Here is a 60,948-nt window from a genome sequence, read left to right as displayed (position 1 = left end):
TCCTTTTCTCACTTTTGACATGAATTACTCTTGTGTCATAGACTAAAGGACAGCAAGAAAAAAGAACCAAACAAATATACAAACAAAAACATTGAGGAGAAGGACTATACTTATAACCTTCAATTACTATAAGACATGTCTGATATCATCTACAATAAAGGTCCTCTTTTGCTAGTACTTGACTTGCCACAGTTTTCCCTCCCCAGGAATGCTGACCAAGCGTTTACTACAGCCAGGTTTTCAGGGATATTTATTAATTATGCATCCAAAAAACCACATGTAAACACAAATCTCCTTTTTCCATCTTTTAATAGAAAAATGAGTAAAGCAAACCACCTCTGCATACACTGAAAAAATAATATCCATAAGAACTGCAACAGCCTAAGAATCTTTCAGCCACAGGTGTTGCTTTTTCCCATAATCTGATAACCTCCCACCTCAGGTGGAGGTAGTTCTGTTTTAATGTGTTTATAGCAGTGGATTTCAAGAGCTTTTTACATTTTCTGTGCTGTGGCTTTCTCTTGAAAGATAAGGTTAGTATTATTTTGTTGTTAAATATCGTTAATCTTGTGTTTTTTTTACAGTGTATTGTCTTTTCTTCTGTGTGAAAGAATGAAAATGTATTTTTAGATGTATAACTGTTGTTTGTTCGTGAGTCTTTAACACAAGTTTGTTCATAAGGAAGAGGGAAAAAATAGGTAAGGCTTCTGAGGTATAGCTTAGTACATACTATCAAGTTTTTCTTCTAGACGGGGTTTGTATTTGTGTTTGCCATGTTACAAATAATGCTTTAGTGCAGTAATACTGCTTGTGTTTTTATTTTTGTTTGTTTTTAGACTTTGTTTTATTACAAGCGTTAAACAACTGTTTGTTTTTTACTAATTTGTTCTCAAATGCTTTAGAAGGTTGTAGAGGTTATTTTAAGTTTAAACAACTTGCTGTAGAGGGGTCTGGGTAACTGTTGTCCTTTGTAATATGCCTCTATTTCTTCTGAGATTCAGGCTTGGATGATAACAAAATTCCTTAGATATCCTTTCTGGTGAAGACCGAAAACTTTTTTTTTTTTGAATTATTATTTTGTTGTTGTTGTTCCTTTTAAACTGTAAAAGAACATAGGAGTGAACCTTAAAAAGCAAATGGAGTAGATAACAGTCCTATGCTGGCTTTTGTAGTCAGTATTTCTGCAAATGCCTTCAGTTTGCATTTCAAAAAGTGCAGATATTTTGCTTGTGAACTGTTGCGGTCTTGTTGATCTATAGAGGTTTGATTGTACTCCATATGAACTTCTGTGTGCAGCAGAAAGCTCGAAGCTGGGCTTCTAATTTTCCTCTCCTGTTTGGGTTTCTTGCTGCCTGAGAAGGGGGTATGTGCTGTAGTTTTTCCTTCTCATCAAACCGCTTCTCTTTTTGGAGTTAGGGGTTTGGTAGTTTTAGCAGTCTGAGAAAGCTGTGTTGAATTTGTCCTAGGTTAAATAAAAGTGGTATATATATGTGCTCTTACGTGTTAACAATATGCCACAATGTTCAAAGTGTTTATTTTCAAAACCTATAATAAAATAAAAAGCTTCTGTTTTGAACGACTGCTAGATTATATAAATAATTAATTACATACTTATATTACTTAGGCTGTATGCTGAGCATTTCTTAATTAAGTGCTAGATCTTCTCCCTTCAGCAGCAGGACATGGGGTGGAAAACTGTTCTGCTTCTTAGGGACTGATGTTGATAATGAATAAAGCCGCTTTCTCCACTACCCAGCAGTGTGGCTGCTGAGCATCTATCTGCTATTCTTCTGGTTTTACTAGTGTGACAGTGTGGAGCACAAAGATGACTTAAAAAGCAAGCGATGGGGGCAGGATCAGTGTTCTGAATGCTAATGTGCCTGTGCCTTTCCAGATTTCTTTGCCTTCCAACCAGCTGTGGCTCAGCTGCTCAAGGAGAGCCTCCCTGTGTTGTGGAGCCCTTGTGATGCTCACACGTGGCCTCAGGAGTTGGTGGATTGGTGCCTGGAAGAGCACGTCTCTTGCCACCTCTTTGGAAACGTTCACTGGTAAAGAGGGAAATACCTTCAGTATGAGAATGAGACTTACTCCTGGTTGATATGCAAAAAGAATTTGAAAGGGAGCCAACACACAGCTATCTATATCTGTCAGGCTTTTTTGTTGTTGTATGGGATGGTGAAGTGTGAATCTGACATGTGAAGATAATTTGAATGTGGTTACTTCGTGACCCTTTGGCACTATACATCATTTTAGGATCTGCTTTATGCTTTAAAATGGTGGGTTGGTAACCTGAAGGCCAAGTAAACAAAAAACACCCTTGAAAATCTCTGACTGAAGGCAAGGTTTTTTTGTTGTTGTTCATTGTGGGACTTCACTTCTTGAAATAGAATTTCTGACTTGGCAACAAAATAAGTATTTTTCCTGGATTAGAACATAGAACTTCCTGCTTTGTGTTTAGAAATGGAACTGTGGCTTTCTCCACTGTGTTTCTGGCTCTGGTAGATCTCTAAGTTTTTTTTGTTTTTTTTTTTCCATTCTGTGTGGGAGAGTAACAGTGTATGAAGGCTGAGGGCAAAAAAAAAACCACTTTTCATACTTCGGCTGGCTTCAATTTTAAGTGAAGTAAGGTATAGTAAAACTCTTCCCCTTCCCTACGTGTTCTGCGTCTAAGATGGCAAAACAATTTCCCTCTCATTTTCTATCCTGTTACAAGATGACTAAGAATGTGGGAGGAAAAGAATCAAAGGTAAATGCTGATGAAACTGATAGATTTTGCTAACAGTTGAAAGAGATGGAATTTATTATTATTATTTTTATTTGCCTTCTGTATGTTTTTCACCAAAATCTTTAATACGTCGGAGTTAAAGGAGAAGGGGAGAAAGAACTGGAGATCAAATAGTTTGATGATGATGATAAAAAAAATCCTAAACTTGATGCTCCAGTCTTTCCCAAACCCAGATATTAAAAGAACATAAAGAACTTAAGAGTATTACTGTTAGCCTCTTTATCAAGCATACAAGAATGACCTATTACAGACTATTAGAGAATTCACTACACAAATCGGAGTATAATCAGCTTTTTCATACACCACTTTCTACATAACAAGGAGAAGTTTGAAAATCCTGTAAGCACACAGATGTATAAAAAGCGAGGTAAGAAAACATCACTTTTGTCCTTCAGTGCTTCTGCTGCATGTTTACGGAGGTGTCCTGCCCTCAAATGCTTAAATTGCTACATCTCTCTAGATGCATTTTACATGATGGTAAAAGTATAATAACACACATTCATGAAATTTTTGAATAATATGAACTGTTGTTGTTATCAGATACTTACCACTCTTATGCAGTTTTCTGATTAATAAAAGAAAATACTTCATCTTTCTGTTTTATCAGTGGTAAAATAAGGTAATGCCTTTCTTCAAACTTAGTATTTAAGGAATGATTTTTTTTTCCCAGCTACGTTTACTGTTTCCCCTTTCTCCTCTTTCTTAGTTATTTTGAACTAAACTTCCTAGCCTAAAAAGGGTTAAGAGAGTTTGTGGCAATGAAACGCAATGAAATTCAGATACCTAAGCATAAACGTCTAGTAGTATTTTTAGATGTCCTACAATATACCACCAAATGGTCTTTAGTCACCCCTCCAGAGGAACAGAAACTTCCTCATCACCTCACATCTACTTACGGTATATAGATATTTGGTTGCCTCATGGGTCTCAAGTGTCGTCATAGTCTCCCTATTTAAGCATTTGAGTAATTCCCAGCATGATTATCTCTTAAGTACGTGTTGGTAGCAGATTTTCACATTAGTATGATTTTAACGAGCAGTATAACTGAAGGATAAAAATGTCTACAGAATAGTGGTCTTTAAGAATAAAGGTGCATTAGAAAAGCTGATTAGTTTGGTCAAAACTCTGTATGAAACTTGACAGTACAGCTGATAACAGCAATATGCCACAAATGGCTATATATAGTATCTTGGGAAGTGTTGTCATTGGATCTTCCTAGCTAACTTGTATAGAGTTCTTTTTTCTTTAGCATTGTCATAGCTTCCACTGTTTTTCTATTTAAAAAGTTCCTCAAATGAGCAGATGAGCAAAGCTTTTTTGGGAGCACTGTCACACTTCATTTTTTTTCAGCAGCATTATCTTACATAGCTGGTACACGTTTTCACCTTTCTCAGTTTTTTTCCCCCCTTTATTAGGATTAAAAGCTTAAGGTGGCTGGTTTGTTTGATGTTTTCCCTCTGTTTCCAACTTGTTCAATGTATACCTTCAATCCAGCCTTCCAGCTGAGTCTTCCAACAGGTAGCTGATAATGTTCTTTGATCTTCTGTATTTGGTATTCTGAGGTCACTGAGATGTTTAAAACAGCATTTAGTACCATGGCTAACAGATTATTGTGTGGCCCACTGTGTCTTGTGGCATCCCCATATTGGCAAACAGCAGTTCTTTCGGCTGCTATTTTTCTTCTTTTTTTTTTTAAAAGAACTACACATGAAAACCAGCACATGTGGTTCTAACAGTTTTTTTTTAAATGTGGATCAAAAAAAAGCTTATGTTGCACCTGATTTGCATACTCCTGCAGGCTGGTTTTTATACACACAAACCTGCTTTGTAAATGTATGGCTGTTGAAAGTTGGTGGCAGTGATGAACAGGACAATTCTCAGGAGCTAGAAGGGACTGCAAGTAACTCTACTGGTATATAGAAATGTCCTCCCAGTTTTCATGTTGATACGTCCCTCTGAATTTTGCTGTCCCTGACCTCTCCCCTTCTCACCCTTCTACCCACAGTTGTAGCTTGTGTTTTTTTTATGGCTTACCAGAATAATAGAAGTGGGACTGGCCACTTGCCCTGAGGCCTGAGAAAAAAACACCACAAAATAATTCTTAGGGTTGTTTAATGATCCGAAGCCCCTGCGAGCCTCAGCTTTAAGTACAGTGGGTGATTTTGTCCAAGCTTTTTGGGGCAGACTTCTCTGAACAAGCATTACCATGAGAAACAACGGCAAAGTGTCAGGACGCTCTTGAGAATCTGAAACCCCTCTATCCAAATCAACGTCAGGGATGGAAGGGTTCAGGACGGGGGTCAGCTGCTTCAGTGCATAAGATCTGTGAGAAATGCGATGAAGGCATAATGATGGGTGGATTTAAGCTTCGCTGCTCTGTCTTCAGGTGGGATAACTCATTTGGGACCTTCCAGAGGCGAACATGATAAAGATATGAAACGCTATTGCCTGCCTATTTGGAGAAACATTTTTCCTGACAAAATTCACTTAGAAATGTTATTGGTCTAATGAAGAAAAGTCCGTGTTAATTAAATGTAATGGTGCTTTCTTTTTCAATTAGTCTGAGTGTTAATGCCAGTGGCCCTAAGCCACATCCTGCACCATGATGAAATAAAGCCACACGTACGGCTCCTCCCTTCAGAAATGGAGCACTGCAGTAGTCAGTAGTTGCAGAGGAGGTTCTAAAACCACAGACATTTTGGAAATACAGAAATAAAGTATTTATCTCGGGGGACCTCAGGTTCAGCTTTGATGCTGGGTATTTTGATGTTAAGCTGCGTGCAGCAGCTGGAGACATGTTGTGCAGCAGAGAACCTGTCTTTTCATCCTAGAAACCAGGCTGGTTTGAGTTGGGGTGCTGGGGGAGGATGTAGTATTTGCTCTGCACGCAGACTTCACATACTCTCTCAGAAAGCCTCTTCTGCGGGAAAGATTGGAGGGCAGGGCGATGAAAAGGCGGTAAGGCCGTGTGGCTAAGAGGATGCCTGGGTGACGGGTGCCTGCGGCATCCTTCTGCAGCTGAAATCTCAGAGTAGCGGGGTGGTGTGAGTGGTGTGAGTATTTCAGGGAAGGTAGGTGGTGTATGCTAAAATACAACTTTCCACTTCCTCAGAAGCTATGGGTAAAAGAGTTTGGTAGTGAAGCAGAAAAAAGGCTTCACCAGCCACCTAAGTGTGAGGATAGCTGGTGCATGTCCAGCTGGCTTGTGCAGGAGTAGACTTAGCAGCTGAGAATGCCCTCTGGGGAGGGATACCTAAGCGTTAGCACTAGTTTAAGCATTTTTGCTTGGAGCTAGGAGGGTGAAGAGGCAGGCAGGAATGACAGCTGGCGGTGTAGGAAGTGCTGCTGCTTGGAGCTATGGATGCTGCTGGGGTGTGTTTAAAGGAAAGGGTGTGTTCAGCCTCTAGTTGGGCTGAAAGCTGAGTAGGTGGTATGAGGGCAAGTAGGGGAAGACCAAAACTGATTGAAGAAGACCAAAACAGATTAAACAAAATCTCAGGAGGGAATTAAAACCTCCCTTAAGAGGGGAGAGGAAGCAAGCTTATTTTCATGAGAACTGATGCTTACTGAAAGAAAAGCATGTAGGAGATGTTCATGAGAAGTTTATGCTATTGCTGCTCCATGTTGAAAGATCTAGGCCTTGTCTAAGTGCATAGCTGAGTGCTTAACTCCTAACATGTTTAGAGAAGTACGGTCACCTGATTTGGACAGAGATGGAGGCACGATGGATATTGGTAATTCCTGAGTTTGTAAGAGAATGGGGAAAAAGCTACAGCTAAGCGCATGCTCTGTGTTGGGGTTTGTACCAGAATAATTCTTCTATTTTAAAAATGTATATTTGTCTCAGGATACAAAAACTGATAGCTGATGTGTAGGGAAGGGACAGGAAGGAGGTGGTGATAAATAGCTGGGAGCTGAGGGGGCTGGGTGAGGAGAAAGGTGAGAGACTATTGTGCACTTCTGTATTACGATTAATAACTTGAGGTGATAAGAATGTACTGCTAGCATTATTCATAATTTATATGCACCTTTTTCATTTCTGGCTTTCTTGAAGTTAGGGACATGGTGAGCAGGGAGTAAGGCAGCAGTGTAAAAGTGTAAAAACTTTTTTTTTTAAACTGGGGTAACTAGCTATAGTCTTAGAGCAGAATAGCTAAAAATAAAGGAAGCAGTGTTCACAGTTCATTGAACTTTGCACTACACCCACTGTACTTAGCTCCAAATTACACTTTAGCCATGGTGGTAGTGTGAACTTTGAGTGTTGCACCCATTATGGTTAATGCTGCAGCCATCCCATGAGAACAGCGTCACCTCTTTAGGCAGAAAAGAGAGAGGCTATGCATCTTATAAAACTTGCAGCAACAGTGTCCACGGTTACATTACATTATCCAGTCATCACATACCATGCAATGTTGTTGACGAGAACAGTGTCTCGGTTAGATTTTTTTTTTTTACTGATGATTTAGAAAAGTCACTGCTTATGAACTGAAAAAGCTATTTTAATGGGGAAAATACAGGAAGCTGAGGGAAGTGGAACAGTTTTAGTGAATTCTGAATGTTCCAAACTAGAAAGGGTATCAAATAATATATTGTTCTTGGAAGCATTTTAAAACTACCCGCTTCACTTGGCTGTTCTGCTCTTCTTTGGCCTTGGTAAGGGCACCTACAAGAAATAGACTGTGAGCCTAGACTCTTACAAGAATGGGGGATAAAAATAAGTTTTCACTAGATAGCCTGCAGTGGTGAAATAACCGTGAGAAAATAAATACATGGAAATTGTAAACGGTTTTGAACTGTTGGGTTGTCTAAGTACCACCATTAAAAAACAGTATTGGATTTTAACCCAGAGGACGATGGCGTTTATTTTTCCCTGAGCTAAACTGCTCTACTGCTCCATCTAGTGTTACTGGGCCCTACTAATGGAAGAGTTGGACCTTGCTTCAGCAATCCTTGCATCTAGTGTAAGTGCTGGATCTAGAGCTAGTGAACCTCGAGTTCTCAGCAGGATGCTTGTTTGTGTGTTACCAGAAAGTCTTTTGCAGAAGTCTGCAGTAGTAAATTTGAATTTTTTCATATTAACTAAGTTTCATGAGCATGATAAAATTTTCTATGTAAAATTGGTCCTAGATCGGTCACTGAATTTTATAGGAATACCTGAAACCAATATGGACTCTTCCACTGTTTCCTAGTTACTCTTCAGTGCAAAATGTAGGTAGGGAAAGGTGACATGACATTTAAACCAAATTGTAATAAACTGCTTTTGTAGTTTTTTTTATGTTAAGTAATGTGATAGGCATATCTTTTCCTAGCAGCAATTTTTAAAGCCAGTGGCAAAAATCAGTGCTGGTAAAGCAGAATCGGTGTGGTGGGAGATCCTAATGCAGAACAAGATAAGTTTCTGAATGTTTTAACTATGTGAGATACCCTGACTACAAACAAAGTTGACTTACTATGTTTGAAGTCATAATTTTTTTTTTATTCCCTATCACATTGTTATATAAGCGAAAAAAATGCATAGCTAATGACAGCAAGGCTGTTCATTAAGTGGCTGCTTCAGTCCTACCTGTTGCTTCAATCTTTGAGTCCTAATTCAGAAGTTCTACAGCTGGGTAATAGAAATGCAGTGCTGCGAAGCACCAATGCGTCAATGTGTGCAGGCTCAGAAAAGCTCTGTGAAGGCTCTGTCCCTCGATACAGACCCTGGGGATGTATCAGCTGAGGTGGCTGCCTACTCCTTTCCAATGTCTGGATTTGTCCTCCTCCCAGCCTTCCTTTATGGAATGCCATGTTGTGCTGCTGACATGATATACTGAGTGAAACACTTTTTTTAAAAAAAGTTTTTTTTTCCAAAAGAAGTGCAAACTGAAAGTACATTCAACATATTTTCAATAATACAGCAGAATATAAAACTAACAAACATAAAATTACGACCGAATAGTCTTATTTAGAATTTTACTTTTTGTATCAGTCCGTCTAATAAAGTGCAAATAAAAAGTATATCTCTCTTCTTCAGAGAAGTTTTCATCACATGCTTGCAAACAGAACTAATTTAAACACCAACATATTTACAGTTTGGCTGTCCATGAGTTGATGTAAGGTTCTTGAGTCGCAAGAAACTGCACTGGCTTCTCATCTCTCTAGTTCTGCTTCCAGGATTTCTCCCCACGTGTCAACATCCATCGGATACATGCTTTTCTCTGGCAAGTTGTTTTGTGAATGAATGTTACTGTATTTCCCACTCAGCCATTCTTGTTTTACTTTGCTTTTCCAGTAGTTTCTTAGTAATGTGATCTGATGGAAAAACAGACAGCAAAAATCTTGGAAGTAAACCAATTCAAGCTGCACTCAATATGAGTAAGTTTTACATTGGAAGAATAGTGCCAGCAAAAGGATTTGGAACATGTCTCTGGTACCTGGATGCTAAGCCCAGAAAGCTGTACTGCTGCCAACAAGTAGACTTTGGTCTACTTCTATCTTTCTATCCTAAGTTAGGTAGAGAGTCACTTTTTGCCTCAATTCTTAGAGGGTGAAGATGATGGGGAAATGAAAACCCTAAAGAGGAATTAATCTTCCTCCTTACTCTTTAAAAGAAATGGCTTTCACTTTCTCTTCCTGTTTAGGTTGTTTATGACCTTTACCTCTTGCTTGGGCTATTAATGAAGGCTGGATTGGTTCTTCTACTCAGCCAGCCTTTTAGTGCAAGAAAATGCTAGCTCAGTGTATTTGTTGGAGGGGGATTTGTAATAGATGCAAAATAGAAAACCAGAGGGGAGCCCTTTGGAAACTGTTGTGCAAGAGAGGAAAGATAGATACATTTGGAGGGCAACTGCTCCCTGCTCAAGACAGGGAGTGTTGAGAGTCCAGAATTTTTTTTTGCTCTTTTTCACAAATCCCCTGTTCCCCCACTTGAAAATGCCCCAGCTAAATTGAGGTGGGGATCACCCTTTAGCTAGCTCAGAGAAGTAGCCATTGCTTCCCTGATCTACTTCAGTTTGTAGGCTGGACTGAACAGTGACAGATCCTTCTAGTATGTTGAGCTCTTCTTGCTTCAGAGAAGCTGTAACTAGGAGCGCGTGTGTGTGGAGGAAGAATTCTAAACAAACTTCACCCAGCTCCTGCTAGCTCCTAGTTTCCTGTTTTCCTACCCTGGATTCTTTCTCCCGGTTGCACATTGCTCAAAATGTATTGAGGCAAAGCTATATGTAATGTATCTGCAGGAAATCATTCTTCACAAGCAGACTTACTCTAATGAAATATAACTAGAGAATGTATACTGGCACACAGGCTATGTGCTTTTCTCTCCCTCTGCCCCTGTGTATTAGGATTTGGGCATTCTCCCATGTTAGGGCTACTCAGACTTTCTGATGGGATGAACAGACCCCAGTGTTGAGGTTATGCATACCTGCTGGGATGGGCAGCTTTGGGGCCTTGAGCAATAAACAGAATATGTTGAGTGGGCCAAGGGTGGTTCTGGGTAGCAAATAGGATAAAGGAAATGGGAAACTTATTTGTGTTTAACCAGGCTTCTAGTTGTTTGATTTCACTACTGAGCCACATTGGCGTTACAGGGGTTCCCCAAGCATCTTGGACAAATAAGAAATACTTATTTGTATGTCTCTATTATTAACCCCAGAGGCTTCTGAGTTGCCAGCACTGTCACTCATTAAATTTACCTTCCATGAGTATCCATTGCCTCGATCGCAATCAATCTCTCGCTGGCAGACAGCTCTCACAGTCAAACAGTGATTTTTCCACAAACAGTCATTATTGTCAATAGCTTGATTCCAGCTCCTGCATGTCATCGCGGCGTTACACAGGCTGCAAATATCGAGCTCGCTGAATATCTGCAAGCTGACTTCGGGAGGCAGAAGGGCTACGAAGTCATCGGGACTTTCCCTTTTCCTCTTGTCAGGAGGAAGGCTGGCTGGCTCCCCACAAGGTAACGGCTGCTTGTTCCTCTTGGGCGTTTTCTGCATGCTTTTGACCTCTCGCCAAATCCAGCGGGTATGCCTGATAAGGAAAGCATAACAATGAACGAGCGGCCGCTGTGGAATGACCAATACTGCCCTGATGCCACAACAAACGCCACCAGCCCCCCCTGCGGGCCGCCTCGTCACCCTTCCAGCAGCCGCAGCGGGCAGGCAGGGGACCGGCCGGCCGCCCCGGCACGTTCCGGCCCATTTTGGCGATGGCGTCACGCTGGGGAGGCTTTCCGAGGGCAAACCGCCCGGCTGCTGCCGGTTTTTGCGGCCCTTCTTTGCCCCTCCTGCCCGCGGCGGCGCTGAGGGGCCGGTAACGCCCGCTGCCGACCGTTGGCTCCCCTCTCCCCGCCCCACACCTGCCCGCGCGCCGCGGCTCCCCGCTTGTGTTTAAATACCTCCACCATCGGCCCCTTGCCGGTGCTCTCGCCAGGCGCTGCGCGCATGCGCGCGGCGCTTTACGCCCCCCCCCCGCGATGCATGCTGGGGATCGTAGTTCTCCCGCCGGCGGTGGGCGGAGCTCTGTGTGTGTCGAGGGGGGTGAAGCGCCAATATGGCGGCGCTCGGCCGTGGGGCGGGGCGGGGCGCGGCGCCCTGAGGGAGCGGCGCCTGCCATGGCGGGGGTGAGGCTGGCGCCGGCGGATGGGGGCTGCCCCGTGCCGCTGCCGCCCGGGGAGACGCTGCTGGGACGCGGTCCCTTGTTGGGAGTAAGTGAGGGGGCGAGGGAGGCTGAGGTGAAGGGAGAAGGGGGCAGCCCCGAGCGGGCGCAGCCTTCCACCGCTTGGGGTTGTTGTTGGGGGGCCGAGGCGAAGTGATCTCCGTGCTGATAGCAGCGCCCTTGGTTCGTACCTGAGGGGAAATGTTACTGCTGGGTGCTGCTGCGCTCCACGGGTGTGCTAAAAAGGACCCCCCGGTCATCGTTTGGGGTATGGGGTAGGGAAACCCGAGGGTAGATCCCTCGGTTGTACATGGGAGTGAGGGGTGAGGTTGTCAGAGAGAAGGGCTCACTTGGGATGTTGAATATTAGGGAATTGAGGTGCTGGGATAACTTCTCAAGCTTTCTGTGGAGAGTCACTGTAGAATCAATAAAGCCACAGAGTCGCTTCTGCATCCCTAGGGGCTTCTCGTGGGCAGGTGCCTTGTAAATCTGTAAAGTGGGGTATTGCCACTCAGGTCCGGGTGCACTGCCCTAAATATCACACCTGTTACATCAAAATACCAAACTATGAGATTCTGGGTCTGTTCTCAGCCGGTCTGCTTCTCAAGTGCTTTCACTTTGTTTTCTGTGTAGTTGATGTTTAGAAAACTTGATTCAGGTTTTCACAAGCACCTTAAAAAGAAGAAAAATGTCTCTGCTTATTTCTAGCGCAGTAGGGTAAGAAAAGGTCTTTGCAGCCTTCAGTAGTTTCTGTCATGGCAGTGGCATTATGTTTGATAGTTATGAGAGGATTTCAACGCTATTTACATAACATAATTTGGTAATGTAAATTAATTAAGTAAAATCCTTTTAAAATCTGTTGCAGTTTATAGCCTTTTCTAAACAGAAGCTCCAAACCGCTGTACTGTTTCAGTGCTTTTCGGAGCATGAGTGTGACTGACTGTGGTGGACGCTCTTGCTGCTGTATAAGCAGCCTTGGCCTTTGCCAGGTCACAAAACCAACAGCTCCCCATGCTGTGTATGATGGAGATGTAATACTTCTGTGTGTTAGCGCTGACAAACAAAAGTACGTGGCTATTGCAGATTTAATATGTAGTACATCTTCTCCATATTCTGCCTGGAGGCAAAAGTGAAAGACTGCAGAGTAAGCAGATAACTCAGATGAGGACTTCAGGTCTTGTGAGATGTGCTTTTTCTTCCCTGGACAGAGATTTTTTTGATGCTGGTAGCCAAGCTGGCATCCCGCAGCATGTACTTGTGACTAGCTAAAGTTTGTATATGTAAGGATTGTTAAAAATGTTGGGTCAAATGCTCTAAGAGAATAAATACATGGGTAGTTGCAATATAGCCATTTTTGTGCTGCCTGATCTGTCAGATCCATAGCAAAATGATTATCTCTTGCGATGGCAGTTTGCTCTTTGGAACCTTATTTCCTTATTCAAAATGTGGCCAAGTATTACATTTTTGTGAATGAACCAGTGGTAAAATTACTGTGGTTGTTTTTGGGTCTGTAGTTTTAGCTGACTATTTTAAGTTGGTAGACTTTCTGGAAGTGGAGAATAACAAGAATTTCAGTTAAAAGCTACTGGTTCACTCCTCACATTTGAAGAACCAAGAGGTAACTGTTACTGAATGCTAATGCTTCTGAAGCATACTTTAAAGTTATTTAAACATCAGGCAAAACTTTTATGTGGCATAAATATATGTAGGTACAGGGTGTTCAACATGGGTCTGCATGGTCTAATAGGTAAAACTATTTGTATATGTAATCATCATGCTCCGGGCTATTAAGTTACAGAATACAGAGATGTTGACTGTTTATTTTACATGTTTTTTATTTTGTTTATCCACTTGAATATCTGTTTGCCTGTTGTTTAAATGTGTTTGTCAGAGATTGTAGTCTGAAGAGTGATCGCCTTTTCCTAAGTTGTTAAGATTTTCTTTGGGCCGTAGACTCTTATTTCTCAAAATTAGGTGATAATTTCTTTAGAAATAACTTTTGCTTTTAAACAATTTCCAGAGAGAACGTGTGTTTGGATAGCCAAAAAGTGTAAGTTCAGAGGAGCACGAACTGGTACCACAGGTTTACGCTTGCCGGTGCTTTGTTCAAGTGCACTGAGAGCTCCGTTGCCTGTGGAAAGGGTGGAGGGAGCAAACACAGAACTGAAATTTCCTGAGAGGCACCTGAAAGGATCTGTTTGGGGCAGAGTTTGACCTCTAGTGTTTCTCTTTATGATGAAATGAAAAGTTCAGCTAGGCAGCTTGTGCCTTCTGTGTAATGCAAAACGCTGTGAAAGGGAGAACGATGACTCTGAAGTGGTCCTATGGTGGAATAGAACAGTAATTAGTGCCCCCCCCGCCCCCCAAACCTATGTTAATGAATTGACTAGTGGAAAGCCAAAATATTTAAAGAAAAGAGAGTGCAGTTTCAGTGTTCTCTCAGTTGAAAAGCATTTCAAATCTGGTACATCTGAACTGAAGCTTGTAAAACCAGCTTCAAGCACCTGAGTGAGTAAACGGTCTCACTTCAGAGGTGCACATTTGTTGCCTTTGGTGAGAACTTGCTAAGAAGTGCTGGATTCCTTAGGCTTCTGATTCCCAAAATTGAATCTTAATGTTGTTATCCAGCTTTTAGCAGAGAGTCAAATTTTGGGAAGCTGCGCTGATTTCACTGTTTTAAAACAGTCTGGAGCAATAGAGTATATAAAAAGTGAATCCTGTTAAAACTCTGCTCAATTAGATCTGGGAACTTGCTCATTTTGATGCAAAAGGAATTTATATTGACTTTGAAGTACATGGTTCTCACAGCAGTTGTCTCTGCTTTTCAGATTACAGATAAGCGAGTATCCCGAAAACATGCCATATTGGAAGTGGTGGATGGCCAGGTTCGCATCAAACCGGTAACTTAAATCTCTCTGATTATGCGTATAGAGCCAACCTATAATTATACAATTTTAGATTTTCCTGTGATGTTATGCTTCATCTGAGAATAGCATTCAGTTCACCTTGCTCTCTTTTCGTAGTCCTTGTTTTCCCATTACTGCGTAATTCTGTCTGTAGGTAACGTTACTAACTTTCTCTTGCAGAAGAGTTGTTGGGTGAATTAAAAGAAAACAAAACACTGCAGAGGTTTGATCATTACTATGTAGTCCTGTTTACAATTTTGAGACAGGGATCCATTCTCTATACTGACTGCCTCTCTCTTCTTCAGAAATCTCTCTGAATTTACAGCTTTTGCGTCTTGATCAAAGCATGTCCTTTTTGCAAATAAACTCAGTTGTAATAAACCTAATCAAGCCGCCTTCTTTTTAAAAAATTGAAATGTTGGTACAATAGTTGACTTGTCAAATCTTTATATAGTTGCAGTTGATTCGGATGTTATGCATAGGCTATACTGAGGTATGAGATATGATTGTGGTAGTTTCTGTTTTTTATAGATTAATGACTGTTTTGGTCACCAGTGCTGGGAGGGCTGAATGGAGCTGCTTTGGTATCACAAACCTGTTATTTGTGCTGTGGTTGGTGGTTCTCAGATTTGGGCATCACTTCGGTCCATGGCTTTTTCTCTGTGACTGCCTCATAGGATTTGAATGCAAATGGCAGTTCATATCCTTGTTCTCTAATCCATATAATGGTAGCCCTGCGAACTTGACCTGTGGCCCTCTCCTCTAGGGGAAACCTGCCAGGAGCTTGCTTACCTGTGGTGCAGGTAAACTTGAAAAGTAATAGGCAAAACACCAGTTCATGCAATCTTTTTTTTTTTTTTTGTGGTGTTGTGCTCATCAGCTTGGATTGAAACTTTAGGGATCAATTGTAGATATTTAAAAACAAACCAAAAAAAAAAAAGCAGAACTATTTGAACTAGTTAGTGGTAACTCGTGTATCTGCCTTTTTTTGTCTTTAACGTTTCAACATTGCAGCATTGCTGTAGCTATTACTGTGGCATAAGGGCTTTGTTGTATATGACAGAACTGTGGGAGGGAGTTATAGAAACATAATGTACATGCTTTTTGTATTTTTGTATATTGTATATATGCTAAACATATGTACATGCTTTTTTAATCTTAAAAAAAAAATATGCTGATTGTTCTTTCTATCTCACAGATTCATGTAAATCCATGCTTTTATCAGTCTCCTGAGAATGGTCGTCTTCTGCCGTTGGAAGCACATGAATGGCACTCATTGAAATTTGGTGATAGCTTTTCCCTACTGGTTGACAAATATATTTTCAAGGTCATTTCTGCTCATCCTGTGGAGAGCACAGTAAGGTATCAATACCTGCAAAAAATGACGCTGTTCTCACTAACGGCTTTTTCTTACCGTTAAGTAAAATCTTTCTCACTTAAGGTCTGAATAGGTATGCCCACAAACCATGAAGTCTAGGAGGTGAATTGACAAATGGTCTCAGTGCTAGAAATGTGGGGTTTTGGATTTGTTTTTAGTGTCCCTCCACTCAGTAAATTCTTTGAAGTGTTAAATTTGAGGATGAGTTGAACTTCTCTTGAAATGAAATATAATGGTTTTGAGTAATGCAAATGTTGCTTAACTTTAGCACACAGCAAACCGTTTTTTTCTAATATATGACCAATGGCAAATGTCTTAAATGCAGCACGAAATTGATTAAAGAATTTGAGTCGTTACGTCTGTAAAGTCAAATAACTTTTTTGAATTCAAAGATGAAAGTGAGAAGTAAATGGAGGTAATTCGTACAAAAAAATCTGTTTCTTATTTCGTAAGAAGCACATAGCAATTCGTATTTAGGAGGGAGCTAATATAAGCAATTAAACTGATTTATAGTAAAAACAGATTCTAAGCTGTAACTTCAACTTCATCAAAGTTTTATCATGGCATTGACTATTACAAATTAGATACTCGGTCAACAGAAACACTGCAGTAAGGATCAGCAATGATTGGAAAATTGTTCATTCAAAGTTCTTTCAATGGAAGTTAAACAAGAAGGTATCTTGATTTCCTTTGTTAGTTGATGCAAGAGTATGTTAGATTCTATTTAGAAGTGTATTAATGGTAAAAGTTCAGATCAGCCTCTGTTCAGGTTAAAAGTACGTGTTCATATTTATGATGAGTTTGTTCAACAAAATTACTTTGTTTTCTCAGAAACAATCCAGAGGTTGCAGAAGCAGCAGCAAGTGTTCATCCTGTTGAGATGTCCTGTAGTCTGTCATTAGTAGAGCCGTCGTGTTCCACCTCTGAGATGCAGGGAATTGCAAAAATAAGACAAAATGACTCTAATTCTATGCTTCTGGTGGGTCTTTAATTTTTTAAATATTTGCAAGCATGTGTTGAAAATGAAGCAAAGGTGTTTTCTAAATTCTTTTTCCTGAAAAGTGAATAAATTTCTATTGTGTATTTCTGTTTATGATGATTATGTTACGGCATTTTGTTCTCTGAAATATACAAAAATCATGTAGCTATTTCTACATGAAGATTTTGGCATAACAATATTAGAGCTGAACATAGTACTGCAAAACAGTCTTAAATTCTGGTCTATGTATCAATAACTGCTCGCAAGTATGTTTGAAGGCCCAGGGTAACAAATGGCTCTTCTTCCAGCCAGGGTAAAAGACTCTGAAATTTATATCTGGAGATACTATAGTTAGACTGTAGATGCCTTGTACGGGCTGTGAGTGTACTAGCAGCCTGTTTCATTTGAATCATATATCTGTGATGGAGTGGTGGTGTCAAAATCCTAACAAATGCACAAGTAAACAGCCCTTCTGTTTTTCCCTGGCAGCCAGCATTTCGTCCAGCAAAATAGTGTTTTCAAAGCTAGCATTGTCTGTTGGTTTTATTGTTACTGAGTAAAAATGGCCTGCAGAAAGTCTGATAATCCCTCTGGCTCCGTACAGTATTCTTTTTCTTAAAGCTTCTGTTGTATATCCATCATCACTGTGCTAAAATAGGGATATGTTGGGCAACATCATTGTACAGTAGATAACAAGTAAGTCCAATAAATGTCAGCCCTTACTGTAGTAATCCAGGCTGTGTGTGAAGGACATAATCACGCACAAACTTGTGTTCTAGTTTTTATCTCCTCTTTTGTACCTAGTAAAAGGAACTAAACAGTAAATAATGTTTCAGGTTCCTCCTTGTGATGATGATGAAAATGAACAGTCAAAATCTATTCAAAGGAAGAGGGTGCTTCCGTCTTGGATGCTGGAAAGTGACCTCCTGGTTGAGAGGATTTCTAAGCCTGCAGTGAAAGGAGGTAGGTTTGCATGCCACTACACATTGATGCGCTTTGATCTCATTTTCTTAAATGATAATTGTGGTGGTAGAAAATATTAATTCATTACTTTATTTTTCCATGTTCTGTGCCTGGCAAGAGACAGAGACTTCAGAAACTTAATTCTGTTGTCCATATGATTAATGACAGAGGAGATGTAACAGGGCTCTTTCTGATTGTTGTTGTGTTTTTTTTTTTCCCCTGGTAGTGTTTTTTTAATTATTATTATTATTTTTTGTTGTGTTTTTTTGTCTGTGCCAGGTAGTAGTACTCTTTCTGGACACCTGACAATGCGGTGTCCTGGTGGAGTCCTTTTCTATAAAAAGTTTATGTTTTGCAAAGGGTGTAAATTCTACACAGTTTCTGTACTGTTAATTCCTGGCCTTTTCCACATACAAGTAACCAATTTATTCCATTGTAGTTTAGGTTCTCCTAATATCAGTTTCTTCTTTCTGAACGCGTTTTGCAGCAGATGGAAACGTAACAAAAATGGTATCATGGCCCTAGCTTTTTCCTGGCTGTATACGCAGAAGATACTTCAGCACAGAGACCTCCTGGTTTTCTAGGATATGAAGCGTTCCAAAGAGAGACACAACATTCACTTTCTCTGTCAGTTACTGGTTGATGAAATAATAAAGTATGATGTGATTCTCTAGGCAAGTAGGCATACCTTGATTCTACTATGTCATAATTAATTTGCTTGTATAAGCTGGTAATCTGAAGTGATATTTATATGAAAGGTCAGTAGTAAAAAGTCCTAGGGTATTTTGTTTACCATTTACACAGCAGGAGCTGATCAGGTTAATTGTCAGTCATACTGATACAGTTGGTCCAGAATATCCTTTGCCCCCTTTTTTCTCCAACAAGCTTTCTCTGAATTTTTTTCAATCTAAAAAGTAGTTTTTATTCCTGTAAGCAGAATTAAATTGGGAGTACAGGAAGTGGAAAAAATTGTGGAAGTTGCATGTGCAACTGCTGCTATTCCTCACACTTCTTGCCTGGTGTTCTACGCAGATATAAGTTTAGATTTCTACTGCAGTCAGGATTTCACTGTAGAAGTTGTGTTCCAAAAGTATTATTATTTTTTTTTTTAGGTACTAGAAAGATAAAATGCCAAGAAAGGAGAGAAAGCAATATGGAATCATTAAAATCAGATGTAAACATGCTGCAGAGAAAAAGATTAGCTTCTGAAATTGAAGAGAATTTGATAGATGAAGAGGAAAGGAGCTGTTTGTCCCCCCCTTCATCTGAGGTAACTTTTTGCTCACAGCAAAACCTGTATTTCAAAAATAAGAACCTAGTTGGCAATGTCATAGTGTAAGGTTGGGTTTGCAATGTTAATTATGTGTTCTGCTTGTGATTTGTTGTGTTTAACAGTTGTTTTTGAAATGCCAGTTCATTGGACAGCTCTGCTGCAAGGATTCTGGATGCCTTTGGAGACTTGGTAACAAGTGTTTTTCTGCGCTTCTTTCTTGGGACCTGGAATCTAGGTTGTGCATGTTCCATGGAAATCCCAGACTTTCTGCTTTACAGCAGGCGGCCTGAGAGGCATGGGCCAAATTACTGGTCTGCTAGCCATGCTAACTGGCTTGGAGTTTGGTTTGTTTTTATGGAGAACCCTTTTCAGCGGTAGGTGATAGTATGACACTGACGTAACGCAGTTGTGGACTTTTTCCCCAAAGTGGTGCCATTCTAACTGGTTAAGTTTTATGGCCAGAAAATTATGATACAAGCCTCATCAACTGCTAAATTTTGTAGAAAGGTGGCAGAATGTGTTTATGCTATTTCAACAGGAATCAAAAAAGGAAAGAAAGTTGTCTGAAATCCAGAATGGTCTGTGGTCATGAGCAAACAGACTTCAGTCCTACTGACTGGTTAATGAAGGCTGTATGTCTTCAAAGTAAAACTGCGTTTATGGACAGTTACATACTTACTGATAGTACACTGCTAATAATGAAAAGATGTTTGTCATTGATAATGATCCTCAAAACACCTTCTGGTGAGAACAAACTAAGGCTTTTACTGATTTTTAAGTGAACAACCTGGAGTTCCTAGCCTCTAGCTCTAGGATTGCCTTGATCTGTTACAGGATTTGATAGAATGCTATTCGTTTGTATGCTTTATCAGTTCTGACACGGACAAGTGGTGTGTTGTTGTTGTTGTTATTATTATTATTATTTTAATCTTGAGGTTAATGAAATGATCTACTTGTGGAGAGTTTGAGCTTACCCGTCAAGGTAGTTTTAATATAACAGGATCTCTTAATCTGAAAAAGTGTTCTGAATGGTGAGCTTTGTTGGCGAGGAACATTTATACTAGCTGCAGTGCTGTTTTCTTTGTCAAATTGTAAGGTGAGTGACTATATAATTAATTGTTTTATTTAATAGGAGAAAATAAGTATGGCTTCATACTTAGAAACTGCAAAATTTCATAAATAGTTTTTATCTGAAGCATAGTGTAAGAAATTGCCTTCTGAGCTTTGTAGGAAAAATAATTATTACTTTTACTTGCACGAATAAGTCATAGAAAACTGAAACATTTAAATTTTATTATCAAAACCAAAATCACTCTTCTGCTGTCACATTTCAGCTGACTGAAGGAAATTTGCTGTAGGGCAAGAAGTGAAACGAATCCTAACACACAGTGCCAGCCATCCACCAGATGGCAGTGCAGTCATAGACACGTTATAATGAGTGCAAGTAATGCTGTTTGTTTTTTCCATGATTACGAACAGTTTTTTAATGAGTCATTATAAGAACTCTGATAGTGTTGAATCATCTTCCTCTGTATGTCTAAGGAGAGTAAAGTATGTAGTAGTGAGAAGTCACTAGTGGGAGCAGCAAGTTAGAAAAAGCGTCGTTTTGCACCTGAAGGCTTACTTCCTAAATTGCAATTGTTTAAGCATTTAGTTTGGGAGCCTCATAAAAGTCATCTTTGTCCCTGAGTTGACTCACTAAATACACTGCAGTCAGGACCATTTGATATTAATGCTGAATTTGTACTTTCTTAATCACATTGCTGTTCATATATAATTGTCTTCAGTTGTGGTTTACATGTTGTCAGATTTGCATTGAAAGGGACAAGATCAAATAGAAAACTACCAGCTGACTTTCAGTCCCTGCCAAACACATCAGTGAAAACGAAGTATAAGTTTACTGGAGCTGGAACTTCAGAGAAGGAACTGTAGAGAGGATAAACCTTTGAATAGTTCCGTAGTGTATCAAAGTAGCTCAGCCTTCAATAGAGGTGTGCTTCCAGATAATGTCTTGGTTACTGGGACATTGTTTTTGTCTTGGTTATTTCTCCTCCTATTCTTTATTTGAAGCAAGTGTCTCTTACTTTCAGTGTTATATATACATATTTTTAATTTAAAATGCAGTATTTGTCAAAACTGTTATCTTTGCCCGACAAGCTTTTTTTATTATTTTGAAGTCATGAGCTGAAGTGTTGCAGATATCTTCGGGGAAGGATTAAGCTCAAGGTGTATATGTATTGGTTCCGATATATCTCTCATATACAGATTAATATTATTTTTTTTAATGTGTATATATCTCCAATATATTTTGGCACTTAATAATTAAAATTGATTCTCATACAGGAATGTTCTAGATTACTATATCCTCACATGTATAACCCACATTCATTTTTAAGGAACAGTACTTTTAATCTAGAGTTAAACTAAAATGCTTAGACTGTTTACAGGTTGAGGTGGTAAGAGAGGTGCTTATGCATGTTGTGAGGGAACCACAGCTGAGGATGCAAATTCTAGGATAAGTTTTTCTGTATATTGTGTGTGTGATTTTTAACCTAAACCTTCCATTTGGCAGCTGTGTGTAGCAGCTTTTTTGACTATGAAAAGTGGAGAAGAAGATTTTGAGAACTGGAATGACAACATGGGATAGAGTTTGACCTTAATGCTTTTAATTCTGAATAGTGTAAATTTTCAGGTTGTTCAAAATGTAACCTTGTTCCACAGAATGCATCTGGATTTCCTCTTGAGAGTACCATGGGAAACATGGAAGGAAATGGCAAGACTGAAACAAAAAAAACTGGAAGTGCTATGGAGAAAAATGATAGGCAGCTGCATAGTAAACGGTCTAAAACAACAGGTCAGATCTCCAATAAAACAAATAGAATTGAGGAATCAGAAAACAAAGAACAGATCACTGGTTCTACAAGCCAACAAGCTCTCTGGGGCAGGATTTCCCAATATTTTGGTGCCCAGGAAGGGACTCATGAGCCTGATGCAGATCTGGATTATGAGACTGAAATTTCTGATACAACCAGAACTGTAGATGCTTCAGAAAGCTCCAAACAGATCAAGCGTAAGAGGACACCTTGCATGTATGGAACAGGCTGTTACAGGTAAAACAAAATTAAAACTAGCTTAAGTTAGCATACTATTAAGAAGTAACTTATTAGCTGTGGAAGAGAAAACAAGAATGTCACTGCAAGGTTTGATTTGGGAAAAAAAAAATCTTTCGGTAAGCATGGGACTGATAAGAAATAAATGGTGTAAATACAGCTTTAAAAGTGTAAAAGGAGGAGCCAGGAGGTCTTGTTAACTGCTAATAAAACCCAAAAGAGGGATGAAGTACTTCAGCAAATTACAAAACAAAGTGTTGTAGGAAATAAAAAAAAAAAAAAAAAAGAGGTCCATTTTTAAAAAGAAAAGAAATAACAAACCTGCATGTACTAGCCAAGTACAGGTACCAGCAGGGAAAAGAGGTGTAAATGGCTGCGGTGCCCAACATAGGACCTGTAGGCTTGTTTTATTAGCAGATAAAACTTTTACAGGAGAGAGTTGTATTTATTGAAGTAATTGCATGCTTTATGATTTGAATGTTTAAAATACTGTCTTATCATCCCCAAGTAATCAAAAATTATTTTTACTATAACTTCGCCAGTCAGGTTTTCTTGTTCAGCTTCTACTTCTTCCCTGGGAATACAATAAGCATACTTGCATATTCCTTTTCAACCCCTACCTGGTCAGCTTCTTTGGTGTATTTCAAGTGGAAATCTTTTTTCTTCCCTGTCTAACACTCAATTTGTGGTGAAAGATCTGTCGTACATATCTTCCGTGTGACACAGATGTTCCAGGGGAATTCTAAAACATCGGAACTTAGTGTATGCACTCCTGCTAATTTCTTCTGCCTGGAAAAAGATTTGGAGCGCCACCTGTTGCTAAGTCAAACCTAGTGGTGGTTTTGAGGCCAGACCAATGGCCAGAGAACTGTTGTAGAAGGCAACTTCGAGCTCTGGATAAAACCACATAAATCAGAAGTACAAAAGATGAGGCTAATCCAGGAAGCGGCCAGTGGGCCCAGTGATTTTCAGGGGGCTTGAAGAGTAGGAAGACCAGTGACTAGCATAAGTAAATGTATTGTTGTATATGCTCAATGTGCAAATAACTTTGTAAATCAAAAGCTTAAAGCTGCTGTGTTAAGTCATGTCAAATTTCTAGTTTTCATGCATCTTTTTCATGTACCTCTATTTTTGCCTTTAATGAATATAATGAAAATGTTAGACAATTAAGCTGATCCAATAGTACAAATGCGTCATTTAGTTTGCCCAGCTACTTTTAATTCCTCTCAGGCTAGCTTTCCCACGTATGGGGGTTAAGCTGATTTAATGCTCTGATATACTGAATGATTTCTAACCTTTAAGAAAGGAAATTTTAGTTAAAGTTGTGTGGAATAGGAATCTGCATGTGCGTGTTTGTTCTTAGGTCTTTATTCTAAAACTTTTGGCAGCAATACTTTCAGAAAGTACCACGTTATAAGAAAAAGCATGTCATGGAATAATACACAAGAAAATCTTACTCTGTAAGTATGAAGTACCAAAACATCAGCTTTGACTTCGAGGAAACTTTATGAGATTAGCAAGTCATTTCAGTTACCCGTATTTTTAACAGAACGTGTACTTAGTGTATTGTGAATGGATGCTTTAAAGGAAATAATCTATAGCATATTCAATTTTTCATTGTGTAGCATTTTTCTTGAGCCAAAATAGTTTGAGTTCCTAAGGAAGAGGAGCTGCCTTGAGTGCTCTTTTGAGTACAATGGGTAGTTGGTTTCTGTCTCCATCGCTTAGCCCTGTGAAAAATATCTTTTAACACTATCTAACAAGCTGCTCTGCAGGGGCCAACATCTTATGTGAGTGTTGTTTTGGTAATTGTGGCATTTCCTTGAAGTTTTTTCTGGGTGAAGTAAATCTGTTTTAAAACAAACAAAAAAACCCCAGACCACCAACCCTCTTGAAATCCTTAGGCTTTGCAAATGCTCTCCGGTCAGATATGTTTGTTATTCGTAAAATGTTGTTTATTCATAGACTAAGTGCTCTTCAGAGTTTGTCTTTATTTTATAAGCTCCTGTTAAGAGCACTTTTGGTAAGTGTGTAGTAAAACAGCCTGATCTGAAAGGGTTAAATGCTAGCTCTATTATTTTTATTGATTTCTCTAAGAAATACAAACATCTTGGAAATAGTTCTGAACCTGTGGCTCAGTTTACTAATTTATGGATTTGGAAACAATGCTTTTGAAAGAATTGAGGTTGATATCCACGTCTCATTCCAGAGATTCTTTTTTGTCATCGTATTTCAGTATTGGATTCTGCTTCTGAGATAGCCTGAAGCTTTACCAAACTGTAACAAACTGCTGTTACCGCTAGGAGGCGAAGTGCTCTGTGTACGTTGTGCAAAACCGTATTTGTTGTCATGTGGCTAGCTTTTTGAATACTTTTCTTCTTTTTCCTGTCTGTTGCTTGCTTTTCCAAAGTTGGAAGAAGAAGGAATGTAAAACAAACAAGCAAAAGATCCAAAGCCAACCCCCTTTTTGAAGGGTCGCTTAGAAGGTGTGGTAGACCTTCATCACTGAAACTATAACCCACAATTCTCCATATTTTTATTCATTTGCTTGTTTGCACTACAGTGTTCTGACTAAATGTGTATAATTTTTTCCCATAGCTGTCAGAGCAGGGCACAATAAACCTTTGGATTTGTATGTGCATTGTTTCAAACATTTTGCTCTTTGTTTATGAAAACTTATTATTTTTCCTTTCACCTTAAACTTGTAAATCCAGCAGCTGAAAACTTGTATTTCCTTTTTTTTTTTTGAGTTCTGTTTTCTAATAAAACTTGCAATTTGGAACTCAAAAATAGTACATGTGCACAGTTGTGGCATAACTTCAAGCTTGAATTCTATGGCTTTATAGCTAGTGCTGGCAATCCGTTACATCTTTTCTATCAGTTTCTGTAGTAGCTGAGAAAATAAACGTTAGGTGTGTCCTATGTGAATGGTGCCTCTGTGATTGTGAAAAGTGAGATATGGGAGAAACCCCATCTTCTGATTTTTAGGAATACTTTTAAGTTACTTTTGGTAGTTGCACAGATGAAAAGCTGTCCTAAATATTTCACTGAGCAATATTCGACTTGGGTTTGAGACAATTTCATTGATTCTTGTCATTTCTACTTGCATGGTTTTCTGCATTGCAACTTCAGAGCTCCTGTGAAGCATAGCAAAATTGCAGTAATTGTGGGGTGTGCTAATATGACTGTTTATGAGAATGCAAATCTGTCATAACTTTATTCTTAAAATATGCTTTTAGGCAGCATATAAACCTCAGCAACCTGGCTGCTGTTGGATCCACTCCAAAAGCTTTCTGGTTAGGCTGACATATTTGTACCTTCCAGCTTGGAAGTTTTTCTCTGCCATTTCCATAAGCTAGTGGATTCCAAAGAGGCTGCCAGACAATCAGTAGACAAGGGTGATGGCTGCAGGAGGCAGCGAGCTGCAGGTGATGACAGCTTCTTGGCCTTTAGCCCTTCTTGGCCGTTGTGTCCTCCCTACTTGTTGCTCTTGCTTTGACCTAATGCTGCTACTCCCAGCATACAGCAGGCCTTTCTCTAAACTGTTTTCCAAAATCTAAGCGTAAGTTGAGGGAGCAGTTATAGGAGCGCAACTCAAGTTGTAGCATATTTAGTTGTAATATCTAAATATTACAACAGGTTAAATATCTAGTGCCTAAAAATTCAAAACAAACGGAACGGAAGAGATGTGCACGTAAGCTTTAGATTTTTGCGAGATGGGATGCTGACTTTATACAAGCTATGCACATCTCTGCTTATATTTGTTTTGCTAGATATCATTGGACAACACATAGGAGTGGAATAAGCACAAGTTATCCAGGTAAAGGTAAGATAAAAGATGACGTTTGTACTAATCCTGAGCATCTGAAGTACAACATGTTTAAGATGCTCCATAGATAACACACATTTTGTGGAACATCATCTACCACCCCGAAGAATCGTAAGCCTAAGGATTTAGTAAGTGGGATGTACATATAAACCCCTTCATTTTTCTTCCTCCCTCTTCCCTTATTCTCTTGGGGTTTGTTTGGATTTGTTTTAATAAGGAGCAAAATAAGAACTTTGTTGCTCAAGTAGGTTTTGAAGAAATACTTTGAAAGGAAATGTGCATCTCCTAAAATACAGTAGTTTGTCTAAGTGGTAGCTATTAGGCCTTCTTTCCTCGGTGAATGCAATGAAATGTCTATCTTATCTTATTCTAGGAAAAAAAAACCACAAAAAATATTTCACAGAACATTAGTTGCTTCCATATTCCCTTGAGGAGATTAATTATGTCTCAGATGACTTTAAGTTCTTGCAAATTTTGCTATTAATTTAGCTTTATGCATTTAGAACTGAGAGCAAGTAAAACGATTTGGTTTCATCTCATTTATTTTTAAATGGGAAAAGAAATGAGCAGTCAGCTCCGTAAGGCCTGAATTTGGTATAAGAAGTGACATTTCCTGAGAACTCATGCTGGAATAAGTGGCAAGTAAATGCAACCTTGCAATGATTTCTAGTGAAACAGTATTTACTTATCCTGTAGGTTGCAGAAATTAACAGAAAAGACCATGATGAGAAAACTGTCACCTGTGTAAATATATCCAAGGGATGCTGTATTTTTTCATAATTAGTTCGTTGAAGAGTTCAGTTTGCTTTTTGTGTTCCTTGAGTGAAAGATACCAGGCAAATGGGGTCTAAAAGTATTGATATTAAATTTCTAATCCTATTCAAATGCCTAGAAGGAGGCCTGAATGGCTAGTAAAGCTCACAGTGCTTAACTAATCATTTTACAAAGCTGTAACAGAACAACTTTTTCTTGCGGTGGTAGTTGAAATGCTGAAATGAACATCAGCTGTTCCATATGAAGTTCGTAGCAGGTATTTGTGAATTTAAAGAAAAGAATACTTGTGAACAGTTGGGAAGCTCTATATGCAGCTAGCTTTTTCCCTGGCTTTGTTTATAAGCGCAGCTGTAACAAGTATAAATTAAAACAGTAATTATCCTGCAATATAAAGTTGTCACTCGTCTTGCCTGAGGCAAGCAGTTCACTTTTATAATTTGCACAAACACATTGAAGATTATATACTCAGGGAGTTAGTATGGTAAATCACTGAAGTGTTTGTGGAAGTCTTTTGGAAAATCATTTTTTAAAATATCTCATATTGCCTGCTTTTAAAAGTTATGCTTGGAAAAGGTGTTCCTAAAAGAAATCATAGGGAAAAAGTAGGTTTGCTTGTAGTAACAGTATGTTAACTTCATAATTTTTGTAGTGTGTTCTGGTCTGTTACATGAATTTCTCATGAAGTCAGTTGTTTTTCTGTGTTCTTTTTATCATCACTTAAAGTTTTATAAAGCTAACTGTTCTCTAAGTGGCATTTACAGCTGCCTTGTCTTGTATGGTGTGCATGCAAACCTATTGACTAGAAGCAGTTAAAATGTTCTTTCAGTGATCTGTGTGTATTTACTACTTGCTCTTTGTGGATTCAACTGTGTAAGTGTTGTAGAACAAAAGGATGTGCTCTCATTGCTTACACTGTTGTGACTCAGCTTATGTGCAGAGCCCTTAGGTCCTAACCATACAAGTTCCTGTCCTTATTGCTCAGATTATAATTGGATACCTCAAAAAAAAGTCATCGTAGCCACGGCAGTCTTGACAACATGGTCAATGTACTGTCCAGTGGACATTAGGAGTAATGTGGTGGTGTTCAAGTGAGTAATAACTTGCATATGCAACAGAAGTAGTAGTTGAGACAGATTGTCTGAAGCTATACATAATCTCCCAAGTGTGCAGAGAGTCTACATTTCTGCAGTTACCATACATTGGCCCTTCTGACTCAAGTTGAGGCTTCATTAGTAGCTTTATATAAAGCTTCTGTAGCTCCACAGTCAGCCACTGAGCAAAATTCATGCTGTATGATTACTTCAGTAGGTTGTGCATGTGTTGGAGATCTGAAAGGTAAAAACTGAAGGCAAATAGGAAAATTTCCATTTTACCTTCTTGTGGAGCACGTGCTGAGACAAAAATTAACTTCTGTTATCCTGAAAGTGGGTCTGCATAAAGTTAAACAGTAAAAGTTCCTATTTATGTAACGATCAAAAAACGAGTTGCCACTTACTCGGTAATGCCATTCTTATTTCCACTTGTCATGTTTAAACAGAACAGTCAGTTCTCAATATACGTATTCATCTTTTTGCAGGAAGAATCCCATTCACTTTCAGCAGTTCAGTCACCCTAACGATGATGATTATCATGAAACAGATATTTTAACTGAAGGTAACGATGATAACCGTCCTGAGTGTCCGTATGGAACCACTTGTTATAGGTAAGAAGCAGTAAATAAATAATTTTCCATATTTTATAGAATAAGACTGTTCTCCCCTGGAGTTAGTGATGCTAGAGTAATGAATAATTCTTGATGTTAACTCGTGAGGGTAGTATATTATTATGGCTCTTCTTAAATTCTTGCTGCTTTCCAAAGTTTACTGTGGATAGACTGCTACTTCCAGAGCAGCAAAATATTTGCAAAACATTTGGTAGTGATTTCAGCCTAGCAAACATGAATTCTTGACTTCTGTAAAGTATTCAGTAGCATAGAAATTGACCCTTTTCACTTCTCATTGTATAGCTAACCATTCTTTTACAAAAACAATTTATTCCTACGTGCTTTTCATGATCTATCATTTTTAGTTTAAAATTTGATAAAGCATGTTGAGACTATACAAAAGCTCTATTTTATGTTTATCAGTATTTGATAGAAAGCATAATTCAGGTAGCAGCAGTGTAGAATCCAGAATTCACTGTGTTGCACTTTCTTCTAAGCACTGCTGATTTTCTGAAAAATACAGTTTTACTATATTTTTTTCTTTACTGTCTAGATTTTACACCTTTATTTAGCAGATCGTAGAGCAGTTAGGTTGGAATGGACCTACAAAGATCATTGAGTCCAACTGCCTGACCCCTTCAGGGCTAACTAAAAGTTAAAGCGTATTATTCAGGGCATTGTCCAAATATCTCTTGTATACTGACAGGCTTGGGGCATCAACCACCTCTCTAGGAAGCCTGATTCACTGTTTGACCACCCTCATGGTAAAGAAATAGTTCTTAATATTCAATCTGAATCTTAATGGCTACTGTGTAGTTGGCACAATGGAGAAAAGCCTATTTTCTGAGGAAATAGCACTTCTGGGAGAGCATACTGAAACTTACAGCTGCTCTTAATAGAGATCATGTCTGAGCATTTTCTACAATCTCTTCCAGAAAGCATGATGATGATAATACTAAAGAGTGGCTTTATGAAAAGTAACAAAAAGAGGGTAGTTGGTTTTTTTTTTAAAAAATACTATATTTAGCTAATGCAGAAAAAAAGTTTATGCCAGTAATGAAATTACCAATGTGCTTTTCAGCAGTGCAGTGGTTACTTATCCAAAAACAAAACACAGAGAAAAGACAACCTCTGTGCTGTATATAACTTCATGACTTCTTGATCTGTATTTAATTCTTTTGGGGTAGAGAATATGAGGCATTCATGAAACAATGCTAATTCTTTAAACTTACCAACAGATGAAGTTTGAAGAGTTTTCTTATATTTTTTGTTGTCTTTATTTATTGGCTACTATTTGAAGTGAGTGTAATTGAGAGAATGATCTAAACATGATGTCTTGATTTAGGATTGAATGGTCTGATACTGATGATAGTAATAAAACATTGAAATGGTGCAGAAAAAAACTGCCTATTTTTTTTTGTAGGAAGCAATATTTCCATTTTTCATTCAGATAAATATCAATGTGTACACAATATACTTCAGGTTGGCAGTACGGGTAGAATTATAAATCTGGTTGAAGTTTCTGAATTTGTTACAAGCGGTGATAAAAATAAGTTTTTTTTTTTTTTTAGCTGAAGAGTAACTTTATTCTGTTCTGTTGAAGAATAAAACACATAAGCAAATGGTTTTACAAAGGCAGTCTTTGTGGCAAAGGTATTTTGTGAAGTATATGCACACTGCAGTTATATAAATTCGTCTCAAGTTTCAGGGAGTGCCAAAGGGAGTGTCATTTTGGAATAGTGGTCTTTAATTGCTATTTATTTTCAGAAGCAGAAAATAACCTAACTGAACTGGTTTTCTTAAAAAGTTAGAAACATCTAAATTTTTGGAGCAAAAATAAATGGGATTGAAACTCTTTTAGCATGCAGTCCTGAGAAAAGCCTTGTAGTATGCTAACAAGGTAAGCACAACACAAGTTAAACTAAGTTAATTTCTTTTATCCAGCGTTGGATAAATGTTTTGGGAGGGGTGTGGGAGGGACGAATTAAATTGGTGCGTGTTGATTACCTGTGTTAGTCACAGTTTGAATGAGGGAAGCATATTTTGGAGGTCCAAGAGCATGTTGTCTTCAAATTTTCTTTCATTGCTCTGATGCTATTGTTTCTGTAGAAGACAATGCAAAGTTGCAATGGAACTTATTGGATTGCAGCAGCATACTGTAGAAAGGAGTAATTCTTCCTGTCGCCTTCCTGTGTGGTCCTTTAAGACAATCAATTCTTTATAAATGCTGCAATTTTCCCAAACTGTTTAATTTGCTGATGAGTTAATTTCTCGTTTCAGGACGTTCATTGCTTTCTGATCTATGACTATATGCACAAAATACCAAGGAGGTCTGGGCCTCCAGTGACAAATCATGCTTTTGCTGTTTTATTTGCAGGAAGAATCCACAGCATAAGCTGGAATACAAGCACACTGCACCTCCAGGTAATATCACACCTTGTTCAATAGAATTCAAAGTGCTTGTATGTGGGGGAACAAACCAGCAATGGATACAAAAATTTTGGATTACAATGCTGTAAGATACTGGAAACGAAAAACACTATTTGTAACTTACTCTGCATTGCATTGCACTCTTGCTGTTCTTACGCTTGAGGTCTTGCCATTGTCTGTAATAAGGAAGGCTGCTTGGCCACTTCAGACTTGCGCTCACTTCAAGTGTTTATTGACTGAAGTGAGACAAGATAGGTCAGAGAATTGACATGGTTTGTATGCTCTTGTATCTTAGATATTGGGGGAAAAAAAACCAACGCCATACGGCATCTAAATAGTTTCACGAATGGCTATACATATACCATGTACATGGCATGCTGTGATATTACCAGATCTCTACCCTCTGTTCAGATCTGTAGTATAAGAATGAAAACTGGGAATATGCGTAGGTACTACTGAAGTGTTCAACATTTAGAATGGATACTGCAATAAATTATTTTTACAGCTTTTCTCCTGTTTTCTCCTGTCCCCATAGCAAAATATGTACACAGAAATGCTTCAGCTGCGAGGAGTGTTATATCTTGAGATTTCATTCTTGCTTTGTATTTTTATTTTGATAGGAATTTCTGGGGTAACACAATTTCTAAGTCTTGTGATGCTCTAAAGTAAAAATAGCAAGAATGCCTCCTTCCTTTAATATAACTAAAACTGAATTTGATTCCTTATTCTGAACTGTACTAGTCTTTCCTATTTCCGTAATTGTTGAAAAATATAGAGAGATTCTGTTTGTTTTGTGTGTTCTTAAAGAATTCAAATCGAAATTTGCATTTTTGTACTTTTTTTTGAGTATTGCACTTGGAGTTTTTTCCATGTGAAATCCCAATGCAATAAAGAACAACTCATGGCAGTACAGTTATGGACACGTAATGATCATGTAGTTTACTTAAACAATTGGGATTATGACATTAGTAAGGAGAAATTGCATTTACTGAAGCAATGGTGTAAAATGCTTAAATACTTTGAAGTACTTGAATTTTTTGTTTAATAATACCAGTCTTAGTGAGATCGTTGTGGGGAGGGAATGGTTTATAATTGCAAGAAAAAGTTAATTTGGTGAATCTCTCAGGAATCATTCAATACAGAATAGTTTTTTGTTGGGGGGGGGGGGGCTCTTGTGAACATGGCATACTCATTGCAGTGTTCGTTTTAATAGATCGGTTGCTTATTCACAGTCTATGTGAATGACTGCTACTAGATTGTACTCTGTCCTCACTAGTAACTTTTATTTCATTAGGAACTGACAGACGAACCCGACAGCGAACTTCAAAGAATGGTTAGTATGTTCTAATTGTGTGAATGGGCGCATCCATGTCTACCCTGCTTTGTTTTTTGGGTCATTTAAAAGTCATGCAGATGATAATACTTACCTGAGGAAAAAACTATTATTTCGCTTCAGTGAAACCCTGCTTGCTTTTTTACAAATAGTAGTGCTGAAATTCAGTTTGTGCTAAGCTACCTGGATGAGCATACTTCTACTTCTCTGGAAGCAGACAGGAAATCAAACTGATGTTTCACCTTTGAAAAAGACATGGCTAAATTGTATGCTCTTTCCATACATACAAGGGTTGTAATTGGATAGAAGGACCTGATACTTCATATACAACTAGATAAGATTCTGTGAAGAGTGATTGCTTTTCAAACCATTATATATTCCTTCTGTGTTGCACTGTCCTTTAACTATCAAATAATATCTGTGCTAATGAGCTTTTCTTGTATGTACTCTGAGGTATCTGTTTCAAGTGAGGTACTGTCTTGTTAGGGCTGAAGTGTAGAAGAAGGTTAATGCCTTTGAGTTGGGGGCAGCTTTTGCTGTAGACTACATACGTATCCTTCTTTCTTCAGTTTCAAGTCTTCAGTGGGGATTATGTAGTAGCACAGGCTCTCTTTATGATGTAAACTCTAAAACTCTATCCAAATATATCTTCTGTTTGCCAGCAGTGCACCTAGCTTGCTTTGCTGCTGTCAACAACGTTAATTTATGTGTTGCATGTGTACAGACTCCAGGTTTTTAAAACCTTCAGGTCTGTTTCCAGACTTCTTTTGTTTCAGCTTCCATATGTGAAGCTTTCTAAAATAATTTAAAAGTGAGCTTTAAAGAGCAGTCTGAAAGTCTAATGATATTCACTCTTCACTTTCCTTACATGAATGGTAGATACCATGCGCACACCTCCCAGCAGGTGGCCAGTCAAGAATGGCTATATATAGAAAAGAGTTATCTTGTGAACTCATGAAGCTTGAACATGGAAGTGAAAATCAACTCTTCATACTAAATAAGAACCAGGAAAAAAATCATATTCTCTGCACAGGGAGCGAAAGGGAATTTGCTAATTAAAATACTGTTCTTAATGCTGACTCTTTTTTTCCCCAAAGTCTTATTGACTAACTTGCTTAGTTCTCTTTAGGGCAAAGCTCTTAAAAGGTTAGACTCAGTAAGTTCTTATCTGAGGCAGCCACATTAAGCCATGCAAGGTCACACAGACAGACAGGACTCCGTTAAACTTTATTTCATGCTGTGTGGCACTGCTGCACTGTTGAGCACAGCAGAATTAATTTCCATGCAAATATGTTTAAATTCCAGCAGACATGAAGAAAGGATACTGACTATGTGACATTTGACATGTTTAGTTTTTAATGTCTTTAGGCTAATTGCCACCAAAGGGATTGCAAATTGCTTGTAGGGAATGAGATCTATGTTGTGAGATATAATCCAAGGGAGCTATAATGTAAGGGAGAAAGTAAGAAGAAGAAGAAAGAGTTGGTGCTGTCACTAAATTGTTACTACTAAATTGACAGTACCTAGATGAATGACATGCTATTGCTGTGGATCGTGCAGCATTCTCTTGCACACTTCTTCCTAGTTTTTCCAGCAAGCTAAGCAACTAACTTCCAGATTTTTTTTTTAAAGAGGTGGTCAGTAAGCTTGTCTCCCTATGGAGCCTATATTTCAAGAGAAAGTTTCAAGGTCATCTTTATAAATGTGGTATCAGAGAAAAGGCGGAATTGTGTTTAATGAGCTGCTTTGGGGGCTATAGGGCTGAATTAAACTGTAACAGAAAGAGGTGGAGTGTGAAGATATGGAAAGAAATGCATTATTCACTACAAGAACCTAAAAGCATTGACCTACAGGGAGGAAAAATATGGTATGCTCCTACGTTTTTAGGAAAACAGCAAAATACGTATTTTGATGGAAGTAATGAATACTTTGCCAGAATTCCTATTTCTATTGTAAAATACCACCTGAAGTGCTGTGAAAGTGAAGAATGGCTTTTCTTTGCTAAGTAGGTCTTGGGCTTATTTTTGTAAGTGTAATCTGAGAAGAGGGATTTTGTTCTTGCCATATTTAGCATCTTTGTTATGACCTTTCCCCCTCTGAGACGATTCATTCTGTAACACCATGGGCTGGGATTCCTATAAGAAATTCTGCTGGTATGGGTAAACATGGAAGTGATTAACTTCATCTGAAGACTGATGGACAACAAACCAGCAAGCATTATAGTGGATTGCAGCTCACATTGTCAGTTGGCATTTTCAGGATTTTCTGCTAGGTTGTGCACAGTCAATCGTTCAAAGAATGTAAATTTTAGGAATTTTTCTCAACTTCTTTCTGTGGCTGTCACATGTACCCGACGTTATTCTAGGAGGTCATTCAGTGTCTCTATAACACAATTTACGCATAAAATAGTGCATCTTTGAGGGACTTGGCTAATGCTCTAAATGCTTTAGGAATCCTTGGATGAGAATTGCTAGAGATCATAAAACATTAATCAGACGATAACATAATTCTGGAATACTAATGTTCCCTCTAGTGAAAAATGCAACTGATAGAGGATGGGATCTGACTACGCAAGATACTGGTGTTCTCTTTTGATCACCACATGCACACAGCTTGAGTATCTGGGGCTTTGACCTCAGGTTGCTAAGAAATACTTAGGGTTGACATAAAAATTGATCTGGACTGGGGTCTACAGCTGAGGAAAAATATGTATCTATAATTTCATATAACAGATAATGACAAAAATTGACAGAACGACAACAGACAAATTATCTTTATGAGATTGTTGACAGGTTATCTCTACGCAAGATAAAGGAAAACATACAGAGGCTGAGAAGAGGAATGAATATGGTTTTACTCAGGGATATGACTTAAGGACAGAATAACATGATCGGCATATTAATGCAGTGTGGTTAATGAGAAACTGTGCACACGTAATAAAATGGAAATAGTGAAAAAAGGGAGATAGTGTAAGCTTGTAGAACATGTTAATAAGCATGTCTATCAAAATCAGGAAGCAGTGGGAATAAACTTGTTGAAAGTTCACAGCTGCTGATAAATAAAAGGAGAATGCACTACCGCCATGGTAGTGTCTGTACAAAGCTGCTGCCAAATCAATGCTCCAAATAGCAGAATTGGTTTAAATGGGTGAATTTGCCAACATATTTGAACAATTAAAGAAATACTGCAAGACAAGCTGTCCAAAAAAAGCTTGGGAATGTGAAGCGAGCAGCATCCATTCCTTGTAAAGAGAGGTTTATTAGTCTTAGATTCCTGCCAATATGGAATATTGTGAAATAGTATGAAGGCAGAAGGCAAATGCACTGCAAAATGATAAGTTTTGAAGATAGAAGGTTAGAAGACTGTATAAGAAAATAGGCTAAGTGAACTGGGAAACAGGTAGGCTGCATTCAGCTTGGAAAAGAAGTGTTCAGTGTTTGGCATTTCCTTAACCCTTGTTCAGTAAGGAAGCACAAACTATCCAGTGTAGATCCAAGCTGAGAACTTAAGAGGTGAGGGGTCTAGCAGATTATTTTCTGTCACAAGAGCCTCAGGAAACACCAGGAAATAAAAGCTGTGTAAGATTCTCAGAGAATGAGAGTATAAAATAGCTTCTGTGTGTATGAATGAAGACAAAATGTAGGGGCAAAATAGCCATCTAGCAATAGTCAGACACCAAACAATACAACTTTCTTAACGTTTATATATAGAAGTAGGCTGCAATGTGTATTCCTTTTTTGTTGTCTTTTGCTTAGAAGGTAAATCTGATACCATTAATACCAGTGACAAAGGGTGTTTTCATTTCAAGATAAACAGAAGTTAAATAGTACTTAGAAACTTGCACACCCTGGGATCCAGTCTCGGGGTATACGTGGCTCTTGAAAATCATGAATAATGGGTGTGATCATAGAGACTAGAGAGAGAAGCCAGGAAGTTGTATGCTAATCAACTTAAACTCTGGTTTGGCAGTTAGGAGGCCATATACTGGTTTCAAAGTGGTAGTAGAAAATGTGGCCTCTGTTTACAGTTGTTTGAAACCAGCCTGGTTCTGTGACAGCTCTCAGAGAATTATGGTTAGAGACAACAGGTGAGTATTGTGTCTGATAATGTTGCACAGGGAGCAGAGGATGGACATTATACTTGGACACAGTACATGGATGGGAGGACTTGCAGTCTGTGCCCTGGAGGGGACAGAGTAGGGACGCGGAATCGTTGTAAATTGGAGAGAGAAAATAAATGTAATTTGTAATATACTGTGTTCTGTGCAATGAAGGGTAATCAGCTACATCATTTCTTAGCTTTTAAGTAGTAGTTCTGCAGAAACAGGCCATGGGCTGTAATACGCGGTATCTTAATGCTCTTTTTCAATATTTTGAGAAACGTAGCTATGAAAAGTGTTCATAGTGTTGATTCTTTTTTTTCTTATTAACCAGATGATTGTAGGTTAAGCACATAGTACCTTATGTCTGTCCAGAATGGTCAGTGCTTTACCTGGAGCTCTGTTTGGGCCGTGACATTGTGAAAAACACTTGTATTCCAGAAAAGAGCATCAAAGATCAGATGTACAGAAAGCATGACAGATAAGGGGAAAATCAAAGGTAGTGTAGCCTAGATTAAAAAAAAAAGAAAAAGAAAAAGAAACATGAAATAAAACATGCTGCAAAGAGACAAGTAATAGGCTTCTGGCTTCACTGTGAAGAGAAATTTGGATTTAAGCCACTAGGGAAAGCTTTCTAGACAGATAAGCACTGCAGTAGGTGTCAGAGAGAGGTGGTAAAATGTTTCGTGAGTTTTGAAAATCTAACCGAAAATTGTCAGAATTGGTGCTTTAGTTGATTCTTTCCCTTTTAGAGACAGGTTAACTAGATAGTCTCTGGATGGTCTTTTTATTTCTACATTTGTGATTCATGAATATATTATTACTTTTCTGTCCCTACAGGAAAAAGGGCTTTGGAGGAAGACAGTGACAATGATGGTGAACCAAATGAATACGATCTTAATGACAGCTTCATAGACGATGAGGAAGAGGAGTGTGAACCTACTGATGAAGATTCTGATTGGGAACCAAGTTTAGAAGACAAGGATAATGAAGATGTCGAAACACTTGTGAAAGAAGCACATAGATTTGTTAAGACCAAAAAGTAGCTGCACTGAATAAAATTAAGAATGTCTGATCCAGTTATGTTAAAACTCAAATGTGCAAGGAGAGGAATTGCATTGAAAACTACTTTATTCTCAGTGATGTAGGCACTATAGGAAGATTTTAACAGGGCTAAGGGGATTCAGCAATACCATTCCTTTTGGGTGTATTTTGCGATATTTTTGTTCTATGAAGTGGTGGAGCCAAATGATTAAGCTCTGGGATTATATTGTGTGTCAGCTGCAGTAGGACTCTTTAAAAATAGAAATTTCTCAGTTATTTCTTCTCCAACACCATTAGGGTGTCAGTTTTAAACACAATTTTAAAGCTTTGTAATGCTTTGTCTTCCTGTGTTTGAAATAAATAGTGACATGAGGAAGTCTTTAGTTTTGCTGAAACACAATATATACTGGAATGAAGAGGAGCTAGACTTCATACCTGCCGTATTGCAGGCTGATTCTTGGCCATCACTGGGGAAATCTCTCTAAGCCATATTATGTGTCCTTTACAGTTAGTGTAACCTTAAATTTCATTAATCTGCTACTAGCTTTCATTTTAGATGTCTTTTATTTGATTGTCTTTATGTACGGTAGTTAAATACTGGTTATCTAAATAATTTCAGAACAGTATCTAAATGTACTGAACCTCTGCTCATGTCCCGGCACCAGTTATGGTGTATTTGCTCCACTTACAATACCAGTTTCAGTACATGTAAATCACTGTAACTGTGGTCAGTTAACAACAAAGCTGAAGTCTTAATGACTGTATTTTTGCACAATTAAACTTGTACTATACTGTGGGAAATGCTTGTAACTGTGTCTCTGTGATTTCTAAAGGCTGTGTTGGAAGATCTTGCCCTTTACAACTTTGCTGAGCTTGAGTTAAAACTTTTTAGTGTTTTTCAGGGCAGATGCCTGAAGCCTTGTTAATTTGGGGTGCTTTTTTGATGCATAATACTGAAATCCAGCATGGTAAGCATACTTGCTTGGCTCTGTGAATTTGCCTAATTATGATGGGATAATAGGCGTCCAAATATACCTGAACATATTAGTTGGATGATGAAATGCTTGTTGCAGGTGAACTTCAGGGAATATGTGTGTTCCAGCTGATTGGTTTTCTGCAGCCTGTCCCATGAAGCACTGCATGAAGAAAAATGCCATGGTCCATGGCTTCAGAAGAAGCAATGTTTGTAGTAATGTCCTACCTGTTTAATATGGCTTTGCAGTATTTTTAAAATACGTTTATGCAGTTACAGCAACATAGTTGGTTCTACCTAGTAGTTCTAGGTTCTATCTAGAAGTAGTTCTTGATGTTGCATGATAGGTAAAGATTTATCACTGATACCTAAGGACTGAAAAAATCATGGTGAAAGCTGTTGTATAAGGGTAACTGAAGTTAAGAGTATTTGCTGCTTTTCTATTTTCCTTAACAGCAGTATATATTTCTGTCCTTCTAGATCAATGAACTGGTAACTCCAAGACATTTGAATATTGATCGAAACTACTCAGTTTGAGGTACAGATGAGACTGCTCAGACAATTACCAGACACTTAAATGTCAAGTTATCCAGTGTTGTCAGTCAGGTATGCACTACAATTTGGTGGACTGAGTCTAAAGCCACTCTGCCTATAGTTGATTCTGTAAGTATACTAGTACTGCTTTGGGAGGAATTTCAATCTGATTTGAATTAAAAACAAACAAAAAAGCAAGCTATGTCATCAAATGTTTTACTCCTTGGTTGTTAAAACAGAATGTGACAAATTAAGTTTAAAGCATTAGGTTAATGCTGTTATGGTTCCTTTGAAACCTCTTAAGTTATCCTGAGGCTTTGCTTGCTAGTCTGAGATGTAAGATAATTTGTAAGAAATGAAGCAGAAGCTTACCTTAATGAAAAATTCCTGTTTCTGAAAGAACATTTGAAGTAACAAAGAATGCAAAAGATAACACATACATTGACTCTGTATCTTTCTTTCTGCTTGTATTCCTGCCTCCATTCAAATTAAAAAATAATTTGCTGTATCCAGACTTAGTGAGGCAGGACTTAGTGCGGTGCAAAAAAGCTTTTGACTGGATATTGAGAAGTAATGATCCATGTCAGTAAAAGCCACTCAATCTGTAGAACTAGCAGAATTTTTCTGTAGCACAGATAAATCCTTTCTGGATATGAACTATAGTATTTTAGGGAACCATTGCGTTACTTCTCAGCTGGATGAAACTGCTTAGTCAAGGACCATAGTGTGATAGAAAATAGTATAGGTGGACAACCAACAGGAAAAAATGGATGCAAAACTTTCTTCCTCCCCATCAACCCACCTGAAACCAAACCTAAAGTCACTGCACCTAGTTATAAGAAAGTAAAAGTAAAATGGTTAAAATGAAGCCCAGAAGAGACAAGCAGGAGAAATAAGATACAGTCAAACTTTAACAAGAAACCCATTAGCGATGCTTCTACAAATGTCATACTTTAAATAATACAGGTTGTTACTTCAGACTGATGTTAGTAAACATACATCCCTTTATAAAGTTAGTGCGTAGAACCCAATCTTTTACTGGATTAGACTGTCTTAGTCCGCACAAAATTACTACAGCCTAGTAACAGGAAAATGTTGTGACTTGTTATAAATGCCTTAGAGTAACATTGAAATAGCCGTGTTTTTTCCCCCCCTTTTTTTCTGTGGTTAAGTACTTTTATATTAATATACTTTCAATGACTTCTTTTTGAACTGTTTTAAGTTTTTTTCTAAGTTAAAGTTTTTTGCATGCCCACTGAAACCAACAGAGCTATGCAAGCCTGCCCTTGGAGAAAACATCGTCTGCAGTCTCACTCTGTGGGAGTGTTGCGTGATCACAGACTGGGAAAGTCTGGAGTGGAAGAATTCCTGCATTAGTAATAGATTGCGGGTGTCTTCTGTGTTCATGTATCATGTTCTTCTCAGAAATGGTCACCTTCACAGAAAACATTTTGCAATGTTCAGTACATTCAGCCATTAAAACACTTGTTAATTCCTAAGTTGAAACAAATTTGAAGATGATCAAATCATTAAGGGCAAATTTTCTGTTGCTGCTTTCTTCCAGCACACATGCTGTTAGAATTTGTGAAGAGGTGTTCTTAAGAATGCCTCTCTCCTCCTGTCTTGTGTTCAGCTGTTAAGTTCCTCCAAGTATGAATTGTCTTTGCATTTTTTTAAAGGAGCTGGATGAAATGGGCCTTCTCTTATGACTTTTGCAGTCCTTTCCTCTACAGTGCTCTTGCTCCACACTAGCATGATGCTTCCTAAAGTAGAAGAATCCTCCCTAACTGTACGGAGCCTGTTAGCATAATACAGATTTAAAAAAAAAAAAAAGAAAATTGCAGGCTGTACCACTGGAGTAGTTTCACGGATTTTAGCTTTATACTGCTGCCAAGTGCTGTCCTTGGTCTCTTCCTGGCACAACTGCTTGTATGTTTGTGCTGCAAAGTGTTTGAGATGGAAGAAATCCTGCAAAAAATAGTTCATTTTAATCTGAATCATTAGCCCGATCCATTTTGCTGTGGGTGTGCAGTGGGAACAAGGCTGTATCCTGTAGTCTTGTGTTGGTTTACACCTATGAGCAATTTGTGAGGTGTGAGATGATAGTGAATTATTTGGTGTGTTCCTGTGCTCATTAGTTCAAACAACAGGCAAGTTTAAGAAAGTGAATGGTTATTGGAGAATTGTAGCTTACATAGAAGGATGTTGATACAAACCTTCTTGTAAGTATGGAAAGAAATCTCCACAATTACTTTGGTTCAGGGGCGGATTCCACCTATCGATAACTGTGGGAAAACAACTGTTGTGATCGCACATCTGTTACAATTGTGCAATACAGGCTAAGTTTTTTTTCCAGGCAAAGGAAGCTCTCAGGATACACATTTTATTAAGCAGTGTTATGGGGTGATATTAACATTATTTTAATTGAAATTTCCAATAAATATACATTTCTAATCAGTAAGATAGCTGGTTATCTGCCCTTAGATGGAGATCCTAATAACTTTGACAAGGAACGTAAATCCTTGCTGTGGAATCTGATTACTAATGGCAGGATATTTCCCCAGACACTCTTAAGTATAGAGGAAAAGATAATTAGGAATTCAAGTATGTCTATCTGTACTTTAGGGGGGAATACATTATATGAAATAAGAAAAAAATACTTTTAACTTTTAAAAATTGTCTGCTTCCATTGAAATTTTGTACTAAGTTTGCTGAAGAACACGGATTTGGCCTTTTCAGTTAATGCAGCTGGATATAGCAGCAGCCTGATGCGGTAAGCTGACATGATGAGAAATACAGAAATCTGAAATGAATTGAATTAATTTTCACTAATGGATCCTGTTATTGCCTGAACTTCATAAGCGAATTGCTATTTGTATCTGATTCAATCAGTGACGTATTTTCTTTGGAAGCAGTACTGGTTCATTTTCTTGAAATGATACAAAGAAGAGAAATGAATAAACTGTAAATTAATTTGAATGTTTAGATGGGCCTACACACATTAGGAAAGTGAATGAAGTTAACCTGTAATTGGCTGTAACAGTAGTAGCTTTAAAATGTCAATTGTAATCACGCAGCAGTTTCAGTACTCTTAGGTATAATTTTGAAATATTTCATTTCTCAGAGGTCATATGTGGTCTGATCAAGTTGATCTCTTATTCCTAATCTTCTTGCTGATAGAACAGCTGTTCTCTCCTCCAATGGAAGTACTACCAACTTTTGATACCCAAGCCTCAACTCTTCCAGCAGCCTATATTTGGGATACCTCCGATTTTAAATTGCGTACCAGGGCTCCTGAGCAAAAATTCTGGCTTGGGTTTGCATCTTGCCTTCTTTTGTTGGAAAAAGATCATGGTTTTGTATTGACTTAAATCCCATCCAGTCTTTTCAGGTGAAGGAACAGCTTATTGAAACACGGTCTCTCAGTCTGTTCAGGATCTCTGAATTACTGCTTCTAATGAATTAACATATTTAAGTGAGCTCATTAAGTGAGGCCTTACATATTTTTTTTCTTTACTGATTTTTTTTGGTACTTATACACGCCTAGTCAAGATGAATCTTGTAATTTTGAGACATAATATGGTTGCAATAGGTTTCCAGTCCCTAAAACTTCTCATGGCACTAGTATGAAAAGTACTGGGACAAAACACATTTTTTTTCCAAGCGATTCATTTAAGTACGACAAATTTAAGTGTACAACTCCATGGTTTTTTTGTTACCTTTTTCTCTCTGAAATGCAGAGTCTATGCTGACCACCTCGTGCCACAAGTACCACTCAGTGGATTTGTGACTCTTATCCAAACACTGGAGAGTGATTTTGCTGTATCTACCTAATTTCCTACTTCTTTAGTCACGAGGTAGCCCAGGATCTGAGCCAAATATTGCATGTATGTATAAAAACTTACCTAAGTTGCAGATGTAAACTGGTCAGAAAACTGTGACTAGGTAAATAGCTGCAGAGATGGCAAGAGGGATTATGGCTGTCTCTAAAAGGGGTAGAACCAAAGCTACATAGTCCTCCCATTCTTAGGAAAATGGAACTGGATGAGATGGGCAGTGAGCAATTCTTTTCTGAGATACAAGGACACCAGTGCTAGATCTGGTTCAACAGGGCTTAGTAATTTAAATGTATCCGTGTATGTGTGTTTTACGTCTGTCTGTGCATCTGTTAATACCCAGCTTTCAGGTAAAATTCTCTCATTGAAACACATCTATCAGCATGGCGGCTCAAAATAGTTTTTCAGTTGCTTGTTTGTGTCAGTAAATACCAAGTAAATGCTACCTGAAATCAAACTCGCCTACAAAAGTGCATAAGTAGCCCCCCTACCACCACATAAATCTGGTGAAGAGCTAGTAGTATCATGCAGATGCAACTCCTGTAACATCATAGCAGCAAAGGACTGGTGCTGACATTGCAGCCTAAACACAGGGGCTGCTGCCCTGGAAACACTGATTCTCTGCTACTTAGGACAGCTACCTGTGCTGGTGGTGGCAGTCACCTCTCCAGCCATTGCAGGTGTCTAAAGCCTGTCTAATAAGTGCTCCCTTTGTTATGCAGAAGAAGAGTCTGTGGGCTGTATACCCATGCTGCCAGTTCAGGTGGAAAATACAGGGCAAGCCAGAAGAATATAGGTTGTTTCCTGTTTAATACCAACCTACCATAGTCATTCTAATAATTTATCTTGCTATGAACTCTGTTTTGGCACACTTTCCATTGTTAAAGTGTTCCAACCACTCAGGATAGAACTCTTCTGTTTTGAAAATACTTGACATTGTTTGTTTTGAAAGGCTGACAAGCTTTTAAAGAAAAAAGTTTTAACAATAGCAATTTTATCCCACACTACTTTTCATTTTGTTTAGCAGGAAGCCTTGAAGAGCCCATTCTTTGTTATTGGAATATAGTTATTGAAGCTAGGGCTTTTTTTTTTTTTCTGTCTTGCTCAGGGAACCAGCATATTGCTAAAATCAACTATCATAAATATTAGGAGTTGCCATGCCTTTGCAAACATCTGACCTGTTTTTGCTGATTGCTCTGAATACAAGAGAGAAATTTTTGTAGAATTAGGCAGTAGCAGTTTTCTTTCCTATTATAGAGCAGTTTACAACAGAACCAGTCAAACCATAGAAAAGTCTGTTTAATTTCTGCCAGGTGTCCCAGAGAGTTAACTTCATTGCCTTAACAGAAGATGTAGTTGAAGTGTGTGACCCATGTGACTTCAGCAGGCTTGAAATCTCATAGTTGTGTATTTCTGAAATGTACAGAAGGAAACAAGGAACTGTGTAACAATTACATGATTATCGCAATCTAAGCTGGAGATACTGTGAAGGATTTAATTATGAGAATGAGTGTGCAGATTTTAGGAATCAAATGTTTCTTTGGGGAAGAGTGTCTAAACCAACATCTTTGCTTTTAGTGGCACAAATGAAACAAAGTTTGGGTGCTTTTCATCTGGTTACTTAAAGCTCATTTTGGAGAATGATTGTTCTGTCAAAAAATTTGCATCTGATGAAAATACACTCTACAGCTTGAACGTTTGACCATCATCTTCACAATGAATTGTCAGAGAACAAATGCCAGGCTGAGAATGAATGATACGTTTATTTCACAAATCATGTCTGAGCAGTGAACAGACTGAACCAAACCATTTGCAGACAACCAACAAGCAAATAATATAATGAATATGTACTCTACAATTTCTTTTGAATACTTTTCCTTCGTCTGTGTACACAAATAGAATTGCATTTCATCTTTACAACTAAAGCAGTTATCTTCTTGGATATTTGATAGATTTGTAACATTTGTGAGCTCAAAATTTGTGCAGCTGGTAGATAATTTAAAAGGTTCCTAACGTTTTTAGACAAATTCAGAAGCACAAGTAACTTGAAAATAAATCCCCAGAGGTGTTTTGTCTGTTTCAGATTAGATTTTCAGAAAAACTCTTTACAAATTTGAGAAGGTGTGATTAGAGCAAATAGACCAGTATGTGCTGTTAATCTATGCTAATGAAAGCCGTCAGAAGATAAAAAGGAGATGTTACTGAACTCAGTATTGCACATAGTAGCGCACACACATTGTCAGTGTAACTCTTATACAATGATTACGGACTACATGCCAAACCATGCCTAACGCAAGCTATCACAACTGTGGCAGCAGTCCAACACATCTTAGCCATATGTCATGAAAATAGATGGGTACTTGCTAAGGTGACAGCTGAAGAAAAGCGCTTCTTATTAACTTCATTTAAAATACAGTATTTAATCATACTTTGTTGTTGTTGGAAGTGGATAAAGAATTTACCATTTTTTTTTTTTCAGGCCTAAGGTGCATGAGTTATGGCGGTAGTTTGATGCAGAGATTACTTGGTGGAATCTTATAATCTGCCTATTGAAAGCAGTTAGTGTAGATGAGCAGAATCTTTCTTTTATTATTTCACTTGCTTCTGTCATAAACTCATTTTTGTTGTTCTTTGAAATTTAAATGAATACACATGGAGATAAAATTGCTTAAAAAATTCCAAAGATGCCGGTTTCCCTAATAATGCTATGAGACAACATTTGTTACTGATCAACTCCTTTAAGTTTTGGAGTATTGTAATCCTGGTATTATCTTGCTTATCAAGCTTTTATTCTGTCTATTTAAAGGCTGAGGAAGTGCTCCTACAAAAACATTGTTCAGATGAAGTGAAGGCTTAATACTGTTATCTTTGCTAAAACCATCAGAAGACAAAAAAAAAAAAAAAAAAAAAAAGAAAAAATCCTCAGATCTTCGTAGTCTCTACTGAATGGAAGGGTGCTGGGAGTCTTTCCCACTTGCGCAAACTTGGGCAAGATGCTTTTTTAAGGCAAAGGTGTGATGCTTTAGGAGGAGAATAGGAAAAAGCCAGTGTTCCAAATACTGTGTTTCATATAGGGCAACAGTTCTCATTCCAAGTGCCATGGACAGAGCCCAACAGGTAATAACCTCTTCTCTTCATACTTCTTTTGCATTGGGTTATGTTTTGTACCATCTCACTAAGGGAAAGGGAAACCTGAAGGAAGAGCACTTCTGAAGTAATTGCCTAAAAGAAGTAAAAATCTTTTAAATAAGTGACTTTGATCTCTAGATCTAGCAAACTTACACTAGTATAAGCCTTAAATTCACACTGGCAGTTTACATGCAAAAAATTAATTGAAAGGAGTTGGAATCTTCGAAATACATTTGACCTTGGATAGAAGCAGCTTTTTCTCATATTCCACCAGGAGCAGGAACCAGCTGTCCTAATCAGCAAAATGGTGGGTAGAGTAAAATTGCTACCATTCCTTGTAGCTTGGAAATATATATCATTTTGGCAGTGGGTTGAACAAAAGCTTCAGTTATATTTTGTAGCAGTATATGGCTCCCCTGTGGAGCTAAGACCAGAAAGTACCAAGGTAACATCAGCTGTTCGACATCAGCAATAAATTTCACACAGTTGATTTTGCTTCTCTTTAGCTCCCCTGTGTTTCTTATTGAATAAAGTGTTTGGGATTCTTTACTAAAATAAACCAAGGACTTTGTTCAAGAACAGGTTAAAATTTTCCCCTTCACTTCCTCAGGATTGCAGCCTCATAGCTTCCAGTATTAGTAGTAAGCATGTCTACACAATTTAGTCTGATGGATAAAGCAGCTTTTTGTTAGCCTTTTCATATGCTTAATTAGAAGTGTTTTTTGTTTGTTTTTTGAACTGTACTTAATCTGAGAATTGTTATCTAATACAGCTGTATACACTCCAGAACATAAATGCAAAAGTTTTTTCCAGCCAGTATATTGCCAAAACCCCATTTCCTTAGGGGTTCAGTCCTGCTGAAGAGACTGTGAATCCATAAATTCTTTTGAGGTTACAGGGAGGCTAGTAGGGATAGGAAGCAAGTTTATATTGATCTAAAATTGAAGGTAAAGACCTCTATTATTTCCTAGCTTACAGAATTTCATGATAACTGTGAAGTCCATAGCTGTGAAGACCAGAGCAAGAGAAGTGGACGTGTTATCATTAGGCTGTTGTGATCCCTGAGAGAGAGAGCAGCTATTCTAGAAGGGGACAGAGCACCTGAATTACATATTTTTGGTAAGTTGAAGAAAGAACACGTGCAAAGCATGTGCAGTTCATTCTTTTACTGGGGGCAAGAAATGGCAGAAGACCTTGGTCAAGCAGTATTGGGTTATGTGGGAACATAAATGCAAGAGGCTGATTTCATGGAGCTGTGAGTAGATAGATGTCTGCCTAAGTGGTATAAACAGATACCTGGAAACTTGAACTGAACATATCATCACCCAAAGTCTGGTACAAGTCTTCTGGTTGGTTGCCATCTCTCCTTTGTTGCGATCCTGTAACTACACCACCTGACTACAGTATTGGAGGTATTTTGACTTGCTCCTTTAGGAGCAAGATAATAGTACCAGTCTGACAGCAATGACAAAGGGCAAGGAGAAAAGTACCTTCAGACTTAAAATCAGTACTAAGTGTATTCTGATACTTTATTATTTTCTCCCTACTTTTGATATCTGTGTTTCTCCTGGTGTTGGCTGATAGTTGAAGCATGATGCCAGTGAGAGTACTCCAAAAGAGGATCATAAAAGTGGTCTGTTTGAGGAAACCTGAAATTTTGAAAAACGGGAGAAGTTTGCATCAAAAATCCTGTTTATGTTCCCTCTTCCTTCAGGTTATTTGAAAAGTAGCAGGAAGATTTATGACCCAGTTTCCCCCTACTTATTATTAGATCATTTATGTTGCTCCAATTTCTATAAACCAGGAAAAGCCATCCTTCTACTGATGCTCAAGTCAGAAAAACAGTTAAAATCACAGAAGGACTATGCAATCCAGACCAAAAATGGGGGTCTGAGACAACAGATAACCAGACACAACTGAAAGGACAGGGTAAGGACACAGTGATATTAAGTATTTTCTCCCTGCTTCCAGCTACCTGCAACTCAGGGAATGTGCAGGCTGAACACTCACTTTTGTGTTCAATGCACTTTGTTATAGATGTTTTTTTTCTCTGATTTCAAGGAATAATTTCTTGGATTTCATGTTAATTTGTGGCATCTCTGATGTCTGCAGCCAGAGCGACAGATCAGCTGCATGAAGTGTGAAGAAGCACATTCGTCTGTTTGTTTTCAGTTTGCCAAGCGCTCATGTCAAATAGAGCTCGCTCTTTGTTGTACTAGGAGGTGCCAGGTGTCGTTTTTTCTTCTCCTCCTTTTCAGTCCTGCTGCTCCTTCAAACCGTTGAGGAGTTATCTTGCCTTTTGCAGTGGGTTTCCGTGGCAACGTTTAGGTAGCGGGGGGCCATCGGGGTGGGTTCTGTGAGAAGAATCCAGAAGCTGCCCCATGTTAGGGAAGGGCCTTGCCGCTGGCCAGGGCTGGGCCAATAAGCGATATTGTTTGCGCCTCTGTGAGAGCAGATTGAAGAAAGGCAAAACAAAAAACCTGCTGCGGAACAGCAGCTGGGAGAGAGAGAGGAGTGAGAGACAGCCTTGCAGACGCCAAGGTCAGTGAAGAAGGAGGGGGAGAGGTGCTCCAGGTGCCGGAGCAGAAGTCCCCTGCGGCCTGTGGTGAAGCAGGCTGTCCCCCTGCTGCCCGTGGCGTACCACGGTGGAGCGGGGTTCCACGCTGCAGAGCACGGTGGAGCAGGGTCAGAGAGTGACCGAGAAGGAGCGGCGGAGCCAAAGTGCTCCAGACTGACCGCAGCCCCCATTGCCCCGTTCCCCTGCGCCGCTGGGGGGGAGGAGGTGGGAGGGGGCGGATGGGGGGGAAAAATCTTTCTCCCTCCCTACTCTGAGTCTGTTTTGCCCATCACGAGAACTGTTGAGTGATCTCCCCGTCCTCATCTGAGCCCTTGAGCCCTCTGCATCGTATTTTCTCCCCCTTTCCCTTTGAGGAGGGGGAGCGAGAGAGCGGCCGTGGTGGAACTCGGCTGCCCACCCGAGTCAAACCAGCACACCATAACACCTCAGCTAAATTCCCTTTGGTGCATCTGAAGCCCTTTCTTCCTTGTGCTAAATATATGGCCTGGGGAGAAGTTTGTTCACTTCTTCTTTGCAGCATCCTTCTGCGCATCTTGGTTCTGCCTTCTCTTGACATTAAAGAGTTTGTCCCTTAAGCCAACGGTTAACGTTTCCTTAGAGAGCATGTTTTCTAAAAGTCTGATCCCAAGAAGGATCCTTCTTGGCATCAGACTTACTGGGTTCTTTGGCTGCTTTCTGCTTGGTGGGTGTGTTCCTTGGAATATAATCCTCAGCAATAGACACAGTTTGAGTGGAAAATGTAAGAGTAGACCCCCCGCTCCGGATGGAGCAGTTTTCCGTCAGCCGTTCCCTCTCTCCTTCTTCAAGCTGCTGATGGGAGCACGAGGTGGGAGGGTGTCGAAGGCTTTCTGAAGGCGATGCATGGGTGTCTTCCCTGAGCAAGGTGTTCCGCTGGCGGAGGAGGAAATGGCTTTGTTGTTTGTTTCTCACCATCTGCACTTTGTTGCAGTTTTGGTTGGGGTTGCCTAACTCCACGTAACCTATTGGATTCTTTCCTTGAGTATTTTTGCAGGAATGGAAATGTAACTCCTTAGTTCAAAGAGTGAGATAATTCTCCTGTCATTTGCTTAATTTTCAATGTCATGTAACTTTTCCTACAATTTGCTCTCACTGGAGGGCCCCAGCCATGAGCGCTCTCCTCTTAAGGCACCTCCAGCGTTAAGGAGAAGGGGAAAGACTTTGGGAGTGCCTTTTGTGTCTTCCCAGTGGGATGCTGATGCTCTAAACTTTTCTTTCACGGAGCGCGACCTGAATCTCCAAAAGCAAACACCACCAACAAAACAAAAACGAAACGAGCCCCACAGCTCTTAGTTTTCTTTATCGTCTATTTAAGCTATTGGAGAAGCAACTTTGTCAGTATGATGCTTGCATGGTCTTCTAACATTTGGGTTACCGTCCAGACTGACAGTAGGAAGACGCAGCCTTTCTAGATCTGGTTTGTATCGCTAAGAACCCCTGGTTGTGAAGATGACATCTAGCGGGAAGTTGCATAGTGGGGTCTTGTTCGACATCTTCATCGACGACTTTGATGAGGGAATAGTGTCTGCCCTCCAGAGGTACGCTGGTGATACAAAGCTGGGAGGAGTGGCCGGCACGCCAGAAGGCTGTGCTGCCTTTCAGTGAGACCTGGGCAGGCTGGAGAGCTGGGCAGGAAGAAACCAGCTGAGGTTTAACAAAAGCAATTGCACCTGGGAAGGGGAAGTGCATCTGTTAGTCCAGGCTGGGGGATGAGCTGCTGGAGAGGAGCTGTGCGGAGAAGGACCTGGGGGTCCTGGTGGCCGACAGGTTTGCCATGATCCAGCAGTGTGCCCTGGTGGCCAAGAAGGCCAATGGGATCCAGGGGTGCATTAAAAGCAGCGTGGCCAGCAGGTCAAGGGAGGTGATCCTCCCCCTCTCCTCTGCCCTGGTCAGGCCTCCCATGGAGTACTGTGTCCAGTTCTGGGCTCCCCAGTGTGAGAAACACAGTTGCAAGTTCTGAGATCTTTCTCACAATCTGGGGGCTTGTGCAGGATCTTGCCGCCTACCAGAGAGTTCTTGCCACCACAGAGAGGAAGGTGCACCCTGCTGATTTCAGCGGTTCCGTTGGGAACCGTGGGTTGTGTCGGGATGGCCGACAAAGGACCGAGACTGTTAATCTGAAGACAGGCTCTGTGAAGCACTGGGGAGAAGGGAGGCCACCGCAGACGTACCACAGACACACGTCAGACGCAGGACAGGCACAGGGCTAACAGCTGGAGGGAAAAATCAGCATTTCCAATTAATCCAGAACATCTCTCGAGTTCTTTCTCGAAAGAATTGTTGGATTTGCACCCAGATGCCTAGAAAGACTGAAAGGGCCTTGTCCCTGATTGCTATTCCAGCAGCAACTGTGTCTGGATTGTCAAGATTACTAACAAGGGCTGATCATACTCTGTCCTGGGAAGGAACAGATTTTGAAGTTGAGCTCCCTACACGTAATCCTGGCTACAATATAGTGTGTTATCAAAGGTGCCTTTTAAGCAACACTGATAGAAACTCAGGGGGCAAGAGGACTGACCCTGGGTGTGGAAATAGTATCCATGAAGTAAGGAATAATCCATACTGTATCGAATATGGTAGCTACGGGAATGCTAATATACATAATGCAGACCAGATACACCATGAGAATCCTGGAACCGGGTGGCCTGTCCCAAATGGCAAGGGGTGGTACTGGCTCTGTGGCCATAAAGCCAGGGAGGTGTTGCCCCTAGGACGGAAGGGAGCTTGCACCCTGAGGGCAGTAATTCCAAACGTAGCTAAGATTGAAGACTCTAAAAGCCAAAGCCCCCTTGAGACCCCACGCGGAATTAAGCGGACGCCAGATAATCCTCTAGTAAAAAGAAAGGAGGCATTTCACAGTTTTGCAGGGTGGTTTTTACCTCGGTTAGGGGTGGGCGAATTAGAAAAAGCTATTGTAAATATCCCAGTTATAACTGAAGAACTAGAAAATAACACTCTGGATGCAGTCCGGGCACTACAAAAAGAGGCAAGGAGTTTGCAAAAATAGTACCCCACAGTCGAATGCTATTAGATTTATTGCTAACCTCACAAGGAGGAGCATGCACTGTAATTAATGCTAGTTGCTGTATGTATGTAGATCAAATGGGAGAAATTTGACCGGTCTCAAAAACATTTGGGAAAAACAATAACACACTCAGAAAAACAAGATCCTGCATAGAGCGGCTCAAGAAGACGCTTCCTGGGGATTTAGAAACGTTTGGGAGAAATTAACTTCGCGGTTACCTGAACGGAATTGGCTCAAACGACTACTTGTTGGTAGTATAACAATAATGGCATTGTGTATCCGTCACCCCCCATGACATCGGAAGAAGAATATTGAGCCTTAACGTTGGAAAGACTCAAGAGTGGGGTATGTGAAGAGGTGCAAAAAGAACAATAGGAGTAAGAAAAGAAGAGGGGTGGAATTGTGAGAAACCAAGTAGTGTTTTTGCGACAGAAGGTGTTTTTGCAGTGGAAAATTGCTCTAAGGTTGCAAATTCAAAAGTGATTGTGCAGCATAGCAGTGGGGAGTACGTTCAGCAGATAAAGGAAAGGTCCGCCTGTCCCAAAAGAAGGAGGATAGCTAAGAAAAACAGGATGAACAGTACAACATCAGTAAAAACCCAAATGACAGGCCCTCTAGTCACGAGAGAAGAAGGACAAATAAACAAAAAGGAAAAGGAGAAATGAACAGTCGGTCAAGTAAAATTGTGTATCTGTGGTACAGAAGTGCGTCGAGTAGGTTGTGAACCTGTAGTACTCAGCCAGTGAGGAAACAGGAGAAATCAGGTGTCGGGTAACAGGGAATATAAAGTTATAATAAACTTTTATTGTGTGCTTCCGCTTGCAGGACACCCGCCATTGCACTTGAGAATCATATAGCTTCACAGAAACTCATGTCTGCAGAAAATTATTGAGCTTTTTCATGCACCAGTGAAAAGGAGATGCAGTTCCGCAAGAAGCTGAAGCAAAAGCTCTGTGTCACTGGGGAGTTCTGGTGAGGAAGAAGGAGACTTGCGTTCTCACAGTGGATGGTTTGAACCGAGTTTAGTCCTGTGGGCTGTGTCAGCAGAACCGTCTTTGTTGTGTAGCCTTTGAGGAGTTTGAGGACTCCATTTCGTGTCTCTGGGCAGCACGGGGAAGCGGGCAGTGTACTGTGTGTCAGCGGGGATTCATTAGAGGAGGGACTTATTGACGGGCAATGTCAGCGTGCCCTGCACAATGCCGCTGCCGCCTTGCTGGAGCAGTTTGCGTGCTCCTGTGGTCAAAATGTGCCTCTCGGTGGGCCGGGGGGCAAGGCGAGGCAGAGCTGGAGGCGGTGTCAGGGAGGCCTCGTCGCCCCTGCGAGGCGCTGCGCCAGGCCTCAGCCCTGGGAGGCCGGCCATTGGGTGCCACAGCTCCATGCTGCCTAGCAACAAGCGCCAGCGGGCTCGCTATTGGCTGCGCCCAGAGGCGCCAAGGCAGGCGGCCAATGGGGCGGCGCCTGGCTGTGAGGGAGCGGAGGTGTCACAGCGCGGGGTGGGTGACATGGTGCTGGGTGTGCTGGGGCTGCGGCACTCCGGCGATGGCGGCGCGCAGGCGAGGCGGGCTGCTTGTGGCCCCTGAGGAGAGCTTCTGCGTGCAGCTTTCGGTGTTTTCGTCACTGTGCGACCCCGGAGGAGTGCGTCATCGTGCAGCTTGTGGGGTTTTCTTCACCGTGGCCCTGAGGATTGCTTCGTCGTGCAGCTTTCGGGGTTCTCTTCACCACTTTTCCCCTGAGGAGAGCTTCGTTGTCCAGCTTTTGGTGTTGTTTTAACCTTGTTGCCCCTGAGAAGTGCTTCATCTTCCAACTTTGGGTGTTTTTTTCTTGTTCCAGGCCCTGAGGATTGCTTCATCGTGCAGCTTCTGTTGTTTTCTTCACTGCGGCCCCTGAGGAGTTCTTCGTCGCGCAGCTTTTGGTGTTTCTTCACTGCAGTTCCTGAGGAGTGGTTATTGAGCAGCTTTTAGTGTCTCCTTCACGTTGCGGTACTTGAGGAGATCTGCATCGTCCAGCTTTTGGCGTTCCCCATGCCACATTTCCCCTGAGGAGTTCTTCATCTTGCAATCTTTGATGTTTACTTCTCTACGGCCCTGAGGAATTCTTCGTCGTCCAGCTTTTGGGGTTTTCTTCACCACATTTCCCCTGAGGAGTTCTTCATCTTGCAACCTTTGGTGTTTACTTCTCTGCGGCCCTGAGGAATTCTTCGTCGTCCAGCTTTTGGGGTTCTCTTCGCCACATTTTCCCTGAGGAGAGCAATATCGTCTTTTTTGTTTTCTTCACCTTGTGGCCCCTGAGGAGTTCTTCATCGCGCAGCTTTTGGGGTTTCTTCAGTGCAGCCTCTGAGGAGTGCTTTCTTGAGCAGCATTTGGTGTGTTCTTCCCTGCGACTTGAGGAGTGCTTCTACGTCCACCTTTTGAGGTTCTCCACACCACGTTTCCCCTGAGGAGAGAGCTTCATCGTCCAACTTCAGGAGTTTTCTTCGCAGTGGCCCTTGAGGAGTAATTCTTCGTGGAGCTTTTCATATTTCCTTCACGTTGTGGCCTCTGAGGAGAGCTTCTCTGTGCAGCGTTTGGTGTTTTCTTCAGTGTGCGACCACGAAGGAGTGCATCATCATGCAGGCTTTGGTGTTTTCTTCACAGCGGCCCTAAGGAGTTCGTCAAAGTGCAGGTTTTGGGGTTCTCGTCACCATGTTTTCCTGGAGGAGAGCTTCATCGTGCAACTTCTGGTACTGTTTTCATCTTGTTGCCCCTGAGAAGTGCTTCATCTTCCAACAATTGTTTTTTTTTTCTCATTCCAGGCCCTGAGGATTGCTTCGTCGTGCAGCTTCTGGTGTTTTCTTCCGTGTGGCCCCTGAGGAGTTCTGCATCGTTCTGCTTTTGGGGTGCTCTTCACCACGTTTCCCATGAGGAGAGCTTCTTCATTCAGCTTTTGGTGTTTCTGCACTGCAGCCTCGGAGGAGTGATTTGTTGAGCAGCTTTGGTTATTTTCTTCACTGCGCCTTGAGGAGTGCTTCTGCATCCAGCTTTTGGTATTTCTTCGCTGCAGTTCCTGAGGAGCGGTTTCTTGAGCAGCTCGTAGTGTCTCCTTCACGTTGCGATACTTGAGGAGATCTGCATCGTCCAGCTTTTGGCGTTCCCCATGCCACATTTCCCCTGAGGAGTTCTTCATCTTGCAATCTTCGGTGTTTACTTCTCTGCGGCCCTGAGGAGTTCTTCGTCGTCCAGCTTTTGGGGTTTTCTTCACCACATTTCCCCTGAGGAGTTCTTCATCTTGCAACCTTTGGTGTTTACTTCTCTGCGGCCCTGAGGAATTCTTCGTCGTCCAGCTTTTGGGGTTCTCTTCACCACATTTTCCCTGGGGAGAGCAATATCGTCTATCTTTTTTGTTTTCTTCACCTTGTGGCCCCTGAGGAGTTCTTCATCGCGCAGCTTTTGGGTTTTCTTCAGTGCAGCCTCTGAGGAGTGCTTTCTTGAGCAGCACTTGGTGTGTTCTTTCCCGCGACTTGAGGAGTGCTTCTACGTCCACGTTTGGAGGTTCTCTTCACCACGTTTCCCCTGAGAAGAGCTTCATCGTCCGGGTTTTGGAGTTTTCTTCGCAGTGGCCCTTGAGGAGTAATTCTTCGTGGAGCTTTTTGTGTTTTCTTCACCTTGTGGCCCCGAGGATTGCTTCTACATGTAGCTTGTGGTGTTTTCTTCACTACGCCCCTGAGGAGTTGTTCATCGTGAAGCTCTTGGTGTTTTCTTCACTACGGCCCTGAGGAGTTCTTCATCGTGCAGCTTCTGGTGTTTTCTACACTGCGGCCCTGAGGAATTCTGCATCGTCCAACCTTTGGGGTTCTCCTCACCGTGTTTTCCCTGAGGAGAACTTCTTCGTACAACTATTGGTATTGTTTTCACCTTGTTGCCCATGAGAAGTGCTTCATCATCCAACCTTTGGTGTTTCTTTTCTCGTTCCAGGTCCTGAGGAGTTCTTCATCGTGCAGGTTTTGGGGTTCTCTTCACTGCGGCCCCTGAGGAGTTCTGCATCGTGCAGGTTTTGCGGTTCTCCAGAGCATGTTGCCCCTGAGGAGAGCTTCATGGTGCAGCTTTTGGTGTTTTCATCTCTCTGCGACCCTGGAGGAGTACGTCATCGTGCAGCTTTTGGTGTTGTTTTCACCTTGTTTCCCCTGAGAAGTTCTTCATCTTCCAACATTTGGTGTTTTTCTCTCGTTGCAGGCCCAGAGGAGCTTTTCACCGTGCAGCTCTTCCTGTTTTCTTCACTGCGGCCCTTGAGGACTTCTTCCTCGTGCAGCTTTTGGTGTTTTCTTCACCGAGGCCCTTTTTGGCATCTCCGATGTCTGCAGCCAGAGCGACGGATCAGCTGCATGAAGTGTGAAGAAGCACATTCGTCTGTTTGTTTTCAGTTTGCCAAGCGCTCATGTCAAATAGAGCTCGCTCTTTGTTGTACTAGGAGGTGCCAAGTGTCGTTTTTTCTTCTCCTCCTTTTCAGTCCTGCTGCTCCTTCAAACCGTTGAGGAGTTATCTCGCCTTTTGCAGTGGGTTTCCGTGGCAACGTTTAGGTAGCGGGGGGCCATCGGGGTGGGTTCTGTGAGAAGAATCCAGAAGCTGCCCCATGTTAGGGAAGGGCCTTGCCGCTGGCCAGGGCTGGGCCAATAAGCGATATTGTTTGCGCCTCTGTGAGAGCAGACTGAAGAAAGGCAAAACAAAAAACCTGCTGCGGAACAGCAGCTGGGAGAGAGAGAGGAGTGAGAGACAGCCTTGCAGACGCCAAGGTCAGTGAAGAAGGAGGGGGAGAGGTGCTCCAGGTGCCGGAGCAGAAGTCCCCTGCGGCCTGTGGTGAAGCAGGCTGTCCCCCTGCTGCCCGTGGCGTACCACGGTGGAGCGGGGTTCCACGCTGCAGAGCACGGTGGAGCAGGGTCAGAGAGTGACCGAGAAGGAGCGGCGGAGCCAAAGTGCTCCAGACTGACCGCAGCCCCCATTGCCCCGTTCCCCTGCGCCGCTGGGGGGGAGGAGGTGGGAGGGGGCGGATGGGGGGGAAAAATCTTTCTCCCTCCCTACTCTGAGTCTGTTTTGCCCATCACGAGAACTGTTGAGTGATCTCCCCGTCCTCATCTGAGCCCTTGAGCCCTCTGCATCGTATTTTCTCCCCCTTTCCCTTTGAGGAGGGGGAGCGAGAGAGCGGCCGTGGTGGAACTCGGCTGCCCACCCGAGTCAAACCAGCACACCATAACACCTCAGCTAAATTCCCTTTGGTGCATCTGAAGCCCTTTCTTCCTTGTGCTAAATATATGGCCTGGGGAGAAGTTTGTTCACTTCTTCTTTGCAGCATCCTTCTGCGCATCTTGGTTCTGCCTTCTCTTGACATTAAAGAGTTTGTCCCTTAAGCCAACGGTTAACGTTTCCTTAGAGAGCATGTTTTCTAAAAGTCTGATCCCAAGAAGGATCCTTCTTGGCATCAGACTGACTGGGTTCTTTGGCTGCTTTCTGCTTGGTGGGTGTGTTCCTTGGAATATAATCCTCAGCAATAGACACAGTTTGAGTGGAAAATGTAAGAGTAGACCCCCCGCTCCGGATGGAGCAGTTTTCCGTCAGCCGTTCCCTCTCTCCTTCTTCAAGCTGCTGATGGGAGCACGAGGTGGGAGGGTGTCGAAGGCTTTCTGAAGGCGATGCATGGGTGTCTTCCCTGAGCAAGGTGTTCCGCTGGCGGAGGAGGAAATGGCTTTGTTGTTTGTTTCTCACCATCTGCACTTTGTTGCAGTTTTGGTTGGGGTTGCCTAACTCCACGTAACCTATTGGATTCTTTCCTTGAGTATTTTTGCAGGAATGGAAATGTAACTCCTTAGTTCAAAGAGTGAGATAATTCTCCTGTCATTTGCTTAATTTTCAATGTCATGTAACTTTTCCTACAATTTGCTCTCACTGGAGGGCCCCAGCCATGAGCGCTCTCCTCTTAAGGCACCTCCAGCGTTAAGGAGAAGGGGAAAGACTTTGGGAGTGCCTTTTGTGTCTTCCCAGTGGGATGCTGATGCTCTAAACTTTTCTTTCACGGAGCGCGACCTGAATCTCCAAAAGCAAACACCACCAACAAAACAAAAACGAAACGAGCCCCACAGCTCTTAGTTTTCTTTATCGTCTATTTAAGCTATTGGAGAAGCAACTTTGTCAGTATGATGCTTGCATGGTCTTCTAACATTTGGGTTACCGTCCAGACTGACAGTAGGAAGACGCAGCCTTTCTAGATCTGGTTTGTATCGCTAAGAACCCCTGGTTGTGAAGATGACATCTAGCGGGAAGTTGCATAGTGGGGTCTTGTTCGACATCTTCATCGACGACTTTGATGAGGGAATAGTGTCTGCCCTCCAGAGGTACGCTGGTGATACAAAGCTGGGAGGAGTGGCCGGCACGCCAGAAGGCTGTGCTGCCTTTCAGTGAGACCTGGGCAGGCTGGAGAGGTGGGCAGGAAGAAACCAGCTGAGGTTTAACAAAAGCAATTGCACCTGGGAAGGGGAAGTGCATCTGTTAGTCCAGGCTGGGGGATGAGCTGCTGGAGAGGAGCTGTGCGGAGAAGGACCTGGGGGTCCTGGTGGCCGACAGGTTTGCCATGATCCAGCAGTGTGCCCTGGTGGCCAAGAAGGCCAATGGGATCCAGGGGTGCATTAAAAGCAGCGTGGCCAGCAGGTCAAGGGAGGTGATCCTCCCCCTCTCCTCTGCCCTGGTCAGGCCTCCCATGGAGTACTGTGTCCAGTTCTGGGCTCCCCAGTGTGAGAAACACAGTTGCAAGTTCTGAGATCTTTCTCACCATCTGGGGGCTTGTGCAGGATCTTGCCGCCTACCAGAGAGTTCTTGCCACCACAGAGAGGAAGGTGCACCCTGCTGATTTCAGCGGTTCCGCTGGGAACCGTGGGTTGTCTCGGGATGGCCGACAAAGGACCGAGACTGTTAATCTGAAGACAGGCTCTGTGAAGCACTGGGGAGAAGGGAGGCCACCGCAGACGTACCACAGACACATGTCAGACGCAGGACAGGCACAGGGCTAACAGCTGGAGGGAAAAATCAGCATTTCCAATTAATCCAGAACATCTCTCGAGTTCTGTCTCGAAAGAATTGTTGGATTTGCACCCAGAAGCCTAGAAAGACTGAAAGGGCCTTGTCCCTGATTGCTATTCCAGCAGCAACTGTGTCTGGATTGTCAAGATTACTAACAAGGACTGATCATACTCTGTCCTGGGAAGGAACAGATTTTGAAGTTGAGCTCCCTACACGTAATCCTGGCTACAATATAGTGTGTTATCAAAGGTGCCTTTTAAGCAACACTGATAGAAACTCAGGGGGCAAGAGGACTGACCCTGGGTGTGGAAATAGTATCCATGAAGTAAGGAATAATCCATACTGTATCGAATATGGTAGCTACGGGAATGCTAATATACATAATGCAGACCAGATACACCATGAGAATCCTGGAACCAGGTGGCCTGTCCCAAATGGCAAGGGGTGGTACTGGCTCTGTGGCCATAAAGCCAGGGAGGTGTTGCCCCTAGGACGGAAGGGAGCTTGCACCCTGAGGGCAGTAATTCCAAACGTAGCTAAGATTGAAGACTCTAAAAGCCAAAGCCCCCTTGAGACCCCACGCGGAATTAAGCGGACGCCAGATAATCCTCTAGTAAAAAAAAAGGAGGCATTTCACAGTTTTGCAGGGTGGTTTTTACCTTGGTTAGGGGTGGGCGAATTAGAAAAAGCTATTGTAAATGTCCCAGTTATAACTGAAGAACTAGAAAATAACACTCTGGATGCAGTCCGGGCACTACAAAAAGAGGCAAGGAGTTTGCAAAAATAGTACCCCACAGTCGAATGCTATTAGATTTATTGCTAACCTCACAAGGAGGAGCATGCACTGTAATTAATGCTAGTTGCTGTATGTATGTAGATCAAATGGGAGAAATTTGACCGGTCTCAAAAACATTTGGGAAAAACAATAACACACTCAGAAAAACAAGATCCTGCATAGAGCGGCTCAAGATGACGCTTCCTGGGGATTTAGAAACGTTTGGGAGAAATTAACTTCGCGGTTACCTGAACGGAATTGGCTCAAACGACTACTTGTTGGTATTATAACAATAATGGCATTGTGTATCCGTCACCCCCCATGACATCGGAAGAAGAATATTGAGCCTTAACGTTGGAAAGACTCAAGAGTGGGGTATGTGAAGAGGTGCAAAAAGAACAATAGGAGTAAGAAAAGAAGAGGGGTGGAATTGTGAGAAACCAAGTAGTGTTTTTGCGACAGAAGGTGTTTTTGCAGTGGAAAATTGCACTAAGGTTGCAAATTCAAAAGTGATTGTGCGGCATAGCAGTGGGGAGTATGTTCAGCAGATAAAGGAAAGGTCCGCCTGTCCCAAAAGAAGGAGGATAGCTAAGAAAAACAGGATGAACAGTACAACATCAGTAAAAACCCAAATGACAGGCCCTCTAGTCACGAGAGAAGAAGGACAAATAAACAAAAAGGAAAAGGAGAAATGAACAGTCGGTCAAGTAAAATTGTGTATCTATGGTACAGAAGTGCGTCGAGTAGGTTGTGAACCTGTAGTACTCAGCCAGTGAGGAAACAGGAGAAATCAGGTGTCGGGTAACAGGGAATATAAAGTTATAATAAACTTTTATTGTGTGCTTCCGCTTGCAGGACACCCGCCATTGCACTTGAGAATCACATAGCTTCACAGAAACTCATGTCTGCAGAAAATTATTGAGCTTTTTCATGCACCAGTGAAAAGGAGATGCAGTTCCGCAAGAAGCTGAAGCAAAAGCTCTGTGTCACTGGGGAGTTCTGGTGAGGAAGAAGGAGATTTGCGTTCTCACAGTGGATGGTTTGAACCGAGTTTAGTCCTGTGGGCTGTGTCAGCAGAACCGTCTTGTTGTGTAGCCTTTGAGGAGTTTGAGGACTCCATTTCGTGTCTCTGGGCAGCACGGGGAAGCGGGCAGTGTACTGTGTGTCAGCGGGGATTCATTAGAGGAGGGACTTATTGACGGGCAATGTCAGCGTGCCCTGCACAATGCCGCTGCCGCCTTGCTGGAGCAGTTTGCGTGCTCCTGTGGTCAAAATGTGCCTCTCGGTGGGCCGGGGGGCAAGGCGAGGCAGAGCTGGAGGCGGTGTCCGGGAGGCCTCGTCGCCCCTGCGAGGCGCTGCGCCAGGCCTCAGCCCTGGGAGGCCGGCCATTGGGTGCCACAGCTCCATGCTGCCTAGCAACAAGCGCCAGCGGGCTCGCTATTGGCTGCGCCCAGAGGCGCCAAGGCAGGCGGCCAATGGGGCGGCGCCTGGCTGTGAGGGAGCGGAGGTGTCACAGCGCGGGGTGGGTGACATGGTGCTGGGTGTGCTGGGGCTGCGGCACTCCGGCGATGGCGGCGCGCAGGCGAGGCGGGCTGCTTGTGGCCCCTGAGGAGAGCTTCTGCGTGCAGCTTTCGGTGTTTTCGTCACTGTGCGACCCCGGAGGAGTGCGTCATCGTGCAGCTTGGGGGGTTTTCTTCACCGTGGCCCTGAGGATTGCTTCGTCGTGCAGCTTTCGGGGTTCTCTTCACCACTTTTCCCCTGAGGAGAGCTTCGTTGTCCAGCTTTTGGTGTTGTTTTA

General features: G+C 41.1%; 2 protein-coding genes across 10 annotated transcripts; one reads left to right on the top strand and one right to left on the bottom strand.

Moving 5' to 3' along the window:
- The first annotated feature begins 480 nt into the window (after positions 1-480).
- APLF (aprataxin and PNKP like factor) lies at positions 481-38,048 on the top strand. Of its 9 annotated transcripts, none has more exons than XR_014581275.1 (13): positions 11,338-11,471; positions 14,251-14,322; positions 15,527-15,690; positions 16,538-16,685; positions 17,522-17,648; positions 18,761-18,918; positions 21,643-22,031; positions 23,420-23,491; positions 25,805-25,857; positions 28,211-28,336; positions 30,714-30,760; positions 32,061-32,099; positions 37,039-38,048. XR_014581275.1 is itself a non-coding variant. In XM_083828205.1 (12 exons), the coding sequence occupies exons 4-12, from the start codon at positions 16,587-16,589 to the stop codon at positions 37,242-37,244; spliced, it is 1,263 nt and encodes a 420-aa protein (XP_083684331.1). In that variant the 5' UTR covers positions 481-533; positions 14,251-14,322; positions 15,527-15,690; positions 16,538-16,586; the 3' UTR covers positions 37,245-38,048. The 9 variants fall into 9 exon arrangements, 7 of the variants coding, with proteins under 7 accessions (XP_083684331.1, XP_083684333.1, XP_083684330.1 ...); XR_014581276.1 differs by lacking the exons at positions 25,805-25,857; positions 37,039-38,048 and adding exons at positions 29,043-29,100; positions 30,144-30,236 and having other exon boundaries at positions 32,061-32,100; XM_083828205.1 differs by lacking the exons at positions 11,338-11,471; positions 25,805-25,857 and adding an exon at positions 481-533.
- On the bottom strand, positions 8,710-11,380 carry FBXO48 (F-box protein 48; the record flags this gene model as incomplete). Its single annotated transcript, XM_083828241.1, has 3 exons — positions 8,710-9,076; positions 10,459-10,795; positions 11,163-11,380. 3 exons carry the CDS (start codon positions 11,378-11,380, stop codon positions 8,915-8,917), a joined length of 717 nt encoding a protein of 238 aa, XP_083684367.1. The 3' UTR covers positions 8,710-8,914.
- Positions 38,049-60,948: the final 22,900 nt, after the last annotated feature.

The sequence above is a fragment of the Anser anser genome (assembly GCF_964211835.1).
Source record: "Anser anser genome assembly, chromosome: 3".
NCBI classification, from domain to species: domain Eukaryota; kingdom Metazoa; phylum Chordata; class Aves; order Anseriformes; family Anatidae; genus Anser; species Anser anser.
This window is presented reverse-complemented; position numbering and strand designations above follow the sequence as displayed.

What these genes read in the sequence shown, in the direction of transcription:
- APLF (XM_083828201.1), top strand. Translation starts at nt 11,379, where the DNA reads ATGGCGGGGGTGAGGCTGGCGCCGGCGGATGGGGGCTGCCCCGTGCCG. An exon ending in ACTCTAATTCTATGCTTCTG is followed by an intron (nt 16,686 to 17,521) that starts GTGGGTCTTTAA and finishes ATAATGTTTCAG; the next exon opens with GTTCCTCCTTGTGATGATGA. An exon ending in ACACAAGAAAATCTTACTCT is followed by an intron (nt 23,492 to 28,210) that starts GTAAGTATGAAG and finishes ATCTTTTTGCAG; the next exon opens with GAAGAATCCCATTCACTTTC.